Source organism: Xiphophorus couchianus, chromosome 2 (assembly GCF_001444195.1).
Source record: "Xiphophorus couchianus chromosome 2, X_couchianus-1.0, whole genome shotgun sequence".
Taxonomy (NCBI): Eukaryota; Metazoa; Chordata; class Actinopteri; order Cyprinodontiformes; family Poeciliidae; genus Xiphophorus; species Xiphophorus couchianus.
The window spans coordinates 15,904,951-15,973,581 of NC_040229.1; the positions used below are offsets into that span (position 1 = coordinate 15,904,951).

The 68,631-nt window shown below is 36.7% G+C and overlaps 1 protein-coding gene across 1 annotated transcript; it reads left to right on the forward strand.

Annotated features, from left to right (window-relative positions):
• The first annotated feature begins 339 nt into the window (after positions 1-339).
• On the forward strand, positions 340-37,079 carry sema3d (sema domain, immunoglobulin domain (Ig), short basic domain, secreted, (semaphorin) 3D). The gene is made up of 18 exons (XM_028002275.1): positions 340-623; positions 9,619-9,868; positions 14,520-14,680; positions 16,573-16,635; positions 16,809-16,928; positions 17,028-17,121; positions 18,680-18,808; positions 21,517-21,653; positions 24,012-24,126; positions 24,337-24,406; positions 24,490-24,634; positions 25,228-25,450; positions 25,713-25,801; positions 26,032-26,073; positions 27,682-27,839; positions 30,213-30,277; positions 30,444-30,583; positions 35,994-37,079. Exons 2-18 carry the CDS (start codon positions 9,661-9,663, stop codon positions 36,447-36,449), a joined length of 2,415 nt encoding a protein of 804 aa, XP_027858076.1. The 5' UTR covers positions 340-623; positions 9,619-9,660; the 3' UTR covers positions 36,450-37,079.
• The last annotated feature ends 31,552 nt before the right edge of the window (positions 37,080-68,631 follow it).

The window sequence follows — 68,631 nt, forward strand, 5'->3', positions numbered from 1 at the left end:
TAACTAATTATTCAATGTTTATTATTGTAAAACAGCTCTGTGAAATTCTTCTTGTATGACTTTGGCTTTATTGTAAAGTTGAACAAATTTCAAAGGTTTGTCCAGGTCAAGAAAGCAAACCTTTAATAAAGTTTCCAGTCTCATTAAAATGAAAGCTAATTATTTGGAGTTCTTCATAATAGTCTATTATTTTCTAAAACAAAAAAATATATATTTTGTTCCCATATGTTTTCCCTCATATTTAGTTAAGTAAAAATATCAGCAAATACCTGGCTGGCAGCGGTACAGATGCCGAGGGGCCCCTCCCCTTCAACGGCAACATAATTGGGAGACTGCCGTCAGTCTTTCCCGGGGCGAGCCGCCGCATAACCTAATAATCCATCCATCTAAAACACACGCCAAGCCTCACAGAGGACCGGGAGTTCAAGAGCGCTTGAACAAACACTGAGGGGAGTGGAAATATCTTGGGGACGTGCTCGGTGCATTCTTCTTTCACATGCGAACTTGTGCAAGTGTAACATCCATACTGGTGCTTTATTTTCTTGCGCGTCCGCCAACTTAAAAAGGAAGAGAAGCGCGTCTGCGGGCTTTTGTTGGCCATGAGAAGTTGAGTGCGCTTTCAGGTGAGATGAAAACCACATCAGCATGCGATATTACATACCGACCGATCATTTAAACTGCGTTGTGCCGTTTTGAAAATATTGTTTTACTTAAGATATGCCTATGAATTTGTTGCTTATCTGTGGTACAGTTTAAAGAGCCGCTGCATGCACGTATTATTTGTCCGTTTTGTAACATTTTGTGTTTATTATATAACTTAGATAATTTATTTTAAACGTCGTTTTAGACTATATGGAATGGAAATGTCTATTAATCAGTTATCAACACTATATCATGTTGTTATCCACTAGGTGCAGCCGTCTATTTTTTTAACTTACTAAAGGTTTTTAGAAACAAAACTCTAAAACCTTAAAAAAAAACAAAAGAAATTTGGGATTCTTAAAAAAGTATTATATATTTAAAGCAAATAGTTCAGCAAATAACTTAAAACATTTGTTCAGTTTTCTCCAAAACTGAAAAAATGGCATGTCAATCGTGACTCATCATCCAGGGTGGGATGACTTGAGGGGGCGCCATAGGTTGTGTTGCAAACAAGTGCCTGATTCTTATGTTGTGGTTCAGTAGGGGTTGTAAGAGAATATTAATTTACACCACTGGTGGTTGTGGAGATGCAGATTAACAACACTACGTTAAAGGGCTGCTTCTCTTTTTTGACAAATCTGGATTGAATTTGATAATTTGTTGTCCATTGCCTAACTCCTTAAAATGGTCAAACCTCAGAATAATGTAACAGAAATGTTTTACATCTATCTGTCCATCCCAGCCAGCTAGCTATACTTCTTTTTATAAAGCATAAGCTCTCAAACAATTCAATATATGATTTTTTTTATTTCTTAATAGCTTTGATTTGAAAATTCAGTGGTGTGCCAGTATTACTGCAAGTTTAGTTGCTTAAGATGACATGTCACCTGCATATCCATTCTAAATTTTAATTTAAGCTGTCCTTAAATCCTCAAATTATTCAGTGACTATTGTGTTATATAGAGGTATATGTACTGGCACACTGAACTAACACCACCCACCTTTCGTTGAGTACATTAACATTCAACAATGGACATAGGTTACTCACCAAATAGAGGTGCCTAAATTTTATGGGTTCAGTGAGTCACTCCACTCACTGTCCATCTGAATTTGATCCAATTCCTTAGAAGGAGCTTTTTATTGAAGGGAGTGTTTTGAATACAGTGATAAAAAGCTGATGAAGGAAGGCAGCAAAAGAAAGAACTGTGTTTCAGAGTTTTTGGTCAGCGTGACAGGGACTGAGAAGAATTTCTGTTCAGGCCAAAAGAATAGAACTGCTAGTTTTACAGTGCTACTTTGTATCCAATCCTGCATTATTTGCATATTGTGTCATTGAGATGTTGCCAGTTGCAAACTACTGTTACTGTCAGAAGAGAGTCAGAATTAAGAAAGTTGCAGAGATTTTAACATTTCTGAAGTTACTGCAGTATAAATTAAAGGAAATGCGTGTAAGGAAAATGCTCTTTCCTGAACCACAATCCTCAGTTTTCTTTTGGTTTTTATGACATGTCTAGACTGATCCAAAATCTCTATTCAGATGTGATTTTAATGTTAATGTACTGTTTCTGTTATGCTGAGGCCTTTGTTTGGACAGCGATGAAAGCAACTGAAATACAATAGCTTTCTGAAGCCAATAGATTTTTAAATTTTATGTGTTATTTAAACATGTTATTGTCACAGTGGGAGCTTGGCTGGCTTTATATGATTATGGATTCCAGAAATCCTCAGTACCAATAAACAAAGCAACTAAAGGTACCTAATGTTAGTATGTGTAATGAGTCTACAGTAACGGTCAGGTGCCAATGACTTGCAGGCAGACAACTTGGATGAGTTTGGCCTCTTCAAAACTCTTTGGTGTCTCTGCATTCTCCATTTGTAAATGAATTTTCTCGAGGTTTGTGTGAGCATAATTTGTGCTGCTTCACTTGAGAAATACAAACAACAGTGGTACTTTTGAGAGGAGACCATGCATTGCGTGCATGGGTGTTCCCCTGTACTCTTAGGCAATCAGGGGACAAGTGAGGGCACTCCTATGTGTCAGTCACTGTTGTTGTGCGCAAATGCTCCCATCAGCCTGCCTTTAGGATGGTATTAACTAATGCTTACAAAAATGTCAAAACACACAGACACTTCTGCACATTTAGACCTGATTGCGCAGGTCATAGGCTATTCAGGATGTGGAGAATTACTTGATTTGTTATCAGCCACCAACAAGCCTACCATTATGTTTATCTATTTTGTCAGCTTAGTTACATGGTTCCATCTCTGTTTTTATTAACCCTTGACTTTTTTCCAGTCAGTAGAGTTTTTCCTTTCCCTACTGAAGAGTTGACTCACAAATCAAGTATCACTTCGAAACCCCCTAATCTCCCTCCTCCAAATAAAAATACATGAACCCCTTTTTTGAATCAGCAGATGTGCGCTGGTTCTGCCCAGTTACAATTTATGTTGTCTGGAGAACTAATTCACAACATTAAGCATAAAGGGAGTCTCAAATAAAAGAGACACATACATCACTGTCGATTTGGGCTATTTGGTTACCATAGTATGCAGTTTCCTGTGGCATTATATTACAGCTGTTTTGAGATAGCACATTTAGAGATGGACAAAACATGGACAGATAGAGCCTAAGGGCTAGAATTTGATCCATATCGATTCCGCTCAGTAAAGAGTGCTTGTGGCATTGGATTAGTATTCACAAAATTTAAAAAATAATTATATAATTTCATGTGTGGTTGATTATTCTATGTAATTCAATAAATGTTTTTGCATACTGCAAATCTTGGATTGCTATTCAAAATACACTCATATATTTGCTGACTGTGGAGTAAGTTCAATCCTGAGTCAACAATGCATAGACTTCTATAAGAGAGGCAATCATGTATAAATTAACCAACAAAAAAATAGGAAGACAAATTTCTGTAGGACATGCTGCCTTTTCTTAAAATAAATTAAATAATTCCTTTAGTCACCCTGGGAGTAATTTCAGATTTTCTTACCTCAAATGTTTTGCTCATGCATTTCCAGAGTACTTACGTTTAATCTAACTGTGTTTTCAGCTTCAAAGCCTGACTTTGTCATCATGTGCATGTTTATGTTTAATCTTTATATGCAAGTGGATATTCTGGCAATTTTCTTTATTGAATTATTGCGACAAAACACAATTTCCCAAAAGAAACACATGCTCAGTTAAAACATCAAAAAAGGTTTGTGGCCATAAAGTCATGTGCTATGAGTAAATTAGACAGTGCAGAAAGTACCAGAGGTGGGACCAGGTCATTATTTTGAACATCTCAAGCAAAGATAGTCAAGGCAGAGTCAAGTCCCAAGTTTGAAACTTGGAATTTCTTTTAAGTCTTTTTTTAAAACAATCTTGTAACTATGATGGAAGTTCAGAAACTGAAAGAATAAAGTAACACTCCAGGTATGGTTTTGATGAAGGGATAACATTTTAACATAGCATAAAGGTCCAAAAAGTCAATTTGACATAATAATGCTCCTTTAAACTATAATTTTTCAGAATAAACCCTCAGTAAAAATGCAAGACTTAGTACACTGGCTACAGTAAACAGTATATTTATTCTCCATATGATTTATCGACACAGATAATAATAATATCCATCCTCTGACAGAACTATACTCAAAATAATGCTATGATTGAGGTGCAGGGGGAGAAACTCTCTTTCTTGAGTGGAGGTGAAGAAACTGTTTTCTGAAACATCCACTTGCAATCTTGAGCAAATAGGCTGCACATTATTCTTAGATGTACTTGTAGGACTGGATTTAAAATAGTGTGACAAAAATACAATACACCTTAAAACCAAACAGTACAAATTAAATATAGCCCCAAGAATACTAACTAATAACACAAAGTTAGCTAAAGTTAGCTAAAGTCAGCTAGCTCATCATAGCAAAAGAAAAGTGATGCCTTCCAAATTCAATTCAAGTCCCAAGTTGTTAGTGTAAAAATCCAAGTCAAGTCAAAAGTCATAACATTAATGACTCGAGTCTGACTCAACTCCAGGTCATGTGACTCAAGTCCACACTTCTGGAAAGTACTAGCAAGTAGTGATACAAAAGTTGCCAAGAACATGTTATTGTAATATACAGTATGTCAATGTGAGCTTTTCTGTTGTGAATCATACGTAGAAACATTGATCACATTTTTAATGTTTACTTCTTCTCTGTAGATAGTTAATTCTCAGACTACACTTTAACATGGCAATTTTCACACAGATTATGTGTGTTGTTAACACTTATTTGACAGAACTGATGTAAGCTCTGTACCCTCGGGATAAATGTTGTGAACAAGTTATGGAAACAAACACTGCAGTGCTATTTTCAGTCATTTCTGATCTTTCAGCTTGTTATTGGAAGTTAAATAAATGACTACATCTCTGATATAAACTGTTTATTTAAAGTGTGATGAAATAACGAGTAAGAGCTTATCTGAGTGAACTATGGCTTTTACAGCAATCTGTAATTAGAGTGATAGTCCAGAGATCAATTGTTGGAGCACTACATCTTACCATTGGATAGTTTCTGGAACTTGCAGGTTACTTTTACAGAATTTAAAGTTTACTTTCCGGAAATTAGTAGGTGATTTCCTAAAACTTACAAAAAAATGCTAAATTTATAAACAAACTCCTGATTTCTGAGAAAGTACCCAATGTGTTCTGACCCATAGTAATGGCCACACAAAGCCCAGGAAAATTCAGGTAATTCATAGAAAGTACACAACATAGTTACAGTATGTACATAGTTATTTTGTACATAACTATGTACAAAATAGTATCCAAATTATTGTGTGTTCCTATTTTGGTCATTTGACTTTGTAAATTAATATTTTTTTCTTTCCTCTTGTATCTGGGTAGTAGAATCTGGTCTGTGACAATTCAGTCACGTCACGTTGTAATACCACGACACAACAGAAATGTAAATAATGGAAGGAGGAGAGAGATGCACCTTTTCAAGCTGGAAATACAAACTGTTTTGAGTTAGAGTAGGGTTGCACTGTACACTGTGTCCTGGCAACAAAATGCTGTTGTTATACTCTTGAAAATAGGGGAGACAGAATAATATGCAGTAATACAAAGATGAGAGTGTGAAAGCCCCCTTGTGGAGGATGAAGTCATTACCAATTGATCCCAAAATAGGCTTTCCATGGAAAATTACAAACATTACAACAAGAAAAATAATACTTTTTAAAATTGTTTGTACTGTATTTACATTATTAGTTTTATGTCAAGTAATATGAATTAACATTTATTGTAGACATTTTTAATGCCAATTGAAAAGCTGAAGAGGTTGGCTGAAGAGTAAAGAGGAAATTCTACCCTCAGACATGTTCGACTCTCCCTGGTTGTCATTTTTATGTTGAGGCTGCAGAGGCTGTCATTGGCAGCTGCTGAATGTAACTAATAAAGTAACTTGTGATCTAACTAAGTTACTTTTAAATAGTCAGGTAAGTAATTAAGTTACTTTTTCAAGGAGTAATTAGCAATCATAAAGTAAGTTTTTTTTTTTGCCATCACTGTTGATAAGTTACAAAAAAGTAACCAGTGTACTGGATAAAAGTTTCACGAAAGTACTGTGTATGTTCCAGAAAGTGTTTGGGCTGAAATGTAAATTCTAACATCCAGAAAGTAACCTCCTGCAAAGTATGGATACGTCTCATGCAATGTTATCTAGGTTTTATTCTTAATTCCTTTTGTACACATCCGCAAAGTCTGTTGTATTAAGGTATCTTTAATGTACCCAGGGGGTAAATGGTATTATAGCGAGCAGAAAAAGTATTCAACAACAATAAATACAGTAAATACAATAAAGAAAACCATCACAGTATAGACATTAAAACATAACTGCTGACAGACACACACAGATATGGTGTGTGGAGCCTGGTGGTAGTCCTACATTTTCCCACTGAGACATGAACTCACACACACTCACAGGGGAGTTACATGCTTGCTTAAATGCAGGGTTAAAAAAGATGACTGACTATTGCCAGAAAAAATAATTTATGTCTTGAGCGTTAGGAACAATTACCTATGTTGTTCTGCCAGGTCACTGCCTGTGGTCAGAGAATGAAGACAAATAGCTCTGCTAATGCACTCTGTCCTGTGGAGATGGAGGGCCTTGATAATAACGTATTAAACAGGACACCTGGATGTTGCTAAATGCCTCATTAGGGTGAGGGATTGGGCGGTGTCTTTGTGTGAAAATGCCTGTGGCCAAACCATCTGCTGCTTTCTTGTGTGGCAATTTCTGCCACGAATAATATGTCTTTGACTAAGCTAATTTTAGATGTTGAAGTTTCCTAATTTTCTTCATAAAGCGTCTAATTTATTAGATTCTGCCTGTTAAATAATCAAAGCTATGCAAGTTGTGCTTTATGGTCCGTAGCCTGTTTGATGTGAACTCAACTAAAAACATTTATATTTCATGTAGTATCTCTTAAACAGACAAAAGTCTTGTGTAAGATCAGAAGCCAGCAGTACTTGGCTGGCAGGATCAAATCTGTCACCATCTCTATCCATATTATTTCCCATCACCCCCTGCACAGTCTGCCAGCCATGCTGCCAAAGACAACAGGGACTGAAGTAGTCAGGAAACAGCAGTGTTAGCGTAACCTACATGGTACAAGCCGTCTCTTTTTTTTCTATTTCCCATGTCTCCTTTGCTGTTCTCATACTTCTTCATCTTTGTTACTCATAATATTAGATTTTTGTTTTCTTATGGTGTTCTGTGTTCTTTCATGATTTTTTTCACTAAAGATTAACTGTTTTTAACAGATCCTGATGTCACAATTTGTTCGGTTAGGGAATTCTTGCAGAAGTTGGCTGAACAAGTCTGTACTCAAGCTCTCATAAAAGATCCATTACTCAAATGCTTCTCACTTGGTTAAATTCATGTCACTGTTATCCGGGAAATACTGTACAGGGGATAAGCTCTGCCATCCACACTATCACCATTGTTCGCAAAGTGCAAATGCCGCATGGATTGAATCCATTTTTTTCCCTCTCTTTGCTCATCCATCACAGGGAGCTCTGTATCTGTATTTCTAACCCTAGAGGTGTGAAGTTGTCTCAATTTGTCATCTTAAGTAAACTGCAGTGTGTTTATCAGGGCCTAATAGTCTTGGTTTTAAAGCAACGGGAAAATTGGATCAATGCCACTTTGCCCTTATGAGCTTAAAGTACATTAAACAGTAAAAACACACAGAAAAAATCCACTCTATGATTAAACTTTAATGACCAGATGACAAAACAGAAGGGTGAAAGTAAAATAACCCAAAATAAGATCTAGTTTCCCAGCTTAAGTTTTCTTCCTTTTGATCATGCACTGAATATATGTGTTTGCATTATATAGATCATCATAAATTATTCAAAAGGTGCTGCATAGATATAAAAAAAACATTGTCCTTGAAAGCAACCATGTCTTTTATTGGTTTCCTGTGCAGTCAGTCCATCTGGAAGAAGCGTGTTTCCTTTCAGATGTGTAGGTTACATTTGCATCCAATCTATTAATTTAGCTTGACATTGTTTACAGCCTTGTTTGACAGGTTGATGTGTGCAATCTGCGGTGGGTGTGGACGGAAGGTAATGAGGGCTGCTAAAAGGTCAAAGGAGGAGCTTTCTTGTGATCTACTGATTAATTTCTTCATCATTTGTCTGCTTATTTGGAAGCCGTATGGCTGTAACTGTAGGAGCTGAGTTCTAGTAAAACTTGTAATACTGAGATTGGACTCTTATAATGGGGTGAAGGTTTATCACAGCTCTGATATATCTAAAATCAAAAAACACTAGATTTGGTGATTAGGTTGCTTTATAGTTCTACATTGAAGTCCAGGAAGTGTTAAAAGACTTACTTTTATTCTTTTTTCTAACCCACCAAATTGGTTCATAACTTGTAACCTTAAGTTTGATTATAGTTACCCAACTTTGTCCCAAGAGCATTTGGGTCAAAGAAATAACTAAGGTTTGTCAACTTTTCTAGAGATGGGAACTAAGTGTTGTATCATTTTGTAAGAACTTCAGTGCTGAGCGTTTCATTAAACAAAACTAATGTGGTTTTTGGTTTAATAACAACTACATATGAACATGGTTTAACAAAGTTTATTTAGTTATAGGCTACATGGAAAATGTAATATGTTAGACCCCTAAATTATATGCTGAAAAGTGATATCTTCAGCACAATTCTTTGCATTAGCATCGCAATTACATTTTCATTTGATATTGTGCAGCCCTTCTACAAGTTTATAAATGTTAGAGTTGTGAGTTGAGTTGTGTGAAAGCATTTGTCAGTAATTATATACACTTGCATTTAACTCCCTCCCCCCAAAATTTTAACTAATTTCTTATTGTTAAGGTGTTTGAAACCTTTTCTTTTAAAATTCATAACTATAAATTAGATCCATGACTATTTATAGTCATATAAAACAGTGCTGAAGTCTGCAAATTTTCAGTCAAAAAAGTCAGTGTCCCTTGAATTTTCTTATTACTGGTTTCTCAGAGTGTAAATAAAGTGATATATGTAATGTTTCTCACTCAAGCCTCTTTAATTGGATGCAAAGTCCTCAACAAGTCACATCTAATCTTTTACTTGGTGTAAATTAACTTGTTACTGGGTCCACAGGCAGTAATGAATCTGTATACCATGAACAGAACAAGTAAAGATATCTGTGTGAACAGGAAATGGAGAGAGAAGCTGAAACAGGAATGGCCTGTGGCAAGATAGCAGAGTGTAGCTGTTTGGTTGGTGTGACCTTTGTTTTGAACAAATGCAGTAAAAGAACACAAAAGGAAAGCTATTGACATACAACAGCTGATGTAGGATGAGCAAAGGAAGGGGAGATGCTTGATGGGCTCCATGGTGAAACAGCTGAATGGTAACAACAGATATACATCCTTTGTGAAGTTAGATGACACTGCATATTGCTCCACCCTATTGACTCTTTCCACTGGTCTCTCCCTTCAGATCTGAGAAGAGTGAAAGCAGAACAAGGCTACTGCACGCATCATGGCAACAGAAGACTCTGGAAGTAAGAGGAAGAATAAAGCTTGGACTCCGTTTTGCTTGCCTGTCAGTAATTATGGCAGAGAAGGACGAAGGACTTTTGTTTTGTTCCATCCACTGGTTCTGTTTGTGGGGCTGATTTTGTTGGCCAGCCTTCCTTTTGGAGCAAGCATCAAACAGAGTGTCCCCAGAGTCAAACTCAGCTACAGAGGTAGGAAGTTAAATATTGTTCATATGTCTGTTAATTTTATTGTCATTGCATATTTTTTATTGTCTTACCTAAATATGTGTTTCATCCAGGTAAAACAATGTAAAATTAAACTAAGTTAATCATCTCTGAATTGGCTTGTAATAACATTCTTTCCAACTTTTGTTTTCATAAACTTTTTTTTATCTCTATGAACAATAATATTGTTCATAGAGAACAATATTATGAAAAAGACAAAAAAAGCATGAACCATATAGAGAACATTGTTGCAATGTATCACATTTAAGACTGACAACCTGTCATGAATCCACTTTTGCCACTTAAATGTGTGCTCACTTTTGTTGTAAATAATTTGGGGCTCAAGGTGTTACAGTTTAGATTTGTGTTTTGTTATAGTTCAACCAATTCTTTACTAATAAGTTATAATTTTATAAATATCGATTGAGTTATGTTTGCTACATGTTCATGTAGCTATCAAAATGACATCAAAGGCTAAAGGGAAGACTGAGCTGACAGTCTCAGATTTTGGAAGCTGCTACTAAGGTGATAGCTTGCCTGAAAGATGAACTGACATTTTAAATCTTCCTGTGAAAGCCTAGTAATGGTCGATTTGTGGTGAAAAAGCATAACAAATGTCTACCCCTGCTTGAATTATTGTGAAGATGCTCATGACGAATGGATTGAGGTAATTGAGAAGGGGTGCTCTCACATCTGAGGATGTTAAAATATACATATTCTTGGAAAAATTCTATTTATATTTCGCCTGGAGCCTCAGACATGGGGACACACTTCCAAGCACTCCAGAGTTCAAGATATTAAACCTGAATGGCCTTGTCCAGTGAAACATCCAACAGTTGATTATAGTTATAATGCCCAAATTTTTTTTGAAACAAAATACTATTGCTACAGTTTTTAAATCTATATATGGTTCTGTTGATTACGAAACAGCCATTCCATCTGCTTTCTAATATAATCTCTCTCATATTATCAGTCAACTGTGTTCATGCATTTAACCTTAAATTAGGTCAGTTTACTTTATGCCACTCAAGAAAAGCAAAAAAGGGACTGCACTCTTAAAACCCACTCTAAACTCCAGTGCAAACTTTACTTCAAAGTCCTCATCTGTCATTCAATGTACGAGCTACAAAAAAACCTGCACAAATGAACTTCAGTCTTGCTCCATAAAACTGAATCCCCACTGTGACCTAAAAGTAAACTCACCCTGACTTCAACCTCTGAAGGCTCTCTTTAAGTTAAGGCTTTCAAGCCCCAATGTGGCTGGGAAGAGACATACGCGTGTGTTTTTAGGAGTCCAACATAAATACATTCACGTAGCTGCAGGAATAATGACTGCAATGGACAGTGTTTTTTTAGTACTAGGGGCAAGCATTTAAATCTGCTCTTTGTCTTAAGTTATGTTTCTTTTAGCGTAGTTAATACATTATTACGTTTTAATTGAGATACTTTTATATTTTATCTTTTGTTTTCTCCTTAGCTTTGTGAACATGATTGACTTCTGAGTTTATTCATGCATTTAACTATTAAGAGGGTTCTTGTAGCATGAGAAAAATTTGCAGTGAAATGCCCATGTTTGGCTTTCTTAGCCAGCATAACCAAGGCTTAAATAAATCCATCAAAAGCAAATCCTTACCCCAGCACTCATAGCATGCACACACCATCATCAGCTCATCAGTTCATGCTGGTAAAATGCAACACCAACCAGCAGTGATCACTCATCAAACATCACATCACATCATCCCCCACACCCACTGTGAAAACACAGCCTCAATGAGTGACGGGTAAAATGATCAAAGTGAAATCATCCCTGTTTGAGTGAGCATCTTCAAAACAAGAACATTCAACTGCTTGAACTCTACCCGGAAAATCCCATACTGATGGACAGGTTTCAGCCAGAGTCATAGTTAAGCTGCCCTGGCTCTCTGCTAATACAAAAGGAAATCATCTAAGCACGATGTCAATGGCTCTAACTGTTTTATCTGCTGCATTGTTAAAATGGAATTTCCCCAAACTTTTAACTACATCCCACCACACATTAAATGTACCCACCCAACCCACCCAAAATACAAACAAACTAAAAATATCTCATTTTTAATCATAAATATTTGTTTTTATTGGCACAATAAAATGGCCTTTGTAAGTCAGGTTTTGACATTGATGTAGTTGTCATCCACTGGGGTGGACAAGGTTTCCGTCTCTGTATTGGTAATCCATAAAGTAGTGAATGCAAGAGATGCCACAAATTAGCTCATGAAACTGTTCTAATCAGTCTGCTGGAAGATGAAGGACTGAACCATGAGCCCTTTGTAACACATTGTTGGATGGCAATCGCTGCTTTGTTCAACTTAATGACCAGAACAGTGAGGACATAGCTTTTACTTATAGCTTAACTATAATCAGATGTTAATTATCTGATTATTGATTAGACAGACATCTTCTCCTGCTCAGAAGAAACCACTGCCCATGTCTTGGAGCTCCACGTGCGAGTGAAAGTAGGAGGCGATAGGTAACAACAGACACACGTAATTAGTAAGTCACGTTATTGCTTGGATTTTACAGCGCCTTGTTAAAACTTCACTTTTTAACGGAAAAAAAAGCGCAATGCGACTTTGATGTAACGAGTAACGCGACGGTTTTGTAGAAATGTAGTGAAATAGAAAGTACAGATATTTACTGTAAAATGTAGTGGAATAAAAGTCGAAAGTATCCATTATTAAATCTACTTAAGTAAATTGTACTTAAGAACAAGTAAGTAAATTGTACTTGTACAAGTACTTTGTACAAGTACAAAGTACTTGTACTTTGTTACTTTCTACCACTGATTATTGCCAAAAGCGAGCCAAACATATGCCAGCATCTTCATTGCAATCATTGTCATTGTGACTTCAGTGGAAGGGTTGTTTTAATTACTGTTAATTATACTCTATCTATATGAGTTTTAAAGAATCAGTTGAAATAAATGGAACAATCACAGTAATGGTAACCTGCATAATTCTCCATATCAGTCTTTGACCTTTGGCCATTCAACTTATTAAGCATATCTATATCGCAGCTTCCCTAAATGCCAGTTGGGGAGCCCAACAAAGGTTCATCAGGTTGCTGAAGGCTAGGTGTGGAGGACAACACTGATGAGCAACTGCCGCACACTGTTTCAATAGACTTATGGTGCTGTGTGTTTACAGAAGAGATTACTGCTAACCAGAGGCTAGAGAGTCTAATCTCTCTTTGAGGTTTAGACTACATGGGGCATGAGGTGTGTAGGAGAGAGAGATATGACTATGTGGGGGGTTTTGTCCCTGTGAGCCTGTATATGAGGAAGGCATAAGGCAGCTTGGTGTGGAGGGTTCCCAGAAGTTCAAATATTGAAGGTTGCTAACCTCTCCAATCCTTCACACCAAGAGTGTAATCACAATGTCAATCTTTTCAGAGTGACTCCCACAGGACGCCCCTGCTCTGAAGTGTTTACTCAAGGCATGTTGCTATACTGCTGCACTGAAAAGAGCTTGGTGATGGAAAAGATTTCCTCAGATCAGGAAGATCAAAGACTCAGTGCCGAGACCAACATGTAGCTCTGTTCACCTCCCAGAAATCCCTCTGTCAAATGGGCTATAGACATTGGGAACCCAAGATGAACTGTGAAAGCAAAATTCAGTTGAAGCAAGATAGTAAATAAGCTGTCACTATTGAACATTAAACCATGCTAAATATTTGCTGTTTTAATTCAGTTAATATTTCCAAAATTATTTCTAGTTTCTGAGTGCCATAATATTAAGATACATGTTTAGATGTGTATTCATAAAATATCTGTTTTAGAGACTGTTTTAGAGTGTTTTATTACTTTCCATGTAATAAGATTATTAGGACTTCAAAACAAACTGGGAAGCCAAGATGATGGCTCTGACAACTTTTGAAAGGTTAATTCATGGCATTTAGTTTAAACTTGGGTGAAAAATTTGGAAAATACCAACCTCAGAAGGAATGCGAAAGACCGTTTGATGATTCTGGCGAAAGCAAAACAAGTTATTTATTGAAATATTTTGAGAAGAGAACACTTTCCAAAATAGATGGCTTCATAAAGAAATAATATAATGTGTTAATATTAAAGCCTTGCATGATGTAATGGCTGAGCAACATATGTTCATCATTCCCTTATCAACTCTGCAGCCACAGCTCATGTTTATGATGCCCAGCCATCTGAAAATGATGCTTTGTGGACAATTAAAGCAAAGTTCAGTAAAATACACAATCACCTGAAATATCTGATTTTAAAAACTTGGATTTAAACTGTTAGGTGCTTTGTCCTGAAAGGATATTGTAAGAAAATGGACAAGAAGGTAGTGGTAGAGACATGTGCACTTATCACCACTGTCAATACGTCAGTTCTTTATCACCAAGTGTAGCTGGAGAGTTGAGCCAAGGTGGATTACTGTAAGTAAATCCAAGATGTTTTCGACACATTGTGTTTTTCTCCTGATCAGGCAACCTTGTACTGGTCTGCAAACAATAAGCTTAACAATGTTCCTCCACTGAAATGTGCACTGTAATTTTATCCAAGATGGTGCATGTTTTACTTGTAAGCTATGTGTTTGCAAAGAATTTTAATCTCCCTGTTTGTCTCTTGCTTGTCTTGGATCAGAATTGCTTCAGGCTGGAAGTATCTATCTGTTTGCGGGCCCTGCTGATGTCCTGCACTCCCACTCTCTGCTGTTGGATGAGGAGAGAGGCAGTCTTTTGCTCGGAGCTAGGGATCACATCTATTTGCTTGACCCAGACAACCTGAGCAAAACCCCAAGGAAGGTAACAGCTATACAGAGGAGAAATATACAATACGTAGAAGGTGACAGAATGACTGAAATCTGAACTACAAATAAACAGATGCTCATTTCCTGCATCCAAGACATCGCTTAGAAGACTTCAAAGTATTTGCAGGCTCTTCAACCACTGTTTGATGGAGCAGTAATTGTAGAAAATAAATTAAAGCATGATTTCTCCATTCATGTTATCTGAACTATTCAGTTTAGATCTATGCTTGGAGACACTTTAAACTCCCTGACCTTAGTTATTTGCTGTGAGTAGGAAAATGGAACATTCAGTCATTTAGTTTCATCCCATGACACTTAAACCTCTCCTACCATTAAGTGGGCTGACGTAAGGCACTTTTTTTCTATTCTAATTTGGCTGAAAGGCACTCAGGCATGTTTTGTTTTAGAGAAGCGCTCACCTTTCAGTCAGCAGCAGTCTGCATCTGTCTGTCTGCTGAGGTCAGGGTCGCCATGTTCGAGGGCACATGCGTGCACACTCTCCAACAAATGCATACATAAACATTTGCCGTGTACGCACACTCGCCATTATGCGTTTACACAAACACATGCATTCAGATGGGTGCCATATGTTAGAGATTGTGGATGTGAGTGTGTGTTTATGCAGCTGAGGTTGATCCATCAGAGAAAGGACTGTTTATTTGATCTTTATCAAGTTGTTCTATCTGATAGTCATGCTTTCAAAGTGTTGCCTTTCTGGTTGCCTCTTGGGCCATCGATGGTGATACTGAAGAAGATATGAACCAAAAGTTTTAATCTTTGAGACGTGTGTGATTAACCCAGACTATGGATGTCATTCCTACCTGCATACATAGTGTTTCTGAGAGGAGATGCAACTGAAATAGGATGAACAGAAAAGAAGCATAAATATTAATGCTTATTCCAGGCGTTTCTGCCTTATTGTTGCTCTTTGGTGTGCTGGAAAAGTTTTACTACAATTTTTATGCTTGTGTAGAAGCATTGACAAAACCAGGTGGGAAAATAGTCTGTGTACATGCCTTCACCACATGTGTGAAGGCATGTGGTGCCTTCACACATGCGCCAATTGTAATGTAACACTGTAGTTTCTGTATGAATTCCTTTTCTATGAACAGTATTGACAATAGCTCTCCTTGGCGGGGTTACAGGAGGTAACAAACTAAGCAGACAAGCCAGTTATAACACATGTATGAACAAGGTGGGGGACATTGAAAGACTATTGGAGAAGGGCTCTCTTACCAGAACTTAAAACGTTGTTATAGGTCAGACCTTTTTTAGTTTGATTATTGAAGCAATGGAAGTAGGAATAGTGCAAGACTTAGCAAGAACACAGCTTCTTAAAGGTAATTCAGAAAATGGCAAAATCTTTAAGTAGATTCTGGCTTTGACCTTTGCTTGTTCTCTCTACTGTCTTTCATGTTGGCTTTGGTCTGTAAGCAAAAAAGAAACATATGTTTGGCTTTAACCTGTCTGGTCTCAGAGTTCAGTCTGCTCTTGTTTTAAGCCTTAAAAAGCCTCTAAAAGGGCTTCAAAAGGCTCTTTGGTTGCACTAAAGCTGACATTAGGTTAAGGGGTCAAGACTTTTCTCAGTTCTGCATTTTAACAAGGTCTATAAAATCCTATATTTTGTTTGTTAAGTAGCCAATATAGATATACTACAAAAGGGAGAATCTGCATTCTCCCTGTAAAATATGGGCACTGTGTTTGTAGACTATACAAGATTATTGATGTCATTGCAGATTCATTATGATGTGCTTACTTTATGTGGCTAAGATATGCAGATTACAATGCGAATGACAACATTGAAACATATTTATTATGGGGCTTAAGTTTTATATTTTGACAACAACGTTGAGCCGGAAAAACACTCATATATTTATCTGTCATTAGATCCACTGGCCTGCTCTGAGAGACAGAGTTGAAACATGCAAACTTGCTGGGAAAAGTACAAATGTGAGTATTTTCATTAAAAAAAAAAAAAAAAAAAAAAAAAAACTTTTTCAATAGAATCTTCATTCCTTAGTCTGTCCACAAGCTGTATTGTAAATTTTACATGCTATTCATTATATTTAATGTCCTACTGTACCTCATATTTCCTCTGTTTTTTCTGTCCCTGCTTGTTCTAGTTGGAATGTGCTAACTTTGTAAGAGTCCTCCACAATTACAACCGGACACATGTCTATGCCTGTGGGACAGGAGCCTTCCACCCCACCTGTGCTTTCATTGAAATTTCCGGGCAGAGAGAGGTAAAGTATAAATGAGTGAATATCAAATGAAAATTCCTAGGCTGTATTTCATGGGTAGTGTTAAATAGTCTTGGAATATTACTCTCCTTTAAACCACAGGATGGTGTTTTCCAACTGTTGCCTAATACAGTAGATTCTGGCAGACTGAAGTGTCCGTTTGATCCATTGCAGCCGTTTGCTTCAGTCCTTTCAGGTAAATAACATCCGTTTTGCAAACTTATACAATGAGTCATTTTTATTTCTGCAGAGCCAAATACTTTCATACAAAAATTTGCATTCCTATGTTTATTTTCTAAACTGTCTTCCTACAAAGCTTCTGTGTTAGAAATAGACAAGTTGACGTTTCTCAAAGAACAAGAAAGTAATTTTGCTGACAGTCATAAACAACAAATGTTTGGCAGCCTTTCTGCCATTTGTTGCATATGCTAACAGAAACCTTTCTGCTTTGCATTTTTGGGTTTACATAAGCTAGACACCTGACAAAAGAAAACAGCTTTTATTGAATACTCAAGTTTTTGTCATTTTACAGTCTAAAACTTAATTTATTTTATTGGCATTTTATGACAAATAAGTGCACAATTGGGAAATTGAAGGAAAGCACTACATACTTTGGGGTTTGTCTATTCCAGTTTTTGCACGGAGACTAACATGTTTGTCCACTTTTATTTACAAAATAAGTCAACAAGATTGAATGAAGTGTCCTTCTAGATATTCTTCATTTGGTTTGGGTCTGAATTTTGACTAGATTGTAAGGCATGAGCATTCTTTTGTCTAAGCCATTGCATCGTAGCGCTGACCGTGTATTTACTGTTGTTGTGCTGGTAACAGTCTCACATCACTTTTGGCCTCCAGCAGGTTTTCTTCAAGGATATGGAGCCTTTGCTTAGCTCCATCCATTCTCTCTGACCAGTTTCCCTGTTCTTTCTGAGGAAAAAAAATCCTGTTTCCATGACACTGCCAGCATTGTATGTTTCACTGTGGGTATGGTGTGTTCACAGTGATCTACAGAGCTACAGAGTTTTTTGCCACACATACAGCTACAACATATAGTACTTTATATGTTGGGCAAAATTTTCAACTTTGACTCATCCTGCCAGAGTACCTTCTTCCATACATTTAGAATATCTGCTACATGGGAGCAAGCTTAATTTAAGACTTTCTTTAGGTATTGTTTCAACAATGACTGAGTTGCATCTCATATTAATGCTCTCTTTGCCTGACCTGTCAGCTTAGATTCTACTATCAGCCTTGTCTTGGTAGTTTCGTGGTTGTGCCATACTCTCACCATTTTTGGATGATAGACTGGACAGCGCTCTTTGAGAAGTTCAACTCTTGGGATGTTGTTTTATAATTTAGCATTGCTGTAAACACATCCACAATAATATTCCTGTGTGGTGTGTATCTTTAGTGATTGTCTGAGGCCTTTACAGAAGAGCTGCATATTTGCAGAGATTACATTGCTCACAGGTAGATGTTATTTACAAAGTAGGTTGCTTCTGAAGGCAGTTAGTTGCAATGAGTTTTATTTAGGGGCAACTGAGCAATTCTAATAGTATAGATTTTTATTTAAAAAATGGAAACTATTTATCTCTTCATTCCACTTCATAATGAAGTACTCTGTACTTTGTTCCCCCCCCCCTCCCATAAAATATAACAAAATACATTGAAATTGGTGGTTGTAAAGACGCAACATGAAACAGTTCTAGGGATAGGATTTTTTGTAAATAAAAATAAATCAAATATCTCTCCAGATCAGTACCTGTATGTGGGCACATCATCAGACTTTCTGGGAAAAGACACTACATTCACACGCTCCTTAGGTCCTCCACCTGACCAGCACTACATACGCACAGACATCTCTGAAGACTACTGGATCAACGGTATGTACACTCTTGCACATCTCCACATTAACATGCAGAGTGCACTCAAAACTTGTTTGCTTTCTATAATACCTTCGGCCTCACCGCAGACACAAAGAGCCGCCTGTACCCTCAGGATGATTATTGGAATTCCACAGAAAAGGAAACAGTCTACTTATTCATTTCACTGAAACTTTTATATGAATGCCACAACTGAACAGGGGCCACACCTACAGGGGAATTTACAGTGTGCCACAAAGTTCCGAGTCTGAGTCAAATGCACACACACATAAAAGCATGCACAGTCACTGAGCAGGGAGACCTCTCTGCATGTGCGTCTTCAGTTTTAAGTGTTTTACAACCACTGACAGACTGTCGTGTATCAACAGTTGTCTCCAGAATCTAAATCTTTGCACATGGTCTCAACATTTCACAACCACATGGTCAGGGATGTTTGGACTAATTTTGTCTGTCTCGGCTTCAGTGTCTCTTGGTGTGTGTAAACAGCTTGTGCTGGTGGCGGGGTAGACAGACAGCACCCCATCTTGTTGAGCGTCTCTCTTCCTGTGCGCCTGTGCAACATCTTCCCAGAGCTGCATGACTAAAATGACCTCCTGTCCAGCATGTTAGAAGCAGTTTATTAAGCTGTTCTAGTTGGGGAATCACCCTCTGGTGTTTGGCTTGGGTTAAAGACGTTGAGCTAATGTTGATGTACTGTCACTGAAACGTTGAAACTTTTGTCCTGTCCCTCCTCTGAATCTGGATAGAGATGGAAACATGCTGTTTCCATTTATTGCACCTAGCACAGTGTTCATTACTTTTGTTCAAGCTGATCAGTGTTTAGGACTTTACTTTATGATATGATTAAAACATGAAATACAGAAATCATTAGTTAAATACATAAATATACTTTAGGTAAAAACAACAAAAGAACAACACAAACTCCATTTTCTTTAGCCCTCTATTGCCCTTCAGTCATTGTGATAGCCACGCCACTTAGTTTTTTGCACTACATTCACATTTATCAAAATTGGGTGTCTGCAATTGAGGGCCTCTCTCTTTAGCCAAAAGTATTATTAGGACACAATGAATAGAGTAAATAAATTTGGATTTATGATAAACCACCAGATATTGCAAGTAATCTTTTGCAATACTGATATCGTATGCTTTGAAATTACTTCCCAATATTCTTTCCAGCCTTTGTCCATAGGATGTATACACAACAACGGTATTGGCAAAACTTTTAATCACCAAATCTGCACAGGTGAATTGTATCACATACACTCATTTGTAGAAATTTTAACCCTCCTGCTATTTTAGAGAGATGCTCAAGAGGAGCACAACAGATGTCACGGTTGGACGGCAGGGAAGCAGGGGGTTGTCCAGTCAGTCCGTCATTTCCCAAAACCACACAAACTTAAAAAAACCTTGTAAAGGTGCCGGACTGCACACAGGGTAAAAAATCTGCAAATGACTCTGTTTTTTAAAGACCATGAGAGGATTGATTACCTTTTTGAGAGGTTTGAGATCATACTTTTTTCAGAATAAAGACATTGTTTACCTGCAAGTACAAATGGTAGCCTGAAACTTGGTGTCACTTTTGAAATATAACATAATAAGTGTGTTGATGTTTTTAAGAATGCTGCGCCTTAATGACACTAGTGAGAAAAATAGTGTTGTGTGTCAAGAAATAGTTTTGCATTGTCATTGGTTAGGAGTACATGAGGTCAGAAACTGTGACAGAGGTATTAAAGCTTGTAGAAGGAAGAGATACATTAATATCGAGACTATCTAAGTCTAATTTTAATTACTTTTTATCAAGTGATCAGAACTATACTCTTTATAATATTACATCTTGCATCTAATATCTATTATAATGTTGACGAGATAATTTGTTCCAATAACCTGAATTCTCATTTCTGAGTTAAAGCCTGTTGTTGGTATGTTCTTTAATAAAATCTCTTTTTCCATGGACACCTAGCCATTTATTTTAAATTTTGTTGATGGACACTCACATTTTACAGGTTTCTTTTAATTATTTTTAACTATGTCTTAGGTATTAAATTTGTCCTTTGAACAAAACTAAAAGAACAATATTTGACCAAACCAGTATATGTGCTTTTATTATACAGACAAGACATTTATTAGACTACAAAAAATAATAAATACAATTCCAATTGCAAAGAACGGCTTGGAAACAATATTTGGTTGGATATAATATTTCAGTTGAATTGCTTTCAAGCTCTGTAGCTGGCATAATTGGCCAATTGGATCAACTCTAATTGCCCTCAGTTCCCACTCCTAATGCATATTTATAGAAGCTGAGATGCTAGAGCTCATAGAGAATGGTCAGGATCTTATGTAATGGTAAAGAAAGAAAGGAGCCAGGAAACTGTGGATATGCTGTTATTGAAATTCAGTTTCACCTACTTCACCTTCTCAGACATTGCTAAACAGGCATGTATTTAAATGATACTAACTGAAATGTTCTTCAAAAAATCCAAATCTTCTTTCTATTATTTTATTTGCTTATGCACCAAAAATCTAGGTGTTTTAATGGTTGATATAGAGCACCGCGAGGCTTATGTTAAGTCAAGGGAAGCAGGAATTAATTGTTACCATGAGGTGTACTGTAGTTTTAAAAGCCACATGACATTAGATTTAATGGAGAAACCATTACCAGACTCTAATGTTCTCTCTTCCTCCTTTCCTTTCCTCTGTGTCTGCAGAGGCCAGGTTTATTTCTGCTCATCCCATCGCTGACACTTACAATCCTGATGATGACAAGATATACTTTTTCTTCCGTGAGGTGTCGTGGGAGGGCAACGACAAGAGCATTCTCTCCCGAGTGGCTCGTGTGTGCAAGGTGAGATATTACTTGAGGAAAGTGTGGACTGTGGGAGTTTCTCAGAAGAAGCAGCACAGTGCCATGCAAAAGTATATATATCCTTTGAAGTTTTTTTGGTCTTCTTGTGGTTGTAACACACATTTGCGTGTTACAAATTTGTAACACATTATTGATAGATGTTGGTCTATCATTTTTTTCGATAGACCATCAAAAGATGATACATATTTTTAAAATGGACATAAAATTATTTATGGTTTTCAAAGATTTTGGAAATATCCACTTTTCAGATTTGCTTTCTTGCTAAATGGCTCTTTTTAGACAGATGTTTGTGCATTAAAAATCTCTTATTTGCACAGGTGGGACCTGTGTTATTGCATTTGCCATTTAATGACTAATGCAATAAACCAATCAGATTATTAGTTAAAATGGACAATATAAGTTAGTTATGCAAAGAAAATTGTAAGATGTTATCTTTGATGATAATGTTAACAGTCAACTAAAGGTTTAACCTCACAGCAAAGCAACTGTAAGCTTAGAATGGCACAAGGCATATTTACAATTGGGGACCTTAGTAAAGCACTCGAAGTACCATTTGTCACCACAAATGGAATTCAGTGGTTTGTAATTAGCTTTCAAAGATTTATTGCTAAAACTCGAAGGAACAGTTTTCAGCATGTTTATATCTTGGCAGACATCTGTAAGGCAGGGAGAAAGGAGATTCTTTTAAATTATGACCTTATTTAATTCCTTTTTTCTCTACCATTTTTTTACCCTGGAGTACTTCTTTTTTCTTACCTTTACATTCCTTATTGGTGGATGACTATTTTCTCCTATGTGAAAGGACATACTTAAGGGCCCTTAAGTTTAATTCACTTTGATGACAGTCACCATGTGAAACATCTTTCCTAAGTGTATGCATTTTTTGAAAGGGGACACTTACCAGCATTCTTGTTTTTGAATGTACCAAATCCTATCCGTCTTGTATAACTCATTCATTTACCTTTCCATGTCCCACTTAAGGACTCCAAGCAAAGCTCGGTCAAACATTGCAATTTGAGGAAAGTAATTCATATGCAAAGATGAAACGTGAGTTGTTTTGTAGAAAATGCTTTCATTTCACCACTCCCTTCAAACCAGCTCTACTTCTATTTTTTTCTCTTAGTGTCTTCTTAAATACGACAAGTATATAAAGGATCTCATTAGTGCTAACTATACTGCAGTTCTAGGAAAGTCCAAAGTGCCACAGTATAATGAATAAATAAATTGCTACAAATCAATATCAGAGGTAACAAGGTCCAGTCCTTAGAAAGCTATTATACTGGTGTTGACTGTGCTATAACCTTTAGATAAAACCTTCTCCAACACACCTGAATTAATTTCTAGCCTATCAGGCCTCTGCGGAGCTGCATGACATGTTAGTGAAGGAAATCGGCCATTTGATCCAGCTATGTTGGACATGGGCACCATTGAGTAAGAGGTAGTTAATACGTCTTAGAAATGGAATAAATTTGCAAATGAGTAAATAAATATGTCAGTGTATGTTATATATGAATAAATAACTTTATTTGTCTCATAAAATGTTTATCCACTATGTGTAAAAGTCATAATACTTCCATGAACAATTTTATTCTTCCTTCTTCATCCTGCACCATAAAATTAATTAGAGCCTAACATCTGCAGAGGATGTCAACTTCATCTCAACATTTTTTAAATTTATTTGACAGTCCTGTTCTACAGCTCAGAATGAATTTGTTTTGGTGCCAGCACTACCCACTGCAGTCAACAGGCGGGGCTAAAACTTTGATTGTGAGATTGTACTGTGATTGATTTGCTGTGCAGGTTAACAAATCAGACGTTAAAATAATGTATTTATTTTATGTTACGATGCACTGCTACACAGAAACCATAAAGCAATTAGTTAAATAAAGAAATACATATTTGGGAATGTACAACATATTAAATAATAATAATAATAATTCATTATTATAATGATTGTAATAATAATAATAATAATAATAATAATAATAATAATAATAATAATAATTATTATTATTATTATTATTATTATTATTATTATTATTATTATTATTATCATTACATATTTTAATTCTTAAATATTTAGGGCAATGCACTATAACCAGAACCATGAGCACTTCATATCATTATATCCAAATGTAAAACAATAAATGAAATTATAAAATTAGGACTTTGTAAGTTATTAGATTATTAATCTGTTTATTAGATTATGACATTTTCGTTGCCTTTACACATATTTAGGCATGTTGTTCAAACAAATAGTGAGTGTAATCAAAGTTTCCTCATGGGAAAATAGAACATCAGACCATGGTTTTGTGACTACTTGCTGTTGTGTTTCAGAATGATGTCGGTGGGCTTAGGAGTCTAACCAATAAGTGGACCACCTTCCTCAAAGCCAGGCTTGTGTGTTCAATTCCAGGACCAGATGGCGTGGACACACACTTTGATGAGCTCCGTAAGTGACTATGTGATTTAAAGTGAGTCAGGACAATAAAATGACTTTTATCTTCTAACAGTGTTTTTCTGTGAGCAGTTTATTTAATGAATAATTGAATTAGCATATGCACAGTGGTAGAAGTAGCCAATAATAGATTCCTGGTGAAAGCTGTAGAGTGGTGTCATTTAAAATAACCTTTGCGTTTCTCTACTGTTTTTCTTTTTGAAGAGGACATTTTTCTGCTCCCTACCAGAGATGAAAAAAACCCCATAGTGTATGCAGTCTTCTCTACTTCCAGGTAAGTCACGTTTTGTATCATGTTCACAAACGTCTTCTTTCACCCTTGGCTTACATTGTTCTGTATTTGACCATTTCTTTAAGTTCCATTTTCCGGGGCTCAGCAGTATGTGTATACAGCATGGCAGACATAAGGGCGGCGTTCAATGGACCATACGCCCACAAAGAGGGGCCCGACCACAGATGGGTGGAATATGAGGGGAGGATACCATATCCCCGTCCTGGAACGGTATGTTTTTCCAACACATAGATAATTACAGAAAGAAAAATTGGTTCTTTCCTGGCTATAGATGTTATTTGGACAAGTTGGGGGGAAAAAAAACACCCCACAGCTTTCTTTTAAATTACAAAATCATAAACATTACCTAATTTAAATGTTGAGGATTAAAGCGTGACATACTGAAGAAGCTGCAGGGGATGCAGGATATATCATCTGCTTACTCAGCGTCATTACAAATGACCTAACCTTGGCTTTCATGAGTTATATGACATGTTAATCAGGTTCTCATTTAATTTGTTTAAGAATTCTAATCAAGGCAGTGAACAGGATACTTGGGGGATTTGGTGCTTTATAAACCTCAGGTGCACAATTGAGTGAGGGCTCAATGTGAGCTATGGCAAACAATAAAGCAGGGGAGAGGAATTGGGGATAAAGAATGCACAGATGTTTCACATTAGATTGTGTCATGCAGTTGTCGTTTTTATCACTAGATGGAGACATACATAAGGAAATGTGAAGAAAGGATTTTCTTAATAGTTTTAAATCTATCCAACAAAATATCTTTAATAATAATAATAATTTTAATTATTATTGTTTTTTAGTGCCCCAGTAAGACATATGATCCAAAAATCAAGACCACCAAAGATTTTCCAGATGAGGTGATCAGTTTTATTCGATTCCACCCACTGATGCACCACTCAGTTTACCCTGTGGTTGGTCGACCGGTCTTCACACGTGTCCGAGTGGATTACTCCCTTACTCACATTGTGGTGGACAGGGTTATGGCAGATGATGGGCAATATGAGGTCATGTTCCTGGGAACAGGTGAGAGTTTTTTTGTTTTTTTTTAACACCAGAGGGCAGTGGATCACATGGACTCAGCAAACGCTCATGTGTATCAACAACTAACATTTTTAGCAGTTTAAGACTCTCTTTGTGTTCTCTTTGTGTGTCTAGACAAAGACTCATCCTTACTGAATATAAAATCAACTATACACACAATATGCATGGCTTACATAAGAAATAAAACCTTTGAAATCAAGGTGTTGCAATTGATTTCAACCCTTTATTTCTGCCTTTGCTGCAGATGCTGGTTCTGTTCTGAAGGTGGTGAGCATCACTCAAGAAAACTGGTCAACAGAGGAAGTAATTCTTGAGGAGCTCCAGATCTTCCAGGTGAGATATACAGCTTAATCTTAGACACACAAATATAAAAAGATTTGCTTTCAGACATATTCTAGTAATTTTGTGGTTGTTAATGGAAGAGCTGTCTCATAAAACCACAACGTGGTTGCCCTGCCTTTCTAATTGTCATGCCTTTTGTATATTCAACAACATCACCGATTATTTTTCCTTAAACCAATGCAGCAATGTTTTTGAGGTGTTTTCCTATCTTGTTTCTACAGGTTTCATCTCCCATCTTAACATTGGAGATTTCTTCTAAAAAGGTACATTACCCATGTTGCTCTCACAGCATTACATCAGTGTGTCTGCATAACATTTCTGTTCGCCCTGTCGATAATTCACACCTCACGCATTCCGTATGTCTCATGACGCATGCCTAATGTGTCACAAGACGAGCATTTTTATTTGCTCTTTGTTTACACATGCATTCAGGTTGACACTGTGTTAGACTGTTCTCCTTCTCCTGCAGCTCTTTCACTCGTCCATCTAATTACATTGGGGTCAGAGATGTCAGTAGACACTTCTGCCCCAATCACAACTGCTATTAATCCTGAACACTTTTTGACCTGTGTGTGCCAGTATGTGCCTGCCTGTTATTGTTTCCAGACCTGTCATGCTATATCCTTCCAGTTGCATTTGTTGACATTTTGAAGCTAATAAGATATTGTAACATACAATTGATAACTAACGAACAACCTAATATTGGATACAAAGTGCTTTGTTTTGTATTTGTGCTTAGTAAAAAAAGTTACTTTAGTGACGCCATTTTTCTTTGTAATCATCACAGCTTTTAACAGAAATAACTCGTTACACGACAAAGGAAAAAAGTGCTTTCTTGTACATCAATAGTAAATTTCATGTTGGCCACAGTTTTTACAGTCACCAATAACTGTCTGGCATAATTCTAACCATTGGAGTTTCATACCTACGACCAGCACCCCATAGATAAAAACCTATAAATATAAAATATTAAAGACAAAACATAATAACCTTGTTATGTTTTTCAAGAAAACAGTTCCATGACAACTTAAATTTTAGAAATATTAGGACATGAGTTGAAGTATATATCAAGTATAAACCAAATTAGTGTTCACAGATATCTAATATGCATGATTAAAGAATAAAACAGTTATTACACTTTTAAACTTCAGACACTAAATCACATTTCAAAAACTGTCATAATACTCAGGGCAGCTCTCCTGTTTTTACAAAGTTCTCTGATATGGGAGAAAAATTCCCCCACACACTGATAATTTCAGGTCTTAAGGAACTGACTCATCAAGTATCTCAAGAAACTTTACATTTTCAAATATAACGAACTGCCAGTGAAAGCAAATTCAGTTATGGGAACATCATAGGCTTACGGAATTAACCCAGTGTCATGACTACAAAAGGCCCGAAAAAAATGAAGACGAACAAAAATAATCAATAAATTAATCAACATTTTCAATTCAAAAAACATGTTTGCTGCTAAATTACTGAATGAAATATACATCAGCTGAAGAACAAAAACATTGAATTGTGTTTACTCGGTTATTTAGGTTCATCAACCATCAGGATGGTGCAAAGTACTGTTATTCATATTCAGCTTATAAGTGTTTCAGAAAACCCTGATTATTCACATAACTTCTTAAAAATACCTTATCATTCTTCAATGGTGCAAAATGGATTTTAGGATGTATATGTCAACACTACTCAGGCTTTTTTCACATATATAAAATGTCATTTCAATATGGAAAGACAGTAAATCATTAAAAGGTCGAAATTAACATTGCGTTTATGCCAAAAATGACTGAATGTTAACATCGTACAGAAACCGTATATAACCTTTTATTAAACAAATTCTACAATAATGCTGTGTTTGATTTTAGCAACAACTATACGTGGGTTCCAGGGAAGGTCTCGCTCAAGTTTCCCTCAGCAGATGTCACCTGTATGGCCAGGCCTGTGCTGAATGCTGCCTGGCACGAGACCCCTATTGTGCATGGGATGGACACACATGCTCCCGATATGTCCCGGCATCTAAGAGGTGGGACAGAGGGGAAATGAGATGCAGCTGTGCAGCTCTTTTATCTTTGTGGTTTTACAAAATGCTGTACAAAATGATGTAGCCATTTATATACAGTTTTATATATAAAAAAACACACAAACCAAAAGGAAGGACATATATCTTAATTACCAAAGAAAATATGTGAATATTTGTTTCTATCTATATATTACAAATTATTGGCTATATAGTATAAGATTTACATGGATGAGTTTGAAGTATATGTGATGAAAATAAAAGCAATATGAAAATGTAAACATGTAATGTAAGCCCAATGACCACTTCATATGTATTTTTTCTGGTACATGTTTATGTCCTTGAAGGAATTGTTGTTTAGCTTGGGATTTTCTGAAAATCACACGTTGTGGTTTATGTTTTTATTAGATTTTTTGGGTATGAGTGAATTGTTTTGCAGAAAGAAACCTTTTTTTGATGTGTCCTCTAAAAATGCTATGGTTAGAATTATTTTGTTGCCACAATTTATTCCACACCTCCTCTCAGTGTCACTATTGTTAAACAAGCTGTGTATGTTGTTTTCCCGTGGTTTTGTTATTTGTCCTTTCATGCATGTGTCTAAAGTCTACAGAAACAAGATCCAACATTTATGGGTCACACTGCCTTATTATTAGACCGTGGGGATGTTGTTTTGTTTTGGAATTAGTAGAGGCCCTGCTTGGTTTGCCGTGATCTTTGAAAGTAGATCTTAAGTGATTATGTGCTACAGATGTCCCAAGAGGAAGTGGAGGAAGAAACAATATAAACTAAAGGAGCCCAAGTGAGCAACATCACAAAAGAGGACAAGTAGTAAATTCTTGTCTGGTGTAAAATTTCAGAATTATTTCCTGTGAAGCTGTTTGACAGAAAAAATAAATAGAATTAAACATATTGAACTTAAGGTAGAAGTAATATATAAATTTCTACTTCAGGAACCTTATCCTGGACTCAGAGTAGTTTTCTGGGGGCAGCTCTGTAACTGCCACTGTTTCCACTGCAGTTACTTCTAAAAAATGATCAGTGTTAAACTGTTCCCCATAAAATGGCCCTGGTAGGAAGACAGCTGTTTTGAAATTCTCCTAATCTCCAGTAAGGATATTTAAGGAGGGAAGAAGCATTTCCAATGGGAAAAATAGTTTTCCATAATATATTTCAGTCATCCAATTTAAAGGGCTCTATGGCTCATTTTTTCTGTTAACTTCACCTGTAAATCACAAACTTGATGTGTTTTCCTTTTGTGTTGGCATTGAAAGTACATTCTTAAGTCAAAGTAATGTTTGGATTTTAACCTGTTTATGTTAGAATGCTTTACAGTATTCAAACAGTACAGAATAGTACACCATTATAATCTTCATCAGAGGTTCTACTCATCTTTTCTGTTCCACAAATGCAGTCAAGCTGGAATTCTGCATGTATGAAATACATTTTACTTCATAACAGTATTGAAGTCATTGTCGAATTGACTTTGATATTGTCAAAGAATCATCCGTTATATTTTTTCCCCCTCAAATCACAGGCTTTTAAGCTTGTAAAAGAGGGGAGACTTTTCCTATTTTCCTCTGGCACTTGACTGTTACAAGTACAGAGCAGGAGGACATAGAGAAGCAACCTACTGTCAACAGTTGTAATTTAAAGAAACAGCACCAGCAGTCAAACTGAAAAAAACAAAAAAGACTTGGGCAGATTAATTGTTAATGGTAATTAGGTTCCTAGGTTTAAAGATTCAGAGTAACATAATTCAACCATGCCTAATCAGAATACAATTAAATGAAATGCAACTTCTTCAGTGAAGAAAAATACAGCTACATAGCTTTTTATAAATAATAAAGGAAACAAATTGAATTGTGAATATTATGCATTTGGTGTTTATTTTGCATTTTGGTTTGGCGTCCTTGCCTGGGGTTTTACAGCATGGAATTTGCATGTTCTCACCATGTGGGTTCTATCCAAGTACTCTTGCTTCCTCCTATAATCCAAAACATGACTGCTAGGCTAACTGGTCTGTCCTAGGCTTGATTGTTCTGGATTATCATTCAATGACTGCATGACCGTGCACAGAGAAGCAAAGACATCTTAGAAATGTAAAGCAAAGATAATTTGTGTAAAATAAGCAAAAAGGGATGCCAATAAGTAAATCTGTCAATTTAGCTTTGTCAACAAATGTGTCCATTTGTGTACATAATCACTGCATTTTTCTACTTTCACACTTGTGAAATTGTAAGATCTACTAAGAAGGAGATTTAAATTTCCTATAACACCAAGCCATAAACTACAAGAAGGGCACAAATAATTTTTGTACATGCCTGCATAAAGCTTAATGAAGTTAGATGTGCATTCATTGTATTTGTCTTTGCTTTTCAGACGTTCCAGAAGACAGGACATTAAAAACGGAGATCCTGCCATTCAGTGCTGGGACACAGAAGACAGTATGTAGACTTTATACCATCTGGAGCCGTATGCTATATATCATATTAACAATGTTTCCCCACAATATACATTATTCACTTGTGTGAAGAACTTCCTACAATGTAGGTAGAATAATTAAAAAGATTTACAGTTGAATAATTGCTTATTTTTGTTTCATGTTTTCAGGTCATGGTGGGGGCAACGTGGAGGAGAGAGTTCTTTTTGGAGTTCAGAACAACTCCACCTTCCTTGAATGCACCCCAAAGTCTCAACAGGCCCAAATCCGGTGGTACATGCAGAAATTGGGAGCTGAACGCAGGGAAGAGGTCAGTGCTCATAATAATCCACACATTTTTGCACAAACCAGCCAAACACTCTGGTATGAACAGTTTAATGTCTTCCCAACTAACTTCTCTTTCTCTAAGATTTCTGAAGATAGTCATTATTGCTTTTTTTGGATGTACCTCAGTTCGTTTTCTTTTTCTGGTGGATCAGAAAGCATGGACGTTATTGGGCCAAAGACAATTATTGCTTACAAAAGAATGTTACAGTATCCAGAAACTTCATATTTGACTTCAACCTCACTGGCTCTGAAATCTGAGTGTTAAATACTTGGCTACAGTTTTCATTGCTCCCTGTGTAGCTGACGTTTATGGTGTTTATGACTTTCCATACATTTTTGCACCTTTGCTGTCCTTGAGGGAGTTAAGGAATGACTTTCTTTAACCAGACGTACCCAAAGGGATAATGAAGTAGAAGTGAAATGTGCAAATTGTATTATGAAAGTGAATTTTAATCAACATTTTACTGCCACTACTTATTTTGTCAATGTTCTGGATCTTGCAGATAGGTATGTGTTGCTGTATTTACTAGGTATCTGACCGATACCAAGTAAATACTGAACTACTATCACTGATACCAATTCAGATACCGATGCTTTTTTCCTGAAATATTATCACCAATTAATAATTTGGTGGTTTGACTTCAGTTAGTTATTTATAGTTGTAATAAATATATTTTAGGCAAATAAAAACATTTTAACTTTAAAATTACACAAATAGAAATAGAATACTGTTTTTTCAGTTTCAGTAAGACTTTTCCCTGCTCCCTGATTATATGACTTTAATCAGTATGTTATAATTACAACTCTGGGCACATATTATATTGTGAAAGCTGAGAGAGATTGAGAGGTGTACTGTTTGTGCAGACAGTGTCAGAATGAAGATGTGCTTATTGAACAGGTTGAATTTAAAAGAAAACATACTTTGGAATGTTTGAGCACAAATATTACAAAAGTATGACATCCTGGTAAGATGTCGCATTTTAATTCCTGCGTATGTGCTGACATGAACTACTTGAGGAAATTCAAGTAACTTGCTCAATATATAAAATAGAAGCTGCAAATAAAAGTATTAACCTCATACAACCCATTCTCAGTCCCGACTCGTCATATATTGACGCTTTTGCAGGTTCCCTCAGCATCACATGTTGACGCGTCGGGTACCCGCTTCGCGTCAAATATTGACTCGAAGGGGGTGAGCCCTAAGCCTAACCGTAACCCTTACCCTAACCCTAACCAGATCGTCGGTTTTGGACACTTAGGGAGCGGTACAGCATTCAATGAGAGAACCCTTCTCGTCAATTATTGACGCAAAAGGAGGTAACCGACGCGTCAAGATGTGATGCTGAGGGAACCTTCCCAAATCGTGAACATGTGACGCTGAGTGAACCTTCCCAAATCGCCAATTATTGACGCGAAGGGGGTACCCGATGCGCCAACATGTGATGCTGAGTCCCAAATCGTCAATAAATGACGAGTCGGGAGTGAGAATGTGTTGCCTCATACTACTACTTACCGTGGTACCCATATCGATATATAGATTGAGATGCCCAGATAAGAAACTAGTCATTTGGATTAGTTTGATTGAGACCAATGAGGCACAACTCAGAACAATAGAAAAGAAAATTAATTGAAACCTACCATGCATAAAATATTTCCCTCTGTAAAAACATGTTTTTCAAATCAACAACAAAGATGTACTGTTTAGAAAAAATAGTGTAGCACCTTTTCTAAGGAACCGAAATAACAGATTTTTAGTAGAAACTAGTTGAAGTGGATCATGTTAAAAACTTCAAAGAGGGGAAAAAAGGGCATACTTAAAATATCTATTATTTTTAAGTAGAATATATGAACGTTTATGTTCAGAAGTTTTCATTAAGTCTGATAGGGAAGCATTACAGACTTGGTATTTGTTAACTAGAAAATCCAAAAAGATATGTATATACGTACATTTTTTACCTAAACAGAAAACTGTTGTACAATAATGGAAATGCCTATTTTAAGAATTGCAGACAAGGGAAACCTAAAATTGTCAGAAACTACTTTGCATGCAAAGTATTTCAACATCTGAGTTGTCTTTGGCTTCAAATGTGAATCCAACAGCTGTTTTCCAACTGTGTTCTAAAACTCTTGGTCATAAAAATTTAAGACAAGCAGAGGTGCAAAGAAAAACATGAGGTGAAAAAGATGATTTAATGTGTAGAAATAGTCTCATTAGCTATAATTTTCTTCACTGAAGCAACAAAGATATGCTTATTCAGCCCTTCTTTCCCCTGTCCAAACATTTAAAGTCTTGTTTCTACCATTGTTAATGGCCCTCCCACTGGCTAACTTACACACTCCTCATCTCTGACTCCAATTCTCTTTTTTCTAATTTACCCTCTCAGCTCTCTGCTTTTTGTTTTATGTCTCAGGAGAGAGTCTAAGTCCAGACAGGTGCAAAGGACTCATGCCTTACAGCCTCTGACTAAGGAAAACACCTTGTTCTTTTGTCTTTGGTGTGTTTGTCTGTCTGTGTGTTTATCTTTGCAACCCCACAGCGGAAACCATAACAAACACTCACAATGCACAGCCATGTGTTTTAGGGTAGTTAACACAATGTGGTATTTACTATGTTTTTGTCTAGGAATGCAGTGATAGTTGACCTGTTGCATCAAAGTACTGGTGTATATGCAAAGTCTTCCTCTGAAGGTCTTTCAAGTTATAGAATGAAGTAAAGATTAAATGAAATACATAATATTAATTCAAAGAATTGGTTAGTTTTGCAACAGCCAAGTTTCTTTTGTGTTTTATTTATCATAATGTGCAAATTAAATATTTAATGCAACAATAAATGCTTTAAGAATAAAATACTAAAACCTTCAGACTAGACATACAGCAACAATTTCATGATTGAATGTATGTATATTTATCTGACTAAACAATTACATTTCAACAGAAACAAATCACATATGTTAGAAATTTTAAAGTGACATAAGTCCAGTAAGAAAGGATTTTTAACAGAACATATTGTGGCTATACCTCAAAAAATTTTAGGAAGAAAATCTTGACTTGACAGTGTGTAGCAGCCATGTCAATAACACAGCATGTGGCTCATCTACAAAGTGAGCCACGGAAGTTTACTGCTAAACAAGCTGGCTGTTCACAAAGGACTTCATCAAAGCACCTAATGGAAAATTAGGTGAAAAGAAAAAGTGAAGGTAGCAGACAATTACATTCTTGAAAGGATGTAATTGTTTGTAATTGTTAAACTGTTGGAAGTTATTTTAAAACTTTAGTCAAAGAGACACTGAAATAAGAAGCAGACCTCAGATTTTCGACAGTTGGCCTCAAAGTCCAACATCTGAATTATTACTATCAGGCACACGACTGTCCTATTCAAAGGCTGTAACCATAACAGTTGCAGCTGCAATTTGTTGTGTTTATAAAATTGTTATCTACAGTATTTAAGTTTAATATTTTTCTCCTTCTCTGTTTTTGCTATATTCTGACCAATTTCCATTTTAAGGCTTATATTTCTATCCCACCCTAATCACCTCACACTTTCTGTCATTATGCTGCTCAGTTTATAGACTTGGTTTTCTTGTATCGTTCACATTGTCTAGACAGCTTCTTTCTGTGTTTTCCTGCTGTGTTTTGATGGAGACATCCTCAGCCAACTGCAGTCTGCACGTGAAATATTATGCTCACGCTCCTCATGTGCTCCCTTGTTTCTATCCCACCACTAAGGTTATTAAAGATATTAACTGAAGGAATGTAGCGGTCATACTCGCAACATCCTTGCACGTGTGTATGTTCACCTCCTAGAGTGTGAAATATTTTACCATTAAGAAATAATTAGTGAGAAAGGCATGGATGATGATAAAATGCATGCTCTGTTCATTAAATCAAGGCTTGCCCTCTTTTACAACATGTGAATTTAATTTGATACTTAAGGTGTCATGGTAACTAAAAGAAAATACAAATATGCATCTGGGTGTGCCTTCAATGCAGAATTGTTATTTTGATGTGCTGCATTTCCATTCTTTTGGAGTGGCTAAATCATGCATCATGATACAAATATCATGCAAGCAAATAAAGACAGACCATCTGGGTGAGTTTAAATGTCTGGCGCCGTTTTTCAGTCACAGATGCCTTTATTTCGGACTGTGGAAAAGCTTAAAAGACCCAAAATGAGCACATAAACACTAATTGAATTGTTTTAAATTGAGAAAGACTTTTACATGTTCAGAAAAAACTCATGTTTTGCCAAGTCACTGCAGTGTATTAGAACACAGCAATGTGATGGAGTAGGTAATATAACACGTCATATATATTTACAGCCCTTCAATGGCTGAAAATATGTATGTATTTTATTGTGATTTATGTCGCACACCAACACCAATCAGTGCATAAAGATTTGGTAAGTGGGAGAAAAAATATAACTTTGACATTCAATGTTTTCTTTGTTAATGTCAATCACTTTCTTCAGCGGAAACAGAAAATTTTTATAAATGTTTAATGGGTGTGAATACCTTTGCAGTGAACTGTAGACACCAACATTCACAAGGAAAAACAAATCTCACACACATATAATTCTTGTTATTTATAATTTCCAATAGTCACAGGAGGACTATGATGTTTACTTTTAAAGAAATCAGACATGCACAAGCAGTAACACAGTGCACACACGCACTGTTTCTCATGCTGCTTCATGGTCATCTTCTGAAAGCTGATTAAACTGCTGCATTTCTTTCGGTGGAGACAGAAGCAATGCCACTTGGTTAATCATCTTGAGGGTAAAGAATGGCAGAATCCTAAAGACTGACCTGCTGTAGATGTTCAGGTTTTTATTCTGACCTCTTGGATGAGTCATCAATGCAATGTTGGATCCAATTTGGTAGGCTTGGCGTAATTCTGGAAAAATTCCCCATTTTTCCATGTTTTCTTCATTTGACAATAATGGCGTTCACAGTGGTTCATTTCAGTCCCAAAGCCTTTATGGTCCTTCTCATACTGAGATGGGTCATAAGTGATTTGATTTTTTTTTTTCTTGAATTTCTTCAAATCAGGACATATTGCATTGAGTTTGAGATCTTTTACCGTTATTCATTATTGTTATCTGACAAAGTCTATTTAAGCAATATTTTGATTTCAGTTTGTTGTTGTCCATAATAAATGTATTTGGAAACTCATAAGTGTATCACAAAAGCAAAATTACAGAAATAGATAGTTTTTAGATTACATACACTTTTAAACTCAATACCATATTGAGTGCAGTATTATATATATATATATATATATATATATATATATATAGCAGAAGGATTCTTGAGTTTTCTTTATTTGAAAACAGATGTGATCTTTTCATCTCAGCCTCTCTGATGAGTCTCTGTCATGTTTCTTTTTGCCTCCAGGTCAGGCTGGACGATCGTGTTGTCCACACAGACCGAGGACTTCTAATTCGCTCCCTTCATGCCTCTGATGTTGGCATATACTTCTGTGTGGCTCAGGAACACACACACTTCACACACACTCTCCTTCGTCTCACGCTGCAGCTTCTCACACATGGACAACTTGACAGAAAACCCAAGCTCAGTGAAGATGTCATAGAGCTGCACCATAGTGCAGAGGCCCGTCAACGTTACAAGGACTATTTGAGAGTAATGAGCTCTCCCTTCCACTCCTTGGAAGAGTACTGTGATTCACTTTGGCTGGATAAGAGGGCATCCAGGATGAGAGGGAAAAGTTTAGGACATGGCAAATGGAAACACATACAGGACATGAAGAAGAATAGAAACAGGAGACACCACAGGGACAGAGAGGAAGACAAAGAGAGAAAGAGCCAAGAGAGGGTAATTAGGGCAGTGTGAAGGTGAAGAAGAGGGACAAGACATAAATATTTTCATAAACAAACTTTGTACTGTACATTTAAATAGGGGTTAAGGGTGAAACTTATGGGACACAGAAATGTAAAGTTACTGCCCCAAACGAGGTTCTGACAAAGTTCTGAACAATTTGATATCTGACAAATTATCCAAATGTTTCTAAATCTTTACACTGTTTTATTTTTTCATCTGTATGTTTATACCTTGGAAAGTGAAAACAATACCGATTATACACATGCTAACTACACCCAATTAGTTTATAGAGACATTTTTGCAACTTTATCATCTATAAGCTTCAAAGCCATATTTCTTTCTCCAGCTGTATTCCGTCAACACAACACGGCTTAATAAAAAGTGTTAAAGGTAAAATAAAAAACAATCTAAATACTTAAAGAGAATTTGACGACATTGCATAAATGTTAAATGAGTGTAAATATTTATGTAACATGTACAGTAAGTGTAGCATCCTTCTTTTTCTGCAATACTGTTTTGTATTTCTAAAAAGATATATTATGCTGTATTTCCTCCCTTCTGTTTGATGTAGATTTGATAGATTTTTGTTCATTTACTACTGTTTCTAAAAGATATTTAAATAAAATTACCTCACATTCGTGATCAGTTTTATTTCATTTTTGCGTTATAGGCAGATATGGAATCAAACACACTCGTTGCTGCACTTACAGCGCACAAAGAAATGGGTTAGGGCTAGTTCAGCTGAGCCTCTCCTGATTTAGCAACTCAATTCCCCCTGCGCTGTGCAGATGCCACAATGATTCAGGACCAGCTGGTCTGTTGTTAAAAGCGAGTGTGGGTAATAGGAAGTGGGCATTTTCAGGAACATGACAAGCAGTACATTTCTCTAAAATGTTTTTAGGGAAAAAAGTTTAGAAAGCTTGAAAAATAAATTAAGCAGCAAGTATTACATAACCAAAAGCACCTGACCTGATTTACATTTTATAATTACATAAGATTCAAACCGATAGCGCATTTGTGCATTATATACTCCAAACAGTAATATGTTTTCTTCTATACAATGCATTCTTAATGACAGCAGATTACATCTAAATTAAACAGGGTGATTGATTAAATGAAAGTTTAATTATCGTTGATGTAAGAGCTGAACATTTTTGCACTAGTCTACTTTGTGTTTATTCACAGTGAAATTTCATGCTTGCTGTAACAGAGATAATAAATATTTTAGGCACTTCCTTCTTGTTTATAGTTTATTTATCAGTCAGCTACAGAGAGCAAACTGCTTTCCCCTCTCCAAAAAAGAAACTATAAAAGAACATCAGAGTAGCACAACAACAAGCAGTAAAAAAGCTCAGAGCATGTCCAACATGTTCCATTCACATTTCTTGCTTAATGTAATAGAATTTTTGTTTATTTCAAACATTGGCAGAAAATATGTACTACTTTTAGAATGCTGTAGTAATTAGGTCGATATGTTTAAAAAAATTGGGCAGAATTAATCCCACTGTTAAGTAAAATAACTGCATGCTAGACACATTTATATGCAGATCTGCTTAGTTGTTTTTTTAGGACTTTTTTAACATTGGTAACTTTTATCCTGTACAGAAAGGTTTGCTCAATAAATCCCATGGTTCTTCTTAATACCTTCCCTAGGCGTGATTAACCCGGAGGTTAACATGACCTTTACATTTGAATGGAGAAAAGTCATTAGGAAATGATTTAGTGGTATGACTTCTAGAAGGAAGTGGTGAATTTGATGTGATTGGAATAATGAGAGTCCTTTGGGAATCCCTGTGGAAGAGCTATTAAATAATGGCAAACACAAAGGCTAGTAAGCACAGTACCATTAAAAAACATTGATTTACTTGTGTCCACTGATCCAATTGGTCAACTCACCTTCGCATATAAATCCTTATCAATTTTAACATGAATCTTAATCTTATTTTTGGACCTAGAATTTAATTTAGTCTGATTTTTTGTCAGAAACATGGGTTATTTGCTTTCAGTCTGATTTTTCTCCCACTGACTTGAATTAAACAGGTTCTGTCAGCGAAGTTTTGAGGTTTTCTAGACCCTTTGTACGAAGGAAAGGGTAGAGCAAACAAGAAACACCTGCAAAAATTAATTGAAAACAAATGTGAGGTGGGAGTTTAAAGAATGTCTTAAAAATGAATGTAAAAGGTCTACAAATGGGGAAAGAAGTGCAGAGCTAAAGGGATTCAAGGAACTCAGAAAGTTAAAATGTAAGACTTCTTGTACTAATAAACTACTCAGAGTGAGCACTCCATTTCGTATTGTTGTTGAGGAAAGGCCTTTTCAAAATATCATGAGGAATAAAGGATTCCTCAAACATGCATGAAAGATTCAAGCCAGCACACCAGGTAGAACATGATGTAAAGTTCAGAAATGTTGATTTTACATAATACTGCCCCTCTAACCTTTTAACCATATTGGTCTTGTGCCTGGTCAGAGGGAGAATAAAAACTAATTGGCCCATTCCTCTTTAAACTGCCGGTTTCATTGTCCACCTTACTTTTACTGTCAAACTAATAGCATGGCATGCTTACCCAAACTTAACAGATTGCCAACTTCTTTTTTTCAAAAAGCCATTTTTACTGATGCCTTCAACCAGGACCCAGTAACATGGGTCCTGGACAGTAACAATCTGTCCTATCAACAGATTGTTGTCACTTCTTTAGCACATTCAAGCCAGACCAAAGTCATAGAGTGGTTATTGTTAATGTTGAAAATCCGGAACAGAACAATATCTGGACCAGGATCTGGACTGACCACAAATTGCAGACAGCAGTTCAGAAATAGACGACTCGCGGGCCAGATGTGAACTGTGGGCCACCATTTTAGGGACACCGACCTCGAATGGCCCTGAAGATGTGATCATTTGATGGTCACATATTCTTATACAAAGGACTTGTACTGATAGGCCTTCAAGCAAGGCTGTGTGAGTATAAAACTTCAGGGTCCTATTAACCTTAATATGTCCAAAATTCAAGACCCAATCATCATGGGAGGCTATGGTTGCTAAATCACAAAGACTAGAACAACTTTAAAGGGCCTTTGTGAAAACTGTGTGTGTGTTGCGAGTGAATGTTTTCATCTGATATGTTCCGGTTCACTACATTAGTGTGAATTATTTCAGGTGTTTATCTTCTACTATTGTTTAGTGTTGGCTTCTCAATGCCCAAATTAAGACATCTAAAGCCATGACAGCAAGATCTGAGCCAAAGGGGGAAGAAAATGAGCGGAATTGAGATGTTAGACGATAGAGTTATTTCTCTGTTTTTATTAAAGGGTCTTCTGCAGCGGTCCAGGTGTGGGCTGTTCAGGCGTTGACAGTCAACTTCTGGGCCAATGCATAGGCAACCAAGTGTGCAGAGGTCTGTTGGGCTGGGGAGTATTAATGGCTGCCTGAGGGGTTTTAGAACATGAGGTATGTGTGCATGAGCTAGAAACAGTTGTTCCTTCAGTGTAATAACTACCTGCACTCCCTTCTGCCTAATTTATGGACATAAGTAATCTCTCATCACTGCAGGATCTGTGGCAGGACAGGCAGGATATAGTGAATAACATGCACCATGTATTAGCTGTTATATACTGTATGTGGAAAGCAGCTTTCAAAAGATATATAAATTCAGGAAATACCTCCCTGACCTAGAGTTCTCTTGAGTATTAAGCTATAGGTCTCTATTATTGGACTCAAGGATTTTAGTTAGGAACCTTTTCATCTCCAACAGGGCCTAAGGTCACAAAAACATTAAAAATCTGCAATGTATTTCAGATAAAGGTTCTAATACATTGTATTCAGGCTATTCATTCGTATTCCATCATATGTGAAAACACTTAAATTGTTTTTTGTTCTTCTGAGTGTCTTGAGTTCATTAATGTCCAAATACATGTTTAATTTTAAACTTTGTGACAGTTTAATGTTGGGGGATTACCTTCAATTTAATTGCTGTCTGAAAAATATCTTATTTCGGTTTGTCAGTCAAACAAACCTTGGGAGACATCCTTAGATTTAACGCAACAGCCTTGTCATATATTACTTATTTTGCCTGATGACAACTACAGAATGTTGAAACATGTGCCTTGATACGCTATACATAAATTATTGAAGAAAAGAGAAAAGCAGTGTTATTGCGTCCAAAGTATTTGGCAGTCCTTTATTTGCTTTTCTTTTTTCATACTTAACACAAAACCCTTCCTGCAAAGAACAGAAACTGACTGTACTCTTTAGTAATATTAAAAATGCAGGGAGGTGTGTGTAGATGACCAAGGACTAAGCAGGTGAAAGGTGGAAGATCATGACTATTGCCTTTATTTATACCTATACTTTGTGAAAACGGTTCAACACCTAATGAGGTTGTGGTTCGGATTGGCCATCGCTCATCAGCTTTCCTACAGCTCCTGATCAGGTTTAAATTCTGCAGGTTTAGGAATATCAGCACTCTTTGGATAGAGAGCTGGTGAACTGTTAACCTTTCAAGGAGTTTTAAATTGGAGAGGGGCTTAGCACTTCAGACAATAACAACCCTTATCGTCACAGGGGAAACCAAGGAACTAGTGGAAAACCAAGGAACTAGCAGATCTGGGGACCCGACATTGACATAATGGACACCTGTTCTTTTTTCTCCTAGTTGGAATCAATAAAGAGCTACTACTGCCATTAACTTTTAACTTTTTTTAACATAGAAAGTACTCCTGGATTACTGATTGTATTTTTTTTGTGTGTATGCTATGTCTTCTCAAATACCCAGCCTGTTCTGGCAGATGGTCGCTCACACTGAGCCTGGTTCAGTTGGAAGCTTCTTCCTGGTAAGGCGGCGTTTTCCTTTTCACTGTTCCTTGAAGATGCATAATCACTATAAAGAAGAATTACAGAGTCAATGTCTCAATACAAGTGACTGTCCATTGTTGCTACATGTTCATCCAGTAAGTGTCTAAAGTGAACTTTCTCTCTTTACAATTTTCCAAAACACTTAAATGCAACATCTTATTTGATTTGAAAATATTAATTGAATGTGGTACGGTGCAGGTCACAGATGGTCCACTGTAACCATAGCTCTTTTATTGTGTAAATGTAACCAGACACAGTACTATAGCTGCGAAAACAAGTCTTTGGTAAAGGGGAACAATATCTAAACCCATACCATTCCCCCATCAATTGCTTTTTATGCAAGTGGTGTTAAAAAATGCAGTATTTTGTTCAATCATAACAAAAAAGTGTTGCCTCTGAAAATATTCCGCCTCGCCAGTAAGTTGCACTTTAAACAGAGCTGGGAAAGGAGCTGCATTGAAATGTTTCATTTCCAAGAAGTAGATTTGATGCAGCGCTCCTGCCATAAAAGGAGGTCTAGCATTACTCAAGAGTATGTTTAAAGGTAGTTTGATTTATTCTAAGTGTGTTTTACAACCAACTTGTTCAAATGAACTATGAAAACTTTTGTCATTTTTCTTATGCTTTTTGGCTTTTCCTGTTGCAATACTCAAAGTGGTGTTTTCTATAGCCTGTATGTCATCATCTGAAAAAAGACAGAATCATAAGCATTGCTTTCTTGTAAGAGACAGTCTGATGTTATTGAAATTCAAGAAGTAAATGGTGGCAGCAGAGGGCAGAGAAAACTGTTATTGAACATAATAAACAATAACCTATGTGGCTGTCCTGTATTGTAGAAACCCCAAACCACATGGGAGCATCTAGTGCCATGAAAGTTAATGACCTGAGTAAACATGAGTATTTTCCAGAACCGTGTGGTCCAGAAAGGATTTTCAGATATTTTCCTAGCATGGGTGTAAAGAAAGTACTCAAATTTCAAAAATGATTTTTCACATGCGCACACATTTTTCCTAGCTTTTTTTAAACTAGGAACTTGGTTTTGAGTGACAAACATTAATACATACTTACTTTGTTCCGTACCTCTAATATAGCCAGGTCAATTTCAGCCCTGGCAGGGAATATAGTGGTAAAAACATAGAAAAAAGGCGATTTTTAGGAGCCTATTGTTTTAGGAAACAGTTCAAGGGATTGTGTTACATTTAGACTTGTATTAGAGATGATTAAAGTCTGAAAACCTCTCATTGGCTCTAAATAATCAGTCCCTGTAATTTTTAAAACACTTGAACTCAATATTTGGACATATCTAAAAGTCAATTTGTGATATACTGAAATCAAGAGTTAATATGGCTTTCTCAAAAACATACAATTATTAAGATCAAGGTCAGAAAACGTTGAAGAAGATCATGTTGACACCACTTAGAACTCCGGATTGTTCATCTGTAATTTCTGTTTAGCATACAATTTATGTTACCAAATGTTTTTGCACTCTGTGTGTTGTGTGTTTTGTTTCCAAATGAGGCAACATTTTCAGTGGGTGAAAGGTCTGAACTAAAGGCAGGGCACTTGGACAACAGCACTGTCTATATTGAAGCCATGCTCTTATGTGCAGAATGTTGCTAGAATATTTTCTGATGTAAAACTTTCCACAAAAAATTTATTGATTTAACCCAAAGCACTAATTTATTTTGCTGGAAGCAAGCATCTGATGGACTAAGTTTAAAGCTGGAAGAATTACATGAATTAACACAAAGAAAAATAATGAATCAAAGTTTTTAGTCAAGTACAAGAAGCTACTTTGACTACAGAAAACAACCCCCCCACCCCCTCTTCAGCAAGAGCTGGTGGTGCAGTCCAATTATCCTCTCTAAATAATTAGGTGCTCAAAGCCCTGACCAGAACTTTTGTCTAGGAAAACTAGGCCAAGGAAGGTAAGAAACCAGTAAAACAAATGTAACAAGAATTAATAATAACCAACCAAAGATAAAAAACGAGTTGATAAAAATATATAAGTGACATAAATGTGCGCTCCCACAATAAACCGTTTTTCGATCTTTGAATTTTATAATATACAAAAAGCAATGTCCTGAAATATGTGCTGAAGTTAGACAGCTTGGCCTTGGTCTCAGAAGAAGTGGTCTTAACACTCACAGGCTGAATGTGGCAAACTACCGGATAGTAGCCACAGCTGCCCTGGGGCACACTGACAAAGGCACTGCTGCCATGCACCGGCACCACCAGGTAATCTGACTACCTATAGTAGGCAAGGTGGGTTAAGAGTCTTGCTCAAGGACACAGAAACAGAGGTGGACATTCTCCATGTTAGCCTCTCCCAAAGCTGAAGTGGCAAAAGGCTGAACTGTTCCTCAGCTGTGGATATTATGGATTTATTTGTTTAATTTGGCATTGCAAACCCCATTTTATTAATAATTAAACCATATTAACAACAACAATAATAATAGTAATATTATTATTATTATTTATTTATTTATTTTTACATTGAATAACCTGTAAATATGACAAACACAAACTTGTGAGGAACATGTGAGATGGGTCTCTCACTAACTTACTGAATGATGAAAGATTCTTCTTGTTGATCCACATTTGAAACTGTAGCTGGGGAAAGTTATGAAGAGTCACAGTGTGATTCATGTGATCTTCAGTAAACACTTAATACTCAGTCATCACACAAATTATACTTTTAATTTCACATGCTTCATGTACTCCCATATCAAGGTGGAGTTAATGTCTTATAGTTTAGCTGTAAACATGCCAGATGAAGATGGACACTAATGTTAACCCTAATGTCGAGCAGTAAAAGTATTTCAGTTTGCATATCTCCCTGAGTGTGTGCGGGGGCGTGGACTTGGGGGGCTGCGTGTGTGTGTGTGTCTCATGTTGCTGCTGGCATCTGCAGATCTAAGTGGGAAATGGAGTGAGAATATCCATGAAATGGATATGCCTTTCAGTACAGTTTGATGCTGCACCTTGTTGACCTTTTAATCTGATTTTCCATTTGGTCACATATCTTTACCATTACTTTATTTTGCACTTCTGTGGCAAAAACAGCTTTAATCTGATTTAGAAAACATTTTCCCCAAATTATGTAAGACCTATAAACTCTAAGAACACTCTCCACAGGCTGATGTGAATGATTGTGAATCTTTTACCTAAATACTTAAAATCTACTAACCATTTTTTTTAATCCTACATGCACATTTTACAGTTAGCATTTAAAGAGAACAGAAACTATCTTCACTTACCTGTTTAAATGTACCCTTTTGCTAAGGCTCAAAAACTTTCAGGAAATACAATTTTACTTCCAGGAATAGTTTTATAGATCTATGCAGCTCATTACTAAACTATAACATTGTAAATGCTGGTAGGTTCTAACTATTCATTTTAGATGTCAAAGGGAGTGAGTTGCCTCTGTTGGGGAATGAAAAGCTTAGTTAAAATGTTTGTCATTCTAACAGCTGCAGCAACGTAGGTTTTGACTTGATCCTGCTAAGAGCAGTGAAAAAGCATAGGCTTGTCAACATGCCTCTGCTAAATAAGTGTAGTTTTGCAATATTTATTTCCACTCAAGACTTTTTAAGACATGCCTGCATATTTATCTCAGTTCATCACTTTAATGAGGGCCACGCTGGCTGTTTTGGAAAGAGAATTAGTTGTTGTTATGTAATGACACATGCACACAACAGTCCTCTCTGTTTTTGCAAATGGATGAGTTCCAAACACAGCAGTTTTATTGAAACTGAGGGATGTTAAAGTCCCCATGTGCCAGTCTAAGTTCACAAACATGTTACAAAAGACTAAATCTGGCCAGTGTTTACCCGAAAAAACTAATGGAAAATGGCAACCTGAATAAAAACATTGTCAGACTAACTGTAGAAACTGTATATATAGATCTTTAGGGACCCAACTAGCCACAATTTTAAGACATTTATAGACTTCCATCACACGTATATTAAAATGCAATTTGTACTTAATTCTGGAACAACAGCATAGCTTTGCAAAAGCTGTGAGAATTGGCATTTTCCAGCACTATCAGTTTCAGTTTTATGTTGTAAAGATAAATAGGAAAAAAAGGCTTTACAGATCCATGCCCATTTATAGTTGAGAAAACGAATACTAATCATAGAACAAAAAGTCCAGTCTGAAGGGTCAATTGTTTATACCTGTAACTGAAAAATAACTTCCAGAGCTCTTCAACTCGTAATTTACTTCATCATTCATTCATAATGGGAGAGAAGACAGCCTGGCGATCATAGAAGGTCATCAGAAAGCTTCCTTCGCTTTAAAAACAGACTTGTCTGATGGATGATTCTGTGCTTTCATGAAGGACAAGCTGCCAATGCCTCTCTCATGGTGATAAGACCCATTTCCAAGCATTTGTCTTAATGAACTCATTCCACATCCATTGCAGGCTAATTACTTTTCTTAATCATCACCAGGCACATGTAAGCCTATTATGAATATTGTTTATGTTAGATTTTAGAAACTATGAACTTTTATATGTATGTAGTGTCTTTATTGTCCGTCTCTCTTATCGCTGCTGCTTGTCTTTACCTTACGTTTGAGAACACCAGCCCATATGGCACGGTCATGGATGCGTTTCCGAACCCCATGTGCATGTGGGTTGTCATGTTGCCTCATGCAACATTCCTGTTATCCAGCATAGGGACTTCCAAACTCCCTCTGCAACTATGCAAGGTACAATATTTTTTCCCCTTTCAAAGTGCCAGCCTGGTAACAGGTACACCAGCTACCAATTTTGGCAAGCATGAAGGGCACAGTTATCATCAGAACAGAAGGATATTCAACCTACGTCACCTTCTGCCAGTAACAGATGACTGCACTCACTGCCACTTTATGGCTCTTCCTGCAATACTTAATAGTGAAATATGTGAACGAATGAGCAGGCCATATATTTCACATAAGACATGGAGGTCACATTTAACCTACTTTGAATTTTATGGTGGTTCAGATTTCCATTTAATATTGTGTGTGTGTGGGGGGGGGGGGGGGGGGGGGGGGGGGGATGTTACTGAATAAAAACAAAAGAGAAAGATGAAGATATAAAAGTCGTGATCATATTAATATATAGTATGACATTCTCAGTTCTAGATGCCTTTTCCTAGAATTAGTTATTTTCAGTACCTTAAGTTATTTAGGCATGTTGACCTGATTTAATTCTCTCCTGCTGGTTGTATTAATGTCTTGACATTTACTTGGATTTTTGAATTACCAATGAAATTAAGTTTATTACGTCTCGTTCAGTATATTTATCCCTGTCTTACAATTCTTTCTAAATCTGGAATTTCTTTTGGCAAGGTGTCTGACCTTATTACTGGGAAAATCATCACTAAGCTGCCAACAAGTAACTCACATGCATTTTTTTTATTATTTAAAGTGCACATGTACAGTATATTCATCCTGTAGGATAAATATACATGATATAGATCCACAACATAAACATCAAACTACCCCGTATAATCCTAGAGGGATCCAGGAGAAAAATGTCCCCAATGCACTTCAAACTGGCTTTGTTTATGCAAAGTGTATGGTAATGGTTATTCTCTCATGTCTGTAACTGTTAGATTGTTCCGATGAGGGAAAATAAGGGAAGATGGATACAGAGAGGTATTACTCTCCTGAATGATTTGTAAGGCTAGTACTATTATGCAGATGAGTGGGTTATATGTTGTTGGGCACCAAACAGCATGCCATTATTTCTGTAATGGCAGTGAAATGTTAATGTTATGGCTTATGCAGTAATGTGCTTTGTCTTGCCACACGACTCACCCTTAGCACCTATTAGCCACCTGGTACTGCATCTCACACGCTGATATGTAGCCGAGTCTAACCTAATTACCCATTCTATGTTTTGCCTTATTTCAAAAATGTTGATTTTCTTTGTCTTGGATAGATTACTCTTATACACTGTAAAAAAATGTATTCTAGGTTTAGGTTGGTGAAGCTTTGTGAGTTCTTTTTAGGACAAAAATGTAGCCTTATAGGATGAACAAAAATTGGGTTGATGTCTTATGTGGAGAAGTCAGCCGGATGATTACAAAGAAAAGCCATTTCAATGTAACACTTGTGTACTGCAAATAGTTAACTAAATAGTCAGGCTAATGAAAATAAATCATCATTTTTGATTAAAATAAGTTTTAATCAAAAATAAAAATCTAAACTATTCACTCATTAATCCATTCATCCATCCATCCATATTTATACACGCTTATCCATGGGGTAAGCGTGTGTGAGGGGCGCTGGTGCCTGTCTCCAGTGGTCAAAAGGTGAGAAGCATGGTACACACTGGACAGGTGACCAGTCCATCACAGGGCATCACTGATTAATATGTAAACTAATTTTAAGAATAAACAGAACAACAGTTTCACACCAGCTGGCACAAAACTACAACTCTAACTCTGGTGTTTCTCATTTTTTATTGCGATCTTCAAATATGTGCTGCTTGCAGGGCTGCAGATTCACAGTAAATTTGCTCCAAAAGTTGACATGTACTCCTGACTTTGCTCCTGATTAAACTCCTAATTATGCTCCTCCACAATGAGCAGCTCTCTGATAGCAGACCACACCTTTTCCGGTCCACCGCGGTGGTTAAGATGTTGTGATTTGGCTTGGAGTTTGCAAGCTTTGTCTTCACTCAAGCAGTGACATAAATCAATGAATAAGATCTGCTGTCAATCAAATTACTTGCACGCAATAGCATAGCCTGAAGAGGTTACAAAACCCATGGAAGAATCTTGCAGGATCTACTAATGGAGACGTATCTGGGCCGGGAACTGGGCAGAACTGATTACTAGTATAAAATAGCTTATCTGAAAGTGAAGGGTATGATGAACTCTAAACGTTTTGTGATATTAAGAATTTCACTGGGTTAATTTAAGCAAACAATAATTACATGCAAAATAATTTTGATAATAAGCACCTGGTTTGACCTGCCTGATTAATGTTGCAGTTATATTACATCTACTTGTTTTTTCATGAATCCATATAAAAAGTTGCAAAATATTATTTTCACAACAGTCAAGTTACTACTAAACTACTTTAAAAGTTTTCAGTTAATTCTTATCTCAATTTTAATCAATTTAAGTTTTTATCCTTTTTTCTCAGACCTAAACCTTAAATGTCCTGGTTTGTCTTTTTTCGCAGTCTATTGGCATAAAAAAAGACTTCAAAAGTTGAGCTTGTCATGAGAAACTTAAATGAACAGAGCAAAACCAATTACTACAATTATCCAATTATTTCAAATGATATATGATTATAAGATATCATCACCAGTAATACTGCCGACCCACATTTGAATAGCTACTCAATATTAGGCATTCATGTCTGTAGTTTCTATATGTAAACGAAGACAATACATTCAGTCCATTTTGGCCCAGGTCCATTTCCTGTTGTCATATGATTATACAAGCTATGCAGGCCTGTTTACCTTATTTGAGCCAGGGACATTGATGAAGCTTTCGGTTTCTGTGGCAAAGGCAGTAGCTGAGGGTCCCAACCTATTACCTGACATGTGAGAAGAGTGCTTGTGTGTTCGTGTGTGGTTGCCAAGCGATAAGCATAAATCACACTGCTAGGCATCCACTGATATGTTGTTATTGGAACTCCTGTGTCCATCTATCTATCTATCTAGCCATTTTCAGACTCAGACCTCCAACATCTGAGTCAACAGGAGCACAGTAGTATATCAAAGCTTCAAAACTACCGTTTAGCCAAGTCAGGCTTCTAATCAGCGATACCAGCCTGAGGTCTTCAGGAATCTAAAGTCAAGAAAACCCCCTCAGCACTGCAGGAATTTTACATCCTGATGATTATCCCATCTCCTCCTTCTCCTCTCCCCTCCTCTTATGTGTCTACTCTTACACTTCTTCTCCACCTTCTGCTCTTTATCTTTGCCACCTGTCTCCGGCAGTTTGTTACATCGCACCCTGTGATGACAGATATCTTAAGCACAGATCATTATTTATTACATTTCAAAATAGAGGTTAGATCCAAAACAGTCAAGTGGTGCATATTTGAAATGTAATGTATAGAAGCAGCTTGTACTGAAAAGCAAGTGTATTCTTGTCATTGAGATCTTGTTGGGGTCAGTGGTCAGGTCATGTGTGTGTATGCATCTATGTCAAGTAAAAGAGATGTTCACTGACAGACGAAGGCTTCTGTATCTACTCATAATCTCCCAAAAGACCAAGTGCCACTTCCCCCTTTGCCTCCTTGCTGACTCATTCCCATCTCCCCCCAGCTAGCAGTAATACAGATGGGACTATTCTTAGCTTCAGTGATAAGTTGTTTCTGGGGAGCAGTCACAGGCACACTGCTATGCACAAATGAACATAATTAAAAACTAAATAACTTACTGGTAATCTCTTGAATTTTTACCTCTCTGAATTAGACATGAGGGTTGTTTACAGACTTATCCATGATTCAGTTTTGGGAGTAAGCACTATTTGATGTAACTTTTGAAAGAACTTACATTCACTATAAATAAAGATTAGGATTACCTTAAGAAGAAAATGTGGCACTGCTTTCTAGGGTGGTGCTGAAGGCTATCTACTTCATAGTATCATTGAAGGTTGTAATAATGTAAGCCATTTTGCATTATTATACTGTAATGTAATTTACATGAAGATAGCATCTAAAACAAACAAAGGAAAAGTCAATAGAAACACATAATTGAGACTAATGTAGCCACAGGCACCTGTTTGTGGTCTGAAATGATGAAATAAAAGACTAAAAACTGGAACATCACCAAAGGAAATCTACCCTAGCCTTGTGACCGTCACGTTGTTAGGCCCTAAGCATCTGCACCCAAGAAAATCCCCTCAAATGAAAGGAATATGATGCCCCGTGATGTATATGTGGACCATTTAAACAATTAATCTTGCAGCTCATGAAACAATGTTGCAGGTTGTATTGAGCCATTGATATATCACTGCAACAATGGAAGAAGTGAGGGATTAGTGGTGTAGACGTCACAGAACATGTGCTATTGTGCCTGAGAACCTTTTTTTTTTCTTTTTGCTTTGTCAGTTATAAGATGACTAATAAAAGTAGGTAAAAGAGTTTGGCACAAAGTCCGTGGGATTTTGTTTCCACGACTGATGAGGACCTGCATCTGCATATCGTTGGCAGATACTTGAGTTACAAACTGAGTCTGAAGCCCCCACTTGCTATTCCATGAACAGTTTTCAATTGTACTTTATGTGATTTATGGTGAGAGTGATATAGCAGTATCTCTCTATCTCAGCACTATTTTGACACATAAAATGCTGACTGAGGTTCCGTTAAGTTGATCAGCCTTGCTGTAAAACATCCAACTGAAGACATTATGTTAAACAACTTTTGTATAGATACCTATGATTACAGCTAACATAAAATCAAAGAGAATCTGATACAAGTCATTTGAACAAATTAGCATGCCACATATTTCTAATTTGTGACAGACAGTTAGGTCTGAGTAATATTTGCTTTGCAGCTAAATAACTGGTCGTGTGGACGATCAAACTAGTGTGTATAAAAGTAAAATTTTTTATTACAAACATGGAACTCCATCAATGTTAGTAATATTTGTTAAATAATAAGTAAAACAATCCTGGGTTCTGTTGCTATACTGAAAATTATTGATGCTCCTAAAACAAAAGGTGTTTTGTATTGTTTCCGTCCTTCTTAAGTTGCCTGGTAAGAAATAATTACTCCTTTTGATGTAAATAAAATTTCAGTAGGGATACGTTTTGTTATACCAGCAGTCTCGGGAGAAGTTGTTTCCCACTGAAAGCAAAACATTTTGCTTCACAACATAACAGAACAGATTTTGTTTTTATGTTTGTTCAATGACTTCATCTTCCATTTGAGTATCACAAAGGTGACTGTTTTTTGTGGCCTTTGGCTCCATTACAATAGAATAATATTTTTAAAAATTAAATTCTAGCTTAGGGTTAGTCTGTACTTCTATTTCTCACAGTCTGTAATTTTGAAGACAAAAGCTGTAGTGCTTACCCTCTGAAGACCACAATTAGGCCCTTTTTCTACACCTGTGACTGAAATTGGGCACCAAGTCTAACTGGGTGTTAGCGTGTGCTTGTGCTTTTTAAGTCCCGCTAAGATCCCCATGTCAAGTAATCTGAAAAGACTGTTGGTATGTAGCATCTCATAACAGGAGTATTGACTTTCAGACCACACAGTAAATTTATGTTCTCCCCACCTTCCCTAGGTCCCTTTAAATCTCAAAGAAAGTATACAATCTTCTCATTACTAAATAAACGTACAAAATAATAGCCAAATAGCTTTCAGTTTCAGTTATTTCTTAAGCATACCTATCTGATAAGCCATCGGTATTAAAGAGGTAGTATCATGTAAAATTGTCTGAGCATTGTTGAGCTTTACTTGATGTTAATGTGATTCCCTCATCCAAAAGCATACTTGGAGTGTTCCTTTAATTTCCCGTGGCAGTTATTCAGGTGTACAAAATGCTTGGTTTCACCGAGCTCTGCCTTTTCCACGCAGCTCCTCCTTGGAGCTGCTGTCTCCAAACCGAGCTTTTGTCTCAAATAGCGCCCCTTCCCCACAACTGCCCAGTCAGCTCCTTGCACCACCAGCAATTAGCAAACACCTGGTGTAACTGAGTATCTGTCAAGTTCATTATATGAGCTGTTTGTCAGTGCAACGCTGGTAAGAATATTGTTAAATGCTTAATGGAGAAATTTTATGATGATGTGCTGAAGGCAGAGAATTGGAAAGAGCAGGAGCTTCTTAAAGAAATAGAGGCCCAATTTCAAGGCAAATTGCAAAGTCAAATTTATTTTAAGTCATATTTGATATATACAGCATATTTATAACAACTGATGGCAACATACTTACCTGATTGTGCTATAAAATGACCTAATTAAAAATAACAATTGGATATGTTCAAAGTACTGTAGCTCACAGTAGCTCAAAAAGTAGATGTGAAGATAAAGAAAAAAATAACCATATTTATGTAAATATTTCTTAAAATGAATTGAACAATTAATTATATGTACTAATACACAACTGTCCATATCCAGCAATGTCCTGAAAGTCTTGAAAGGACAGAAAAAAGCTTCAACAGGACGCATAAACAAGGTCACAGTGCAATTGGCTGGCCCCCCTATGGAGCTGTGAATGTTTTCTCCATGCTGGCAGGGAGTGTGTGAAAGGTCACAGCAGAACCGGACACTACAGTTATTGTCCTGAAAAGCCTGACGACATATTTTGTCTTATCACAGACAAATGGCTAGCTGGAAGTTCTGCCTGACCAGGAAGGAGCTCATGTGCTTGTATCTGCATGTAAGTATTCTTATTACTGTCGAACATTTATTTTGTTAGAAATGGAATAAAATAATTCCACTTTTATGCCAAAGATTAAAAACTGTTACAAAAAATAAGCGTGAGACTAATCTATAGAAAACCCAACACAAAAAGGTGCTTCAAATTTAACTTAAACATTTTGTTTTCAGTAAAGAAATTCAACTGCTGCTTTGGGAATTATCTTTAACATTAAACATATGTTGAAAGTTGAAAGGCCCATGTGAAAAGATTTACTGGTGTATTACGCATTCACTTTGAGTCCAAAACCATCAGTAGATGTTAAGAAAACATTGTTGCTGTAACTTTCAGTTTTTCATTCACTTCATCAAACAGCATTATTTTCTTCTGGTGTTCTCCATGTGGGCTGCACAGTGGCGCAGTTGGTAGCACTGTTGCCTTGCAGCAAGAAGGTCCTGGGTTCGATTCCCGGCCGGGGTCTTTCTGCATGGAGTTTGCATGTTTTCCCTGTGCATGCGTGGGTTCTCTCCGGGTACTCCGGCTTCCTCCCATAGTCCAAAAACATGACTGTCAGGTCAATTGGTTTCTCTAAATTCTCCCTAGGTGTGAGTGTGTGTGCATGGTTGTTTGTCCTGTATGTCTCTGTGTTGCCCTGCGACAGACTGGCGACCTGTCCAGGGTGTACCCCGCCTCTCGCCCGGAACGTAGCTGGAGATGGGCACCAGCAACCCTCCCGACCCCATTAGGGACAAGGGTGAACAGAAGATGGATGGATGTTCTCCATGTCTGCTTTCAACATTTCAATTTTTTGGTAACATAAGCTACCCCAAGTTGCTATGCTAGCCTAATGCTGTCAGTATAAACCATAGGCAAACAAGAAACAAGTGCAGTAAAATTAGGAACACACTGGCACTATGTTTCCTGTTCATGCTCAGTGGCACAGTTAGTAGCACTGTTGCCATGGAACATGAAGCGTCAGGGTTAAAATCCCAGTCATGGGTCTGTCTGGATGGAGTTTACATGTTCTCCTCGTGCTTATTTGAATTCTCTCTGGGTACCCTGGCTTCTGGTACATACTCTCAGAGTCCAAAAGCAGGATGGTTAAGTGTGTCTAAATTGTCCTTAGGTGTGACTGTGTGTGTCTGATTGTTTGTCTCTGTGTTGTGCTGTAATGGACTGGCGACTTGTGCAGGATATACCATGCCTCTTGCCCAATGACTTCTGGAGATATAGGTACCCTGCAAGTGACTCTGCAAGAATAAGTGGTATAGTGTCTATATACATAAATAGGGCTCTCAATATAAAGTGGCAGTATTATGTCTTTCCCATGCATATAGTGGTATTTTATAGCACAGTCAAGTAACTATTACCATCAGTTATAAAAATGTTGTAAAAATTTGACTTCATAATTGAAATTGGGCTTGGTCTCTTTAAAAACTCCTTCACTTTATGAAACTCTGCCTTAAAGAAGTAATCACAACATCACTCCTGTATTAATCCTTTCATAATGATTTTTCCAGCACTGCGATGAGATGTAGCTCATATAACATCATCAGCAAATGCACAGCTCTACCAGATGTTTGCTAATTGCTGCTGGCTAGTCTAATGGAGCTGTGTGACTCTGTCCTAAAGAGAAATACCTGCAGAGTGCTGAGCTGTAAAACCTGCTAGTATTTTTTTGTCAGCTGTGTTCACACTTTATGGACTAGAATTGCATTAAAATGTGTTATGAGCCACATTATCAATAAGTTATCTAGCAAAAGGTCATTCAAAAATGTTGACTCTGTGTGTATGTATCATTTTCCTTTGGATTCATAATACATTCACAGTGTTTTGTCATTCTGGTTCACAAGGCAAGAAACAAATGTTTATTCTTATAACTTGACCAAAAACAATAAAAGTTAGGGAGGTATAAAGAGTTTTGCAAGGCACTGTTTTTAAGTCTAGATACAGATCGACACTAACTATTGCTATTTGTTCCCATAATTACTTGCAGAGCTCTTAAGCACACCTATCTATAGCTACTCCTCTTCTACAGTCACCTACAGTTTACACAGTTGTTCATGCAGAGCAGATTCAGTTACCAAACATTTCCGCTTCAGGTTGAAATAATAAATAGTGACACCGGACAGGTCTGATTTGAAAGTCTGGTATGTATTTTCACACAGCTAAACTCTAATGCCATACATATGGTTCCAGTCACTACTCAGCTGCAAGACACACACTTACTTACTATTTGATATGTAGATATTTGATCAGATATCTGCTGTAAATTTCTGATGTGTAATGGTATAGGGTTTTTTTTTCTTTTTTCCTAAAATGCACACCTAGGTCTAAGATATATAATTAAAAGCTACACTTACATTTTAATCTGTGAAAAAGCTGTTCATTGAGTTATGCCTGGTAAATTTGTCAAGGTGCTTATATATGACAATTGATTTTCTTTGTACAAAAAACATCTTAATATTCAGAAAATATTTTTGAAGCTAGCAATATTAGTGAATTTGCACAAAATATTAATTACAGATTGAAAAATACTCTTGACACAATGGCAGAGAGAAAAGGGCCGGGATCTCAAACTGGCAACAAACCAGTTACAGGACAAACTCCTACCACCATCACCACCCTGGTTAAAGGTCTGAGTGGTTTATTGGATTGAAGAACCTCAGAGCTGTAGGCAGGGCTCTGACTACTAAGTGCCATGTATAACAGTAATAAATCCTGTAAGCTACCAAATATGGTGTTGATATATGCCTGAACAAATGCATAATGTCTATGTGCAAACCTAGGTGTCTATGAAACATCTTGCATGATGATTAAAGCAGAAGTATGTAACATTTATAAAAAAAATACTAATACATTGCTCCATCAGAAACAACCAATCAAATCGAGAGGGAGAGAAGTCTTAGCGCTGTCAATCACTCTCGTGCACACGGTGCTTATAGCCTTTGCCTTTCTCTCTGCTACGCTAAAGCTGGTTCACCACAGCATAGCTTGCCATGAATGTTCAGGCTAGCTACCATGGCCACAGATGACTGCAGATAAACAGTTTTCCTGTGCAGCTAGCACACAAGTTTGATTGACAGCACTACGTTCTGGTCCTAATTGGTTCTTTTTGACTGGGAGAAGTGCATTTTAGCTCATGGTAATATTTGCACAGGGAGGAGGTGGAGGAGCTCAATCTTTTCATAGATTATCTGTCTGATAGTACACTGTCACAACATGGTTTTAACAAATATCTAATAAAAAAAAGCAATTAAGGCAAGGCAATAAGACAATAACAGTGGAAAAATATTTTCTTTGGAAAAATTTATCTCTTGCCTCCTTTTCATATGAAATTACTGTAATGAAAAATTAGTAAGACAAACCTTTCTTATATGGTATTTTTTGACGAAATCTTAGTGAGCTGGACCAGTCTTTTTGACTTTTTCCTCATTAGAGCAACACATCTCAGATGGGCAGTGGTTGGTACGTAGAACAAAGGTGCTTTGTTAGCCAACCAAAACCTGAAACTTGCGTACATCTGTATACATGCACAGACATAAAACCAGCAACACAGCAGCAGACTGTCCCTTACTCTGATTGGGACAGAGAACACTATTAAAATTAAATGCTGCGTGGCTTTGGCATTTCATTTAATGTGCTGACAGCTGTCCAACGTTTCTGTGGTGACTCTAGATAACTTTATAACCCTGGTGAGCCCAGCTTGGCACAGAAACCAGTTCCAGACGCCCATCTCACCGTCGATTCACTTTTCAGATGCACTTCATTGACAACCTTGGATGCAATAGCAAAGTTGCATTTCCAACTATTTGACAAATGATTTTTCTTTTCTTTTACTCCTCCAGGGGGTCTTTTTGTGGGCTCTAGTATCCCTTAAATGGAAGTAGGCTGACAGGAATGAGGAGAGGAGGGAAGATATGCGGCAAATGTCGACGGGTCCGGGAGTCGAACCCGCGTTGGCCGTGTCGAGGATTTAAGGCCTCCAAATATGGGTCGCTCTATCCCCTATGCCACCACAGCACTCCCTTGACAAATGATTTTAACCACTGTTGGGGCATGTAGAGTTTTCAATCATTCTAGTAAAATATTTATGTTGTAAAGTAATAAAGATAATAAAATTATAGACAAATATTAAAATGCTTTTGTAGACTCCTACAATACATCAGATCTGTTTTGACTACTGAGACCTTAGAAGGGGCTTTATAAGAAAATATTACATTTACTGGTCAATGTTAACACAAGCAAAAGGACCACATTATGAATATGAATCTGATCTTTTGGGAAGCTATTCTTTTCTACTGACACTACAGTGCCTTTCAAATGTACTGTACCTTATGTTATATTGTAACCCCAAACTACAATGTATTATATTGGGATTTTATTTGAAAAACCAAATTACAAATGGACAATTGTGATGTAATTCAATTTACTTAAGTTTATATATATATAATGCCATTTTAAAAAATTTAGTCTCAACACTATTAAAAACAGAATAAGTAGTTCAATCCAATAGATAGATTCAAAGTCAATATGTGAAACCTGGAGGGAAAAAAAAATAGTTTACAAACATATTCACAAATAAAAAAAGTGGAATGTTTGTTGTGTATTTGCATTCAGGCCCTCTGAGTTACCACTTTCTAGAACCACATTTTGCAGCAAGGCTCTACCAAATTTGCCCATCTAGAAGTTATAACTTTTTGCCATCCCCCAGCATAATGCTTTCACATCTAAGCTTTATTGCATGTGCATTTGGTGATGTTTGTTTTCCACAGCACACAGTGTTTTGTAATTACACCTGAGGATTCAGTTCTGGTCTCATGTGACCAGAGTACCTTTTGCCAGTTATTTGCTGTGTCCTTTACATGGCTTCTAGTAAACTTTGAGTGGGATGTCTTACGTCATTATCTCAAGAATAGCAATTTTCTTTCTGCTCTTCTACAACAACTATTCGTTACTATGCCATTGCTCCATTATAAGTTGTTGAATGACGAAGACAGGATTCATGGCCTTTACTTAATGGAAGCTTGTATCTCCATGCCTTTGTTATTAATATTAAACAAACTCTGACCTTACCACTGACAAAGGTTTGCATTGTCATCTAGTCACTCTCACTCAATCTAACCTTGAAACATTATGACAGCAAAAGGATCCTGACATTTAAGTTCACATGGTATTTTTTCCAATTCATAATTATGTCTATTGCCCAACTATGAATATGTCTGCAGAGAAATCTGAACCTTTAAAAAGTCACAATTGGAGCTTGTTCTTAGTAATTAAAATGTCATGTCCGTGCAATGCCATGAGAGTATTAAGTTGTTCCTGAGTAAGTGGATGGTGGTGCAGATGAAGCTAAAATCACAATAATGTAATAAATGTCTCCTGAACTCCATTTTTACATGGTACATTTTCAGACTAAAACTCCATACATCCATGGATTAATATGTTTTCTGAATGAGCTCTTACAGAAAACAGTCATATTGTTGGATAACTGAAAAGGAAGAATTTGCTGCCCTGTTATAATAATTTGAATGGTAGCCAGGCCTTCTTTTCCACTATGTGGGTGTAGAGTTTGAGAAGGCTGTAAATCTTTGTCAGTGGGGAACCACACGGTTCACTCTCTGTTTCCTTTTGCGGGTCCTGTGGTGTTTGGAACACACACTCTGTCCCACAGACTCCATGAAAGATTCAGGAATGAATTTGGCTTTATTGATTGTAACTTTGTAGTTTAATGCATAATTGTACCTATGCGAAAAATCTGTGATTCAGCATTATTTCTGTTAATTCCCACTGCGGGATCAACTATCTATCTGTAAAAGTCTCACTAAATATAGTGATTCCCAGTGACTCCTCATGATACTTAGTTGTGTTCAGGGTAAGGAGTTTGAGTATTAACATCCCTGATAAAAAAAACAAAAAACACTCCAATTACAGTTTGTGTTATTGGGCTGTGTAACAAATACAGACAACATTTAGCTTTAGAAATTTAAGCTGTAGGGGAGAAAACATTCCATAAATTTTCAAAACACTATCTTGAATGTGATCGTGTACAACATGTGCATAGTTACCAGAAAAGTTACTGGGTATTTTGCATGGGTAGTTTTTAATCATCCCTAACTAGTTCTTGAGGTTGCAAAGAGTTAAAAAGAAAAAGCTTTAATGAGTAAGTGTGAGATGCTGGGAAAATCCGAGGAATCACATTTAAAACCAGTAGTAATCTGGTAATAATCTCTGTAGTAATCACATTCTGGGTGAGTCTTAAGGTGCAATCTTTGCAAAATCATTAGTGATTATTTGTTTAGGTTACAGTACTTGCAGGGAACAAGCGTATAAGCATATAAACACGAATTTTGAACCACAGCTATATGGAGGAGTTTATTGCTTGAATGTAGCAGAAGTGTTGATAACCTGTGTTACACTAAATATTTTCATATACATAAATCGGTGTGATAATCTATCAAAAATCCTTTGCAGGATGAATTTGTTCCCTTTCATAAAACAATCTCATCACAAAAATAAAAAATTATGAAGATTTAGTTTATTTCCCAAAATGATGTTCTAGTCAGAGTGAATATTAAAATGATTTCACCTCAATTAAAATCATAGATTATAGGAAAAACCTTTTAGTAAATGTGGCAAAGGATTATTTTATAACAGAAAAACATATTTGCTGATGAGTTAATGAAGTAAACAACAATTCAAACAAAGAAAGATAAAAGCCACATATTAATAGTAAATACTGCTACAAATTAGACTGAAAGAGTGAATGCTTATTTATTCATTAAACATTTTTAAATTAGTCTTTATTCATATTCTGCTATCTATAGTTAATCTGAGAAGGGAAAGCTTGAGGGAAAAGAAAAGAGGAAAAGTAAACTATTTTCAGAATGAATTCTAATCTGCCAGCTTTCATCACCAGAACCAGGCGGGATAAACCTAAAAAGAAGCCAGTCAGACATGGCTGTTTACTTTTATGGAACCAACAAGCCTTTTTGCTCTAGTGTTTCACCAGCTTCCTCTCTCATTCAGCTGGAGAGACAGTCAGCTGTCCTGCTCCAACACTATTCAGTCTGCTGCAGGTCACTTGGAAAAGGCAATGGGTACTACTTTCTTTTGGTGCTGGCTTTTTAATGGCGGCAGGGACTGGGTGACAATGCTTAACAAAAGTTACTGAGAGAAACTGAACCAAGGCATGGAACAGATTCCAGAAAACTATAAAATTACACAAAGTTTGATAGATGTGGGAAAATTGGTGATGTGAAAATATTTATCAAAGGATAAACAGGAATAAGTTTTATTCTCTAAACATTTTTCAACACACTACAAAGAGACCAAAAATGTCTACAAGCCATTACTGTAGTAAGAATTTGATTTCATGGTTATTTTCACACCTAAGGCTTATTTTTTCTTTTGAAATAAAACAACAAACAAACAAATAAATAAATAAATAAACTAGGAATTAATCATTTGTATTAGTTTGATAAATAGGTTGAACTTAGCATTTTAGTCAAACTGACCACTTAGCACAGATTACACATTCAACCATCCACTCCGAAATGCAAAAAGATTCATATACAGATAAACAGACCAGTATGTGAATTTCTAAGCTCGCAAAATAAATGTGCTGGTAGATACTCAGAGAAGACCCTTTTAGGCATGAGACATTAGCATAAATCAAATATATTCCTTTTCTTGAGAACTCACATTTAAAGATTTTTTTATCACTTTTTCATACAGGTTAGTGACAGCAAGCTGTAATACAGCACAAATGTACTAACCAATGCTTTTCTTTATATGCCATTTTTTCTGAATGTACAACTCTTTGTGAACCCTAGTTTATTTTAAAGTGCTTTATAAATAATGGGGCATGACTCTCATTTCACTTTGTTCACACACAGCGTTAGGATCAGCAAGCGGTAAGACACCACAAATGTGCTAACAATGCCCGATACAAATACAGCAACCTAAAATATGTGACGTGAACTGAAACAGTGTGTCTTTTGGAGATTTTATATCCACAATATGGATTTCTGCCATCAAAAATGTTAGCTTATATTTATGGTGATGGAGTGGAAACAATTTTTATACCAGTGAAGCAATCTTTGCCCAAGTATGTAACGGCTCTTTACTGGCAAGTTTCTAGACAAAACAACTCCCAAAGAATAAGTTGGGGTTAATATATTGTATTGATGCTACATTAATATCAAAATATGTGATTTTGTTTCATTGTATTGAAATGTCCAATTTTTGTGCAGGTTGTAAATGTACTTAAACAAATAAATAGACTAAGAGATCTCAAAAAAGCAACACTAATCTAAAGAAATTCTTAAACAATCACTAGCATCTATCAGTCTGAAAGGACTTATAATGCCTGAGGTCTTTAGTGAAGCAGACAATTGTAAGGTATTATTGGGAAGCTACTTTTCACTTTGGGGGAGGTTGGTTTTCATAATCTTTTTCCAATAATAAATTAAATTGTGATTAGAAAACTGTAATTTGTATTTTGTTAGCTTATCTTTGCCTGTTGGTACAATAATGATGTTCTAAAATGTTTGCCTATGAAAAAAATCCCTCAAGATATGTGTTAGGGCACAAGTTCTTTTTGCAGCACTGTTAATTTGCTTATAGTTTACATGGAGCATAACAATGTCTCCCTCTGTTTCTTCCCCATCTTTCATCTGTTTCACCCATGTAACTAAAAACACTTTTCACCAGTCAAGATGGCCACACTTTTAAACTCCCATGGTCTCTCCTTTTATTTCAACCACTCACAACATCCAACTCTAAATCTGCATGCTGCTGACACAGACGGGTGATCTGCTAGTTTATTCATTCTAACTCGCTGCCGCACTGGAAAGTTCTGTTTGCAAACATTGGAATAGTATTAGAATTGTTATGAAGGAACAGGAGATCTGGCAGGTGAACAAGCATATTACCCAGCTGACCTTAAAGTGGACACTTCAAATCACAGACTTGGACTGACCGAGATGTGTACTAATGCAAAAGAACTTAAGGCAGTTTAGTGGTGTTACTTTGGATTAATATTCTGAATAAAAATAATGTCGTGATCATGACTTTGAATGGTAATTTCAAATTAAATTAAACAGTGCTTATTTAGCAAATTTATCCAAGACACAAAATGATACTGCTGCCAATTTAGTCACAGAGCTATAATAATTATAAAAATATATAATTAATTTTAGTGCATAGTAATTAAGATAAAATTAATGAAGGTAAAACTAATTAAGAGATGATGAATTGACATGTCGGGTGCACCAATTAACATATAATCTACTGCCTTATCTGCTTTTACAGAATGTTGACTGATAATAAGGTATTTAAGAATCATCAGAGCATTTTATTTCAGACAGACTAAACAGTTCGGTGAATTTGATGCTTTCTTTCACAGTCCCCTGTGTACTGCTGCAGACAAGCTTTACTGCTCATATGGATTGCTTATGTTCATCAGTATTTGCAATAGATTCTATAAAAGGACACTTACAAACATTTATAAATGTTTAAAAGAAAAGTTTATCTTTGATACCCACAATCCATCTATCCATTCATCTATCCTTTCACTAAAATGATCCCCCCCATTGGGATAAAATGGTAATTTTTCAAGTTTATATTTCAGTAACTACAGGAGATTTCTTCCTAAGCAGATCACTCAACTCTCACTGGACTGCAGCCCTGTGCCCTGTCTCATTTAAATTGAATGTACCTAAACATTTTATGCTGGAGCTCAGTAAACAAGACAGTTGAACCAGTCGGGTTCCTTTGGAAAAAAAAAAAATTGAAACAAACCCCAATTAACAATAATTTAATCATGCTGCAGAAAAAAATCCCTGATTGACTCAGTCTGTGAAAATGCAATACCCTAAACAGTGTATCTCAGTTGGATGAATACATAAAAGAAACACTTTGTTTTGTTTGTTTGATGGCAAGTTGCATGCTCTTTATTCTAATTACTGACAGTATGGGTCAGTTGACATGGAGACCAACTGGGCAAAAGCTAAACAAAGGTCCTCTGGATAGGAAGATTGGTTTTATATCTGTGAGCTTGTATGAGGCCAATATTTTTACAAAATATGTGTTTGTGTTTTTTAGGAGTCACTTAAGGTTCTACATATCTGTGAACTATTAGGATTCACCCAACCAGAATAGCAGAAGCCTTGGATGAGAAACAGGGATAGGGGGTAGAAAGGGAAGGGTGAATAGACTAGAATTTAGACTTGGAAAGCAGTTGATGTGTTGTTGTCTTTGATGCCTTGGCAGGGCCTGGTGCCCGACTAATGTGGCGTGATACATTGGCTACTGAAAGCAGGGCCAAGGGTTCCTTCCTTGGCATGTGTATTTGGGTTGGGGCTTAATTGGACAGCTGGACCCATTTCCCCACATATTTTCACTAAAAGGGATGCTCTAAGCTTCTCTTTTCTCCTGCTTTTTCTCTTTTAGTAGTACTGAATGCTTTTTTGATTCTCTCACAGCATCGACTTGGCATTCGTGCAAAGAGAGTACTTACTATCACTGCTGTAATCAGAGATTGAAAGATGGATATGTGTTGCTTCTCTGTTCTCCTCAGGAAATAGCCTTTCTCACTGAACTGTGACAAGCTCAGTAGTATTGATATCTTACCAAGGGGGTTCACACAACAATATCCCCCTTTTCTTTCTGCAAGACATATATGTAAGAGGATGTCTTTACACAAAGGGTAGCAGAGCCTGCGGTCAGTGAGTACTCTATATAAACTTACATGCAGGCTTTTTCCTTAAAAGTGAAACCAAGCACATTATTCTTTAATGACATGCGAGTATGCCTGCAGGTTTATCATTTTTATATATTACACTGTGTCATAATAACTATGATCATATAAAAACTTTTTGTGTAATCCAATTTGGCAGACGTAGGTATAACAGGGGTGATTGTGGTGAGAGGGCATCCAAAAATAAGATCAAATTACTCAATTATCTCAGAATTTAAAAGTTACCATTAAAACTCTTATTAGCAAGATATTAAAAAGTTACATTGTTACATTGTTTTGTCATGTAAAGCTCAGTTGGGAAGTTGTTTTCAACAACATTCACGTAAGGTAGAGTAATGGCTGAAGAACAAATTAAAACATTTTGTTTTCTATTTTAGTTATGAACAGTTTGTGCATTGGTAACAGCAGACAGAGGCCTTACGAAAAAGTGAAATACACTTCAATAAAGCTAATTAATAGTCACACAGGAACCTGTGACATTTATGATCTTCACCATTGTTTTGTCATGGAGCCTAGGCGAAAATTCAAGCTGGGAGACAATACACAGCTTATCCACATCATCCACTTACCACACCCCCGCCACAGCCAATCAGGACCGATGCGCCGCGCCGCTCCAGCCAATCGTCGTTCACGGCTCCCTTCAAAAGGACAAGCTACCTTAGGTCTACCTGCTCATCAGCCACACTTCGACCCGCCTCCTCTCCATCTCCACCTCCATCCCGACGGACACCTTCCTGGCTCCCTCTGAGCTCCTTAATCTCCAGGCTCCACTCCACCACCAGCATTCGGACCCGGGGGAAGACTACCCTGAGCTTCGCCCGATCCGATCACCTGCCCTTGATGATCCTCAGCTCACTGGTTTTCTGCCGGGTTTGAGCACCAAAGAACTTTGTACTAATAAATCTTCTAACTGCTATTTTTTCTCTGTGTGAATCTATCCAGATTGAAATGTTGTTTCTGTAGTTCCTCTGTATCTGGTGTTCATGGTCTTTCCTCTGAAATTGATTTTTTTCCAATGTGTTTTGACTTGCACAGTAAATTACAATTTCTGCCATTGTTAAATATTTATTTGAAAAGCTAACATATTTTCTGCCCCATGAGCATTTTAACTTGCAGATTTCGGCAGGGGGAAAGAGTTTGGACAGTTATTTCACATTTCTATAAGCAAACCTGACAAATCACGTTTGCAAGGTAATTTTTATTTATTTAGCACTTTTTCAGCAACAAGGCAATTCAAAGTGTAAGCAACAAAACATATCTAATATGAGAACTGAACAATCCCACCATTCAATATAAAGTCTAGAAATGATTTAAAAAATACAGTTTGATTAATTTGGTTCCCTATGAAGTTTATAAACCTTTCAATCTACTCACTTTGGTTTTGTCAGATATTTCCACACTCCAGACCAGAAAGTTAGAGCTCCACGTTGACCTCCTTTATTTGAGATCAAAGCGTTCTCAGAAGTTTAATCCTTGGCTTTCACTATTAGTTTTAATGAATTCTGACCTCTCACCCCCGCCCATAAGCTTTAGCACATTCTGACAATGGTAGATAAAAAATGCAACTACTTTTTAGTAAAATCATATAGGATATAGATCTAAAAGTTAAGGGCCATTTTCATAAAGGAGAAAAACCAGAAGAAAAATGATGAATGAATCAATGGTTTTAGTGTGAGTTAGAAGAGCAGAGTAAGTGGGTCAAGAGACTCTGAATGACGGAAACAGTATCAGGAAGATGAAATTGGGAAAAACGCCCTTGTTTGTTTCATAAACTACCCTGCTGTTGGCTTAACCAGTAATGTTTTGAAAAAGTGCTTTTAAAATGTCACAAGATTCTAATGTCTCCGTAATTCTCTGTTTAATTATTTCTCCCCACCTATTTCATAAGGTAAGCTACCCAAAAGACTTTAATTTATAAAGAAGGACTGAAACTTTACAATAAAATCTGATATAACAGTTCATAGTTTAAAAGGAAAGAACTTTGTGATTTATTAAAAGTCCTTATTTATGCCATCAACATCACTTCCTTTAACACAATTGTTCCCATAATCTGCATATTTATGTTTTGTTCCCTCCACCTAGATCTTTTTTTCTTGATAGTTTGGCAAAACAGCAAATTAAACTTTCTTTAAAAGTATACTTTTCATCCAATTTTATATTAGTTTGGCCTTTACCTTCCTACGCAATTCTAGATCCTCATCTCCCTTCAAAGTTCCATCTGGGATTTCTCCCATTGTGCTTGATTTCTGCAGTCAAATTTCAACCAGGCCAATCAGCGAACAGAAGGAGTTGTGAACCAATTATCTCTGCTGTTTTGGAATTGTAGTCATCCTATCCAAGGTTGTTTCCCAATAGCAGTGAAGAGGTGAACAAAGTCATTCAATTCATGTTGGTCACACCTAAGTATTGAACAATTAAAGTCGGATCAAGAGGAATGTTGGCAAAGATGTTGTTTAAAGAAAAAAAATACAACTAGGTAATAATTCAGTGAACATGGGAACCAGAGAGAAACTATGTTTATCTTTTCTTTGTGCAGATGAGATGCAGGTAGCCCGGAAGGCTTACCGGGTTACTTTAAATATTGATGGATGATGATAAATTCATGTTGCTGGAGAATTGCTGAAGCAGATCCAAACAGACACTTATCCACCGGCGCAAATTCCCACCTGTCCAATAAGTAAATAACTGTGTTTCAGATAATGGTAGAAACAAAAGAAGTTTGTGTAATCTGTATGTTTTTTTTCGTTTTACATTAAACTGATTTCTGAGTGTGGAGGAGTGTAGCTGTTTAAGCGTTAGTGCCACACTGCTCCCACTAATTTATTCATAGTTTTAAGTTTTCTGCTCTATTTTTCATAAAATGTTCAACAAGCAAGAGTAATTTACCAACGATTTGTGCTTTCCCGAGTCGTAAATAATTCATTACATGTGTTTTTTATTTGTGCCCTTCAATCAATGGTTTTCTTTCAAACCCTTCTTCTTCCAATATAAAAATATGTTTAGTTACTGTATGTGGTCAAAGATATTCCCAAATATGATTGTACTGTTAGTTGGAGATTATTGTAAAATTGCTTAACATTGTTTAGATTAATCGATTAATCAAGTTTATTTGCTTGAGCTTCAAAAACTACCATTGACTGTGTCTGTTATATTTTTTTCCCCATACATAAGTTTTGTTTCTAGCAGCTGTGGCTTCAGTGTGAATCATTTATTTTACTGTTATCAATTGGAAGATTAAAGGGCCATTTCTAAATGGGGAGATCCAGAGGTAAGGCAGATTTTGTAAAGGGCAGGTGGGTGGAAAACAAACTGAATTTCCTTGTCTTTAGCTTGTGGTTCATTTTGCTGAGGCAAATTGTCTCATTTGGGAGACTGTATTCACAGGTTTGAAGAGAGTAGGTGGAGGTCAGGGAGGATGAAACAGAGAAAAGGAATGGTGGGTGCAGGGTCGGACTGAGGAACAAAACAAAGTGATGAAATAGTTATTATACTGGAGAGGATATGGATAAAGAGAAGTACAAATGGGCTTTTATGTTACCACTGCCTTGTAAACAACGTGAGGTTCAAAAAAAGGAGAAAAGAAAAACAGATTGTGCGTGAAAGGATGGGAGGGCTTTGGTGGTTTACTTCGCAGGCAGGGATTGAAGTGAGGTGGTTAGGGGGGATTATGTGGTGAGCTGAGTGAACTCTGAAGGTGGGGGTGCAGCTTTCAAAGGGGTATCGATAGATCTGGTGTTGTCCCCACTTCACAGCCCTCATCAACCCCACTTGCAAACATACCACACCTCTTCACAAGCTGAAGAAGTCCCCTCTTTCATGGTGTACTCGCACAAATAAGCTGATGAACTCTGAGATGGTCAGAGTACTCTAGGCTCTCTGCCTACTGAATAGAAGAGTTTAGACACTACTGAATTGGCCCTTCAGAAAGGGGCATTCTCCTTTAAGTACACAACTTCTTTGGGCTCTGTAAAAACCCATGCATAGCCAAGGATTTGGGCCTCGTTTCTATGGATTGGTGGTGTATTTGTATGAACTGAAGTTTGGCAAAGTTGAAGTCACATTTACAGAAACATATGCAACCGCAAAAACAATACTCTCTATTGTTCAAAAAAGATGTCTGAGGAGCAACGTTACTGGCAATGTCACTGGGAATTATAAAACTTAACTTTTTAAAGTAAACATTGAATTTGAAATGCTTTGAAGGAAAGAAAAAAGTGATACCAACTTTTCATTGACACTGGACTATTAAATGAACAAAAAGTACATGACTACGCTTATCGATATTCACAAAGAATGATCAGAAGAAATGTAGGATGAAATTCCCAGTTCACTTTTACTGACAAATGCATTTGTCTGACAATTAGTTATTGTGCATTAATTAACAATTTTGTTCTCAGAGAAACTGCTCACCAACAAACTAATTGACTGACTGACTAACAAGATTTTTTGTATGACATGTCAACTCTTTGCTTTTACTGAAGCCTCTAAGCTCCACATAGCATATATTAGCATAACCACGAGGCCCATCCCATTTCTACAGGATTAGTTCAGCTCTCCTCCCACTGTCTGATGGCTCTTTATCTAGATCGACACAGCCTGTTAGAGGTCCTCACTATACCATTACTACTAGAGTCATTATCATTCACCACGAGAAGGAATCAGCTCATAGAGACTTGCCTGTTTAGCATGAGACTGACATCTCATTTGTAACGGTTTAAAAAGGGTCTCCCCTTCAGATAACAACAGACTAACTGGTAAATTCCCAGCTGATCTATCTTTGTGGCAAAGATTAATTGGTGATCCAATATTAAGATCTTTTTAGGACACTATTGTTTACATGCTTTCATACATTTATTATCATTTCAAAACTTCCTTTATCTCTTTTATAAAGATTACTGTTGCTGACTGAGCATGGTGTTTTTAAGCATTCCTACATTTACTTTATATGACCCCCTTGATAATTGATTAGTACTTGTCTTAACTTATTTCCAAGGATGGTTTTATGTATTTTTGAGGCATATAGTGTAATTTATGGCACAATCAGATAACTATGCAACATTCAGTTATTATAAAAGTCCTTTTAAGTTGTCAAGCAACTTAAAAGAAAGTTGACTTAATTTGATGCATTGAAATCACCCTCTGTCTCTTTAAGGAGCTCCTGCTCTTTATGACAATCTGCCTGCTGTTATCACAACAATCCTCCATTAAACCATTTACAACCATTCTTAGGAGCGCTGGTCTGAGAAGTAGTTGATAATATGAGC

Bases quoted from the DNA above. Each gene is read 5' to 3' on its own strand.
- sema3d (XM_028002275.1), top strand. From the start codon at position 9,661: ATGGCAACAGAAGACTCTGGAAGTAAGAGGAAGAATAAAGCTTGGACT. The intron at 17,122-18,679 runs GTAAATAACATC...ATATCTCTCCAG, and splicing joins GTTTGCTTCAGTCCTTTCAG to ATCAGTACCTGTATGTGGGC. The intron at 25,451-25,712 runs GTGAGAGTTTTT...CCTTTGCTGCAG, and splicing joins GGTCATGTTCCTGGGAACAG to ATGCTGGTTCTGTTCTGAAG.